At 44.5% G+C, this 72089-nt stretch overlaps 2 protein-coding genes across 2 annotated transcripts; one reads left to right on the forward strand and one right to left on the reverse strand.

Annotated features, from left to right (window-relative positions):
* The first annotated feature begins 29347 nt into the window (after positions 1 to 29347).
* Positions 29348 to 30150, forward strand: LOC116762209 (RNA-binding protein 7-like). Its single transcript, XM_032648943.1, is given in 2 exon segments — positions 29348 to 30073; positions 30076 to 30150. Coding segments are annotated over 2 exon segments (801 nt in total).
* Positions 30151 to 35520: 5370 nt separating this feature from the next.
* Positions 35521 to 53428, reverse strand: CD83 (CD83 molecule). Its single transcript, XM_032649005.1, has 5 exons — positions 53284 to 53428; positions 53076 to 53191; positions 40260 to 40458; positions 38051 to 38157; positions 35521 to 36672 (listed from the first exon to the last, which is right to left on the reverse strand). The coding sequence occupies exons 1-5, from the start codon at positions 53318 to 53320 to the stop codon at positions 36544 to 36546; spliced, it is 588 nt and encodes a 195-aa protein (XP_032504896.1). The 5' UTR covers positions 53321 to 53428; the 3' UTR covers positions 35521 to 36543.
* Between the last annotated feature and the right edge of the window lie 18661 nt (positions 53429 to 72089).

The following is a 72089-nucleotide window of genomic DNA, read 5'->3' on the forward strand; positions in this document are numbered from 1 at the left end:
ACTCCTCGAATGCCACTGACGAGGACACTGGCATTCACTTCAGTGAGCCCAGGACGGGTCTGTGCCATCCAAGACTGGTGGCCGGAGATGGAAAGCTGAGTGTTCTGTCCCCTGGGGAGCTGGACCCTGTCTCCAAGCCGAGGGAACATTCTATGCTAGCATCCTGTGGGCTCCTTTGGTCTGTGAAAGGGCAGCATTTGCCTTGGGAGGTGATCACTGTACCTCAGGGCCCCTGAAGACCACTGATATTGTCAGCAGGGACGAAGGTGGCCATGAGTTTCCTTTTGCCTTTGGAAGACACCTGCTGTGCCTTCTCACAGGTGAGAAAGAAAAAGAGAAATATTTCTCTCCAGTCCTAGATCTTTGATATTTAATCACCCCCTAGGCTCCAGGGAGTGCTCTGGCCCTGCGGTGGATGGAAAGGTAATTTAATCCTCTACTGCAAAATGGGGCAGCTCTTGCCACAGAACTTGCTGGAAGCTGCCACACCATGAAAGCAGAAGAGCAGGTGCTCCAGACTTCCAGAATGCGTGGGAGTTAGGGCTTTGTTCTCATGCCCAACTCTTCCACAGGGCAGCTGCTCTTGGGTATGGATTTTTTCTTTTAATAAATTTATTTATTTGTTTATTTATTTATTTTTGGCTGTGTTGGGTCTTTGTTGCTGCGTGCGAGCTTTCTCTAGTTGTGGCGAGCAGGGACTACTCTTTGTTGCAGTGCGTGGGCTTCTCATTGCGTTGGCTTCTCTTGTTGCAGAGCACAGGCTCTAGGCACGCGGGCTTCAGTAGTTGTGGCACGCGGCTCAGTAGTTATGGCTCACGGGCTTAGTTGTTCTGTGGCACGTGGGATCTTCCCAGACCAGGGTTTGAACCCGTGTCCCCTACACTGGCAGGCAGATTCTCAACCACTGCACCACCAGGGGAGTCCCCTGGGTATGGTTTTGAACTCACAACTTCTGGCTACCTGATCATTATGTGTAGCACCCATTGGCAGAAATAATCCGTGTCGAGAAACTGATTATTAATAATAACGAGGATATATTCGATGCTGATTCTGTGCCGGGCACTTACTTTGCTTCACATTTTGTATGCATTAAGTACTTGTTTTTCTTCATCAGCATCCCATAGGGAGGTACTATTTTGACCTCCGTTTTAAGAATGAGAAAACTGAAGTCTGGAGAGGCAAAGTAACTGGCTCTCGTTACAGAGCTATGAAGTGACAGAAACCATGTATGCATCCAAGTTCTCAGGGCACAAGCTTTTGTGCTTCATTGCCACGGGTACTGCCTCCCCCGAGGACGCTGTATACATACCATCACCCACCTGGAGCGTAAGATGCTGAGCCTGAGGGCCAGCAACACCCACCATTCAGCTGCCTATGTTTATTAATATAAATAAAACGTCCTTTTCAAATAAAAGTACAGAAAGAATACTTTTACTTAGCATTTCCTGAAGCCAACAGAAAGGCTCAATTAAAAAGAACAATGAAAAGCACTGTGCGAGTTTACATCCGATGGAATCTGAGCAATTTGGAGTAGATGACCAGAGTGGGCACGGGGATAATCCAAAGTGTCACACGTAATCCTTGCCTCACGTAAGGTGTTCTGCTCTGGAATGTCTCCTTAATCACGTCTTTTACTAACAAGTCCAAGTCTTTGTTTAAATCCTTTTACGAAGTGCTTCCAAACACTGACTCAATAGCCACTGATGTCTCCAGGAACCTTTACTTCTCTCCAACACGCTTTTCCAAGTGTCACCGTCAACATCTGACAGCTCCCTCTCTGGGCATCCCGAGTTCTCTGGGTTGGCCCTTCTTTCTCTGGGGTGTGTCCCTTAGGATATTGGGGCAATGCAGGGCACGGTGGGTGTGGAAGCTTCTCTGTTAGAACTGGAGCTGTAGGGATCCTCTATTGGGAATATCTGTGAATGCCATTGCCATGGCACTTCCTGGGTAGCACCACTGAATGTCCCTTTGACAGCCATAGCTGACACACAGACTATTTAATCATTGAACGCATTGTCATGTGGGCCTCAAGGGCATCTTGGCCAGAGCTCTCCTTGGACCTCTGCCTGGGTGTCTCAGACCAACTCAGATGAATACAGACATACCCCCACCCTTCCCTTCTGTGGCCCAGGAGTGTTATCAACCAACGGGCAATTAATAGAGACTTTGTCTGTCTGGCAGACTGAGTCTGTCTCTGTCTACAGTTTCTGAAATTCATCCCTTAAAGTAGATTTCCTGCTTCAGCCACAGCACCTTTGCAGTCGCATTTCTGTTGGTCTTGCTGTCTCTGCTCCGACTGGTACTGGGCACATCCAAGCAAGCTTCAATTCGAAGATGGTGCTACCTGCACTGGGTCAGTGTCCAAATGCTAATCCCCCACTGAAGACTGACTGCTTCTGTAGAGAAGGGAGGTGTATAGACCTCCATGGCTTCAGGTGAACGAAAAGGTGTCCTCTTTGGCTAAGTGCTGCCTGTTAGCTTCACTCTCCTCCATTGCCCAGTATTCATCCTCTGTGATGGTTTCCTACCTCTCCTGTAAATAAAACGTCTTTCTTTAGGGATGGATGGACTCTAGCCAGCTGCTACCGTGCTACTTAACCACGCCCCCAGAGGTCGGATCCAGACCCCGAGGTCTAGGGTAGCAGTTTCCCGAGGCTGCGACAAAAAATTACCACAAACTCAGTGGCTTAAAACAACATAAATTTATTATTTTATATTTCTGTAAGTCTCAATTCTAAAAGGGGTTGGCAGAGCTCCCTTCTGGAGGCTCTAGGGGCAAATCTGTTTTGCCTTTTCTAGCTTTCAAAAGCCACCTGCATTCCTTGACTCCTGGCCGCTTTCCTCCACCTTCAAAGCAAGGAGGACAGCATCTTCAAATATCTCTCTCTCTCTCTCTCAGCCTGGCACTCATGCCTCCCTCTAATAAGGACCACTGTGATTACATTGGACCCACCAGGATAACCCAGGGTAATCTCCCCAAGGTATGATCCTTAATTACATCTGCGAAGTCCTTTTGACATGGAAGGAAACACATTCACAGGTTCCAGGGATTAGGATATGGACATTTTTTGGCGGGGGGAGGAGGGCATTATTCTGCCTGCTGCGCTAGGAAAGAAGGCAAGATGATGAAACAAAAAATAAACACCTAGTAGAAAGGGATAGATTAATTAACAGCAGAGTCTTAGGCCATCAAGACTTTTCATGGACTTGAAAAATCAACTTATGCCCTCATTTGCAGAAGAGGAAACAGAGGCCCAGAGAAGGGAAATGCTTACCACATACACACAGCTGTGTCACGGTCTGATGGGGCCTGGAATCCAGTATTTGACTCCCAGTTCAGTGCTCTCCACAAAAGAGTTGAGCCCTTCTAGCCAGTTTCTTCCATTCCACATTTTCTCCTCCCTCTTTTTAAAAGACATGTGTTGCCAGATGCAGCCTCTAAGTTGTCTGGCTGCTTCCAGGGCAGCAGGCTTCTCCCGAAGCCAAGAGCCCCTTCCTGCAGGCCTTTCTGCCATGTGCTCTATAACGTGTACTGTGCAGTCACATTCTTTGAAGATCCTTTTCTTTCATCTCGGCTCAAAATAGCACCTGCCGTAGGGTTAGCCTCAGACACTTCAGAGTGAGGACCCAAAGGAATGGGTAAATTTGTCACTTGGTAAAATGACCTACATTCTGTTTAATTGTTTTTGGCCTGACCGTTACCCCAGGCATCAGAGTCAAAAGGAAGAAAAGAGATGGTTAGGTCTCTGTGTATATGGCTTTTATGGCTCTGGTTGATCTTGAAAATTAATAATTGTCAGGAAGAAATTTAAAGATAAAAGATCCTTAGCATAGAGCTAATTTTACAAAAGACCCACTTCTGCTGATGTTTCAGGAAGAAGAGATTATCAAAATGATGACTTGCGCATTTCTCAGAGGTAGATCGTCTGATCTGGTCCAACTTCTCTCTTATTACATTGTGTTGGATCAGGTTTTATTTTATTATGCAAAGACTAAATTGGATGCCATATATTTTTTTCATCATGAGCATTTTTATATGAGCAGAAGGCTTCAGTGTCTCATGTACAAAATGCTTCATATTATTGGATGTAATTGAAGAAACAAAGGTTTTTGTGAAAGCTAAAAGGAAGATGTTGTCAAAAGCTAAAATTGAAGATGTTTCTGAGGTCACCATCAAATACATGTTATCTTCCTAATTTTTTAACGCTTCAGTTGTAAATTCTCTTGGCGAGCTTCAAAAACACACTCACTTCCCTCTGATTTGATCATTCAGTAATTTGGTAGCTGCTGAGTTTCATTTCCTGATGTTTCCAGTGGAGATGCACATGGTGTGGCTGGTCCCATATAACGTGTTGCTTATACTCCAACATTCATGGTATTATCTGCCTAAACGTGTAAAGAGGGGCTAGGTGGATAACTGTGTTGTTTTTTTTTTTTTAATTTTTTTTTTTTTTTTTTTTTTTTTTTTTCGGTACGAGGGCCTCTCACTGTTGTGGCCTCTCCCGTTGCGGAGCACAGGCTCCGGACGCGCAGGCCCAGCGGCCATGGCTCACGGGCCCAGCCGCTCCGCGGCACGTGGGATCCTCCCGGACCGGGGCACGAACCTGCATCCCCTGCATCGGCAGGCGGACTCCCAATCACTGCGCCACCAGGGAAGCCCTTTTTTTTTTAATTTTTAAGTCAACGTGGGTTCTCTGCACCTCTCAAAATGTAGTCAGTCCTGATAGAATTTACACATTTCAGCAAAAGAATGATACTTCTTTGAATCTCTCCAAACAGTTCCCAGACCTCAAATTACTACAATAAAAGTAAGATAGGTAATAGTCTAGTATAACGAGTACATTTCAAAAGAAGCTATTTGGTAAAGCAATTTCCCTATCCCAGTTACAGGGACCAAAGAAATGAAACTTTGCTAATCTGACCACACCACGATTTACCCACAGACAGTCCGCGTCCCCCGAAATGAAGTGAAATTTCATTCGTTTCAGAGTAAACGTGTCCAAAACTGAACTCCTCATCATTCCCCTAAATTTGATTCTTCTCCCACCCCTTCCCATCTCAGCAGTTGACACCACCATCTTCCTCATTGTGTGATTCCCCATAGCCAATCACCAACCCGTCAGTTTTGTTTGTTCGTTTGTTTTGCGGTATGCGGGCCTCTCACTGTTGTGGTCTCTCCCGTTGTGGAGCACAGGCTCCGGACGCGCAGGCTCAGCGGCCATGGCTCACGGGCCCAGCCGCTCCGTGGCATGTGGGATCTTCCCGGACTGGGGCACGAACCCGTGTCCCCTGCATCGGCAGGCGGACTCTCAACCACTGCGCCACCAGGGAAGCCCAGCACCTGTTCTTTTAAAAGCAGTTTAAAATTTCTCTCTTCCTAGGTCTGAAACTGCCCTAGGAAACAGAGGAGAGCACATCCTGCATCACATGGTAGTTTTTGCAAGATGAGTCTTAGAATGGTGTGGCAAATAGGCCAAGACTCAATGTCTATCCACAGTGTGGTCCATAGGTCTGGGCTGGTCCATGAGCTAACTGCCACCCATCTGCAATAAGTATGGAAGGTGAGATCAAGCACTTAGAAACTTTTATCTGCAATTTGACATTGCCACAGCATCCAAGTACCTGATTTTGTATTTTATAAAAGTATCAGTCCATGATATATTGGAAATAAAAAGCATTGGCCCTTCACCACAAATAGTGAGAGAAACCCCAGTTGAGTTCTTAGCTGGATCAAATGTAGAGTGGCTCAGTCTGTCTATAGAACAGAATGTGAACTTGGGGATTGTCCACATCACATGTCTTTCTAGAAACTCTATAAGCCTAAGGTGATGATTCCTGATGGGTGGGGATCGTGAGCCCTCATATATGTTACAATAGAAAAAATATCTGCTTATGGAGTAATGGACATTACCCTGAAGGGATGCAGAATGGCGCAGCTTCGAAACCAGTTTATCTCCCATCTTTGCAGCACACATATGTAGCTGCTTTGCAAGGAAAAACCTCATTCACTGGTATAAAAAGGCAGCTGTGCCAGAGAAGGGAGTAATAGGGGCAGCCTGTACCGAGTCAGAATATACCTCATTGACACTAAAGCTGATTGACAAGCATGGAGACTTCTGAGTCCAGAGGAGAACGAAATGGAAACAAGATAGACAAATGGTACCAGGAGGTGTGAGAAACTGTAGGTGTGACACAGATGTGTGTTCTCTGTGCAAGAGAAGAGTGGGGTCTTTCGAGGCTGACAGTTGTCAACGCAGTTGACATAAATTTGCTCATGTTAATGGAAATGTACTAGCGTGATTTACCAAAGCCATTTACAGCTGTTGAGTTAGAGTGAAATAGAAAGCAACTGTGGGAAGAAAAACACAAGAGGTTTTGCACTTGCATTGTGAATGAATGCATATATTTTTTTAATATAAATTTATTTAGTTATTTATTTTTGGCTGCGTTGGGTCTTTGTCTTTGCACGCGGGCTTTCTCTAGTTGCAGCAAGCGGGAGCTATTCTTCGTTGCAGTGCGTGGGCTTCTCATTGCCGTGGCTTCCCTTGTTGCGGAGCACGGGCTCTAGACGCGCGGGCTCAGTAGTTATGGTGCACAGGCTTAGTTGCTCCGCAGCATGTGGGATTTTCCTGGACCAGGTTCGAACCCGTGTCCCCTGCACTGGCAGGCAGGTTCTTAACCACTGCGCCACCAGGGAAGTCCTGAATGCATATTTTAAAACTGCTATCTACATAGAGTTTTCCCCTTAGCGTGGCAATTTTTCTCTTTAAAGTTATTCTTTCAGATCTTACAAAACTACAGTGAATTCTGTGGTTCTAGCAAGCCTTCTCAGGCTCTCTGCTTTCTCCATTTTGAGGCTGTAGGTCTTGTGCTAACAGGCTTTTATTTCTTACAAATCCACTGATTAGGAAATTATGTTCTTTGTCCTTCCTCTTAATGTTGGAATTAGACATTCTCATCTGTGTTGAGATATTCCGGAATGTCAAAACATTGCTCTCAGCCATGAAACAGCAATGCCAAGGGTGTGGAAAGTTTCTACAGAAAGTGGGTCAAATGTAAGGATTGTCAAAAGCCAACCTCGAAGTGTATGAGGTGAAGCTCACGACGTCTCTGTGCAAAGTCAGCCAAAGTTGGTTGGTGGGAGGAAAACGCCTTGGGAGCTGGCATATCTCCTGGCGTGGGGAAGGCAAATGGTTGGCCTTCTACTCGGGAGCTTCTCCAAGGAGCTGGGCAGCAGAGGCCGGCTGTCTCTGAAGGCTGTGTGTGGCAGTCCAGACCTAAGGACAAGGGCTATCAGAAGGGTTCTGAAAAAGAGAAAAGAGGAAATTTGAACGAGAAGGTAGAGGAGAAGGAATGCATTGTGGAGAACTCTTTAAAGTATAAAGATGAGTTGTGTTTTATATAAAGATGAAGTGTGTATCCTGGGCTGGCATCTTACATGAAATTAAGGTAGGCCAGAGAAAGCGTGAGGAAAAGAGCGCTGATAACTAAAGACTTCCCCTGCTTACGAGGCTAAGGGTTTTTTTCTGCCCTGGGATCCAGGAGTGGAATGGCTATGATGCCATAGAAAACAGTGTCTCATCGGGGCTTCCCTGGTGGCGCAGTGGTTGAGAACCTGCCTGCTAATGCCGGGGATGTGGGTTCGAGCCCTGGTCTGGGAGGATCCCACATGCCGCGGAGCAACTAGGCCCGTGAGCCACAACTACTAAGCCTGCGCGTCTGGAGCCTGTGACCCTCAACAAGAGAGGTCTCGATAGTGAGAGGCCTGCGCACCGTGATGAAGAGTGGCCCCTGCTCGCCGCAACTGGAGAAAGCCCTCGCACAGAAACGAAGACCCAACACAGACAAAAATAAACAAATAAATAAATTTAATTTAAAGAAAAAGAAAACAGTGTCTTCACCAGTGTTTTGCCCACCCGAGATTATCCAGGCTGCAGGTTTCCCTTGCAGCCGTTGGCTGACCCTCTCACTGTCTATAAACATCACTGCCAAAGATGAGTGTGGAAAATAGGAGGCCATGGGGAAGGGACACAGAGTGGCAATTTTTCATAGAGTCTTGTACAGACAGAGTTGAAGCGTCTCTGTGACTGAGGTGGGTGTAACCCTTGCTTCCCCAGGTCACACCCAACTCCCCTCACATCAAGTCTGTAGTTTCACAGTGACGTTGATTTTTAACTCTGGAGTCCTGTGTAGATCAGCCACTGGGATCCTTTGGCCTCAGGCTCCTTTCTTTCTTTCTTTTTTGTCTGGGCCTTAACCAGCTCGTCCACTCATGGCAAAGATTCTCTGAAGTTTCCTGCCAATTTTTGTCATTACCTCTGAGACAACTCTGCTCCTTCCTTAGGGTCCACTCTCTACTCCAAATCCTTCCTTGCTGTGGCCTCTTAGTCTTGCCCTCGATGGATGTTTATTCAGCTGGACCCTCTGAGTCTTGTCATTATTCTTTGGGTCAAGGCATGTGGTCACTCCTTTAGACACTTCAGAGTCACACTTTATGAAAAGCCATTCCTACTGGCGTATTCTCCATTTATTCTAGAAGCATTTATTAAGCACCTACTGTGTGTCAGGACTTTAGCCAGGGATCAAGCTCTGGTTTCTTCCCTGCGTCATTTTTTTCAGTTTATTAATATGCTAAAGCTCTAATGCCATAACCTAAATAGAGCTCAAGCCCTTGTGGCTCCAATGAAAGCAGAAAAACCATAAAGGTGAGGTTACCAGTTTATTAATTTGCTAGGGCTGCCATAACAAAATACCACAGACTAGGTGCCTTAAACAACAGAAATTTATTTTCTCACAGTTCCGGAGGCTCGAAGTCCAAGTCCAAAGTGCTGACAGGGTTGGTTTCTCCTGAGGTCTGTCTCCTTGGCTTATAGACAACAACTTTCTTGCTGTGTCCTCACATGGTCTTTTTTCTGTGCACAGCATCCCTGGGGTCTTTTCGTCTTTTTATAAGGGCACCAGTCGTATTGGATCAGGGAGCCACTCTTATGACCTCATTTAATTACTTTTAATTACCCTCTTAAAGGCCCTATCTCCAAACATAGCCATACTGGGGGTTAGGGCTTCAATGCATGAATTTGAGGAGGCACCCAATTCAGTCCATAACACAAGTAAAAATGCTTTACCCTGCAAGTTGTAGAAACTCAATTCAAACTCAACTCTCCTGTTAAGTTGTCCCGGAAGGGAGTGCCCACTGTTCATTCACAAGCTCAACAGGGACCCAGGTCCAATAGCAACCATTGAAATTACGTTCATTTATCTGCATAGATCCAAAGACAATTATTTTCAAGTCCACAAACTGTTTTAAGATACTACAGTCTATTCTGCCCAAGTCAATTAATATCTGTGAGAAATACCGACCGAGAACATTAAACCAGGCTATATTATTGCAGGAAGTGCAAGGCTGTTTCCATTTTCATCATCACCAGAAATGACATCACTTTCTTAGTTAATTTATTTGGAATACAGTTAATGAAGAGGCACCCGGCATTTTCAAGGCCTTGAGTTAGAAGCTTTGAAGTTTGTTAAAATGAATCAGAAACTAGAATGCCTCCACCTTGTTTTCTGCATCTCAGGGCACTTAGGCCCACACTGGAAGAGAATTTTGAAAATTCAGATGTTCAAGAAAATATAAGTAATCAGTCAATCAATCAATAGTGGCACCTCTTAGAATCAGCTCGTCCCTGCCAACGGTATAATTACTCATAGCAAAGGCTGACACTGCAAGGGACCCCAGAAAAGGCAGCTTCTGCTCCTTGTTACTGTGTAGTGTTTTTGTTCTGGTTTTGGTTTTTTGCTTCCCTGTTATTTCCTTGATTGATCACAGCTCCTAACAGTTCTCTCTCCTCTTCTCTCTAGAATTTTCCATGGTTCTTTTTCCAAGCTTCAGGCCTCTCTCCTTCCCTCCCTCACACAACCGTCTTTGCATCTAGTTCTTGCCTCCAGCACAGAATCCTCCTTCCTCTCCTTCATGAACTCACCCACCCTTCCCCATGGAGACCTTGAGAGACAGATTCCTTCCAGAGACCCTAGGTTGATGTTTTAAACTTGCCTTTGAGAAGTCACTTTTTTCCACGTGTAGATACTTCAGGCAAGAAGCAACAGCACCGTTTCTAGTCTAGATCTGGGGTCTCGAGCAGAAAGCTGCTCCAGCAGATAGAGCAGGAGCCCTGGGCATTCTCTTTGAAGAAAGCAGAATTCTTTTATCTCAGAGCAGCGTCCAATTTTATGAGCACACCGAAGGTTTGATTGAAGCAGTTCAAACCTTGGCCAGTGCCTTTTATAACTGTGTCTTCCCTCACAAGGGCTGCACTTTTGGGATAGATCAGATTAAAAAAAAAAAAATAGTAGACAAGGTGCACGCTGGTACCCTACGAGGCTCAGTTTTATGTTTCTGAACCACGAGATTGGTTTTTGTTGATGTCGGGTCTCTGTGGGCCTGGATGCTGAGACACTTCCTACCCACAGGGGCAGAATTCCTGGAGTCCCACTGTAGAATTAAATTAACTCTGCTGTCCATAAAAGCCAACAGCCCAACTCATCCCCGAACCCCAAAACTTCTGCAGGACCTAAGATGTGAACCTGTGCAACAAGAGTCAGGACTTGGTAGACAAGAGCTACGTGATCAGACAAATTAAAGTTTCTCCAACAATGATTGTTAGGCTATTCTGACAAGGAGGCTTTTAATCAATTCTGACAGTTAAAGAAATTCAGCAATCCTAGAGTCATCCTCCCCAGAAAGAAGCACTGTGAACTGAGTGGGATACTTGGCCATATTGCCATCAACAGAGTGAGGGATTTTTTTTTTTAAGTAAATGAGAATGACTTTGTACCATTTGCATATCAAGCGAATACATAATAACCTAGCCGTGGAACTGTGTTTGGTGTGAGGCAAATGCATAGCGGCTTCTATACAGAGGTTTCCAATAATTCCTCAAGACCAGACGTGACCTGATGAACAAATATTGCAAACAATCCCAATACTATAGCGGATCACAGAGCAAGGGGCCGGAAGCAATCCACTAGAAGTTATGGCTCAGCCCAGCCCCCGACCCAAGGAGTAGGATATCTTGAGGACTGAGCTCTTTTAGGGACTTGCAAGGTTCACTCACGGCTGTCTTCCTGTGGATTGGGTATGATATAAACACAAACTTTTTTTTTGCTAGGGAGAAAAGGGTTTGGGGAACAGCCTCCTAAATTCTTGCCAACTAGAAAGGATGAAGAGTTCCTGCATGTACTGACCAGAATGGCAGCAGAAAGCATCGGGAGGAAAAATAACTCTAAGAAGACAGAATCAAAAAGAATGTTAAGAAGCTCGTGAATGGAAAACACATGACACGAGGAAGAAGCGCCCCCAGCTCCTAGCACGGTGTCTGGTACAAAATACTTACTCCAGGTGTATTACTGAAGAAGCAAAAATTGAAATGAGTGAATGGAAAAAGTTTAATCCACTGAATATATCAGGAATAGCCTCTTTCCATAGAAGGCAAATCTGGAGTTTCAAAAGGAGGCACGATAAACGTTTCATATGTTTTGTACACTATCGTGTTACCGTTATCTAAAATGGTGCCTGGTGCATAATGTGTTCTCCCCAAACAGCCGATGAATAAATGGGTACCGAAACCCACGCATATGGAGGGAAAAGATCAAGTGTGTGAGTGGAGACTCTAGACATATGCTACAGGCTGCCTTGCCTGATGGAGGATGTTACTGATGATTTCCTAAGATGCCCCTACAAGTGACGGATTTAACCTCTCCAGACATGGGCTGAAGACTGAGTACACCAAATGCATGGCTTCTTTAACTTACCTTGCTAATCATTTCATTTTTCAGAAAGCAGTGCAAGTTGTGTCCCTTAGAATTGTGTCCCTGACCAAAAGAGAACAAGTCAAGATTGAGTGTGAAAGAGATAAGAGCCTTAAGAAAAAGTGGCGGGCTTCCCTGGTGGCGCAGTGGTTGAGAGTCCGCCTGCCGATGCAGGGGACACGGGTTCGTGCCCCGGTCTGGGAGGATCCCACATGCCGCGGAGCGGCTGGGCCCGTGAGCCATGGCCGCTGAGCCTGCGCGTCCGGAGCCTGTCCTCCGCAACGGGAGAGGCCACAACAGTGAGAGGCCCGCGTAACGCACAAAAAAAAAAAAAAAAAAAAAAAAAAAAAAAAAAAAAAAAAGAAAAAGTGGCCATATCATCAAAGTTTTAAGGGTATTGGTAGCCATTCACTTTAGATATACACTCCTAAAAATGCAGACACGGTGATTCAAAATGTCATATGGACAAATAAACAAGATTTATCTGGAAACCTATAAATAAAAAGAGCCATGAATGAGGAATATGTATACTAGATATTAGAACATATTCGAAAACATCAGCAATTGAAAAATACAATACTGTGTCGAAATAGACAAATCGGTGGAACAAAATAGGGAGTCTAGAAATAAACAGAAACACGCCTATGGATGACATCTCAAAGGAGTGAGGAGAAAGTGGATCCTTTGATCAGTGGTGTGGGATCAACACAGAAGCCATCCTGAAAAAAATAAAGTTGGATCCATACTTTACACCCGACACCTGGATAAATTCCAAATGTAAAAGATTAAGACCCTAAAGTAGTAGAAGAAAGCATAAGGAAATTATTTAGTCACTTTAGAATGGGAAAGACTTTTCCAACTGTGAAATAAGATTCAGAAGCCATAAAAAAGACAATAAATTCTACCGTGGAAAAATAAAATACAAGTTCTCTGTGCAATAAATAGTACAAACAAAGTCAATAAGACAAACAATAAACAAACATTGACTTCATCTATTACGGACAAAGGCTTAACTTCCCTAATGTGTATGTTCAGATTAATGTCTTAAAAGATCATCAACTCATTCAAAAACGGGCAAATGAAAAACATGTTTTTAAATGGACAAAGGATAGAAAAGTAGATAAAGAATAGAAGAGTAAATATAAAAAGGCTCTTAAAATACAAAATATGTTCAACATCACCCATTTTAAAAATATAAATTAAAACTGCATTGAGATATTATTTTTGGTTTTTTGCCACTCAGATTGGCAAAGATCCAAAAGTCCAATAACATACTGGGTTGGTGAAGTTTGAAATAAAGGGAAAAAATTTATCACTGGAGTGGGAATAAATTGGAGGGCTATGAAGGTCAACATGGCAATATCTATTAAAATGACAACTGTGTCTACATTTTGACCCAGCAATTCCATTTCCAGGGCTTTATCCTACAGTTATACCCACAATATGCAAAGTAATATGTGTACAAGATTATTTCTTGCAACGTTGTTAAGAGCAAAAGACAGGAAACTACTGAAATGTCCACTAAAAAGGGACCCAGGCAAGGCAATATTATTCAACAGTAAAAAAGAATAAAAGATCTCCAAAATGGACTGATAGGTAAAAAAAATCAAAGTATGAGACAATGTATAAAAATGAGGGGAAAGAATATATATTTGTTTTTTGTTTTTGTCGTACACAGGCCTCTCACTGTTGTGGCCTCTTCCGTTGTGGAGCACAGGCTCCGGATGCGCAGGCTCAGCGGCCATGGCTCACGGGCCCAGCCGCTCTGCGGCATGTGGGATCTTCCCGGACCGGGGCACGAATCCGTGTCGCCTGCATAGGCAGGCGGACTCTCAACCACTGCGCCACCAGGGAAGCCCCAAGAATATATATTTATATATTTTTTCAAGTACACAAAAATCTCTGGATGGATACCCAAGGAGTTGGGTCACTAAGCCCAGTTTATATTCAAGAGGAGAGGAATTTGACTCTATCTTTTGATGGGAGAAGTGGCAAAGAATTTGCAGGCATATTTAAAAACCACACTAAGTCTTTATAATCCTAGAATTCTGAATCATGTGAATGAACTACTTATTCAAATACTAACTCAATCAATCTTTTTTTTTAAAGACAGTGAATACCTATGGATTTCCAGGTTACAGCAGCTTGTTTCCATTAAAAGAAAAGAAAAAGTCAACTTTCTTCAGAATTGTTTTTTGCAACATAGGCTTGATTTCAGCCTTGCAAAAGGTCCTAGGAGAGATTCTTTCTGGTTTCTGGTGGGGGTCCTAGCCAAACCAGGGAGAAAGAGAGAGAAAAAAGTATGTTACATCTTTGCAGTTAGCTGTGTGATAGTTGTTATGGCTCTCTTTATATTCCTTTGTTATTTCTAATATTTCCTCAATGAGCAGAAATTACTTTTGTAAGCAGAAAAAAATGTTACTCAAAAATCTCTATGTCCTTTAAAATTCACATATTAGTTAAAATTCACATGTTTCAGACACTCTGCTTTCCAATGAAGGCCAGTTCCTAGAATAATACTGCATCTGCTGACTGAGTGCTAAGCAGAAGGATGCTCCTTGGAAAGTCTAAATGAGAACCATACCGATGTGCTGTCCATTTTGGAAAAGGGAGCTAGGGTGAGTGAGTGCAAATGTAAGAGGAGAGGAAGCTGAAGTGAGCGTGGCTGGAGAGGCTGCAGGTGGCAGGAAGCAGCCACGAAGAGACCATCAAAGCAGGACCACTGGGCGTCCCTGGTGGCGCAGTGGTTGAGAGTCCGCCTGCCGATGCAGGGGACACGGGTTCGTGCCCCGGTCCGGGAAGATCCCACATGCCGCGGAGCGGCTGGGCCCGTGAGCCATGGCCGCTGAGCCTGTGCGTCCGGAGCCTGTGCTCCGCAACAGGAGAGGCCACAACAGTGAGAGGCCCGCGTACCGCCAAAAAAAAAAAAAAAAAAAAGGAGGAACGCTGGGGGCCTTAGATAGTAAGCACTGGTTGTGTTCAGTGTGTTAGAGATCTTTAAGTGGAATTTAATGATGTTTGGCCATGGAGTGTATGATGTACAATTCTTCTCAATTTCCTTATGAAAGTGTTCATAATTTGTATATATATTTTTTCAGACCTCCAGAAGGAATTTAGCCAAAGAGGAGCCTATGAAAAATCTTCAGCTAGAGAAGGGCATCCCCAGCAGAGTCTGGGGACAGGAAATGGGATGGTCTGGGCTGGAAGTGTAAGGAGGTCAGTTGGCTGGAGCACGAAGTGAGGTGCAGGGAGGCGTAAGAGATGAGGCTAGAAGGACAAGAAGCAGGAGACAACGTGGAGGCTCCTCGGTCCTGTAGGGCATGTGAAATTTATCTCGGAGATTATGCAGAACCATTGAAGAGCTTTAGGTGGGAGTGTCTTAGAAGTGTATCTTAGATCTTGTGGCTGCAGCTGGAGGACAGGTTGGAGTGGTCAAGATTAAAAACAGGGAGACAGATTAGAGTTTTATTTTACAACAAACCCCCTCCAGGTGATGGATAAGGATGGCAGAATAAGGATCATGGTGGTAGGGTGACAGAAACACACAGGTATGAGAACTCTTCAGAGGACAGAATCAGCAAGATACAGTGATTGACGCGATTGAGGCCAGGAGAGGGAAGGGTATCAGAGATGTTTCTTAGGCTTCTTCGAATGGATGTCGTTGACCAAAAATAGAAAAACGAGGAATTTTATATGCCTCGTTTTTATTTTTGTTTTCTCTTCCTTTTCAGTGGTAGGAAAACTGTGAGTTGAGTTTGGAACCTATCGCATTTGCAATATCTATGGGACAACCAAGTAATGATGTCCAGTAGGTGGTTGGATACCTGAGTATACAGTTCGGGGAGCAATCTGGGCTGGAGGCATAGAAAACATTAGGAAACAAGTGAGAGAGGAGGGCTGGATTGGGCCTGGGATATCAGCACAGTAAGAAAGGTGAAGCATGAAGCCCTTGGAAAGGGATGTCTGGAGTTAGAGATGCGACTCTAGGGTTTATAGCTTGCATGACTGGGTGGATGATAACCTGATTGTTTAAGTAAAGCGCTTTTAGTTGCAGAAACAGAGACTCACTCAATTAATCTCAAGAAAATTGGAGTTTATTGGCAAGGTCAGGTGGACCGGAAATCAGACCTGGAGACCTCAGGAAGTGAGGCAGGTCTGGGGGGGGGTCTCTGTCTCTCTCCACCCCTATTCTTATTGCACATCCTCTTCAATGCCTCAATACCTACCAGATTTATTACCTTTCTTTTCTAGGATTAACTAGTCCAAGATTGAAAAGGTCTATAAACATCTTGAAACTGTAAGCAAAATGCTGTATATACGTTAATTTATATATTTCTCAGGGGAGAGAGTCCATAGCTTTCCTAAAGTTCTCAGAATGATCTAAGATACAGAAGAAGCTTCCAATCCTTGTCATCACCTCTCTCTCCAGAGAGAGGCAAGTTTTGGCTTTCCTCAGCCCCAACTCAACCTCAGGCTATTTTTCTTCACTGCTAGATTTATTGAAAGTATAAAATTCCTTTCATTTTCCTTGGTTCAGATTTTACAATTAGAGAATATGATTGGTCCAGCTTTTTGCATGAGGCCAAAGGTGACGGGATTGCTGCTCTTAAGTCAGGATGAGCTAGCAAGGGGCAATGACCACAGGGTAGAAAACAAGGCTGCTTAGGTAGGAGGTTAAGTAAAGGAGTTTTCCTTAGAAGTGATGTGGTCTAGACAGGAAGGATGCTAAGGGCATGGTCCAGGCAGCATGACCGCTATCCATTAAAGGGGAATAGACTCTGTATCTGGCATATTGACTTAGGTGACCAATAGCAAACCGATTAAAATTACCCAGAAAGATTGGATTAATGGATTGATACATTAAGCTGGAAAGGGATCACCAACAGAATTCTAGAGAAATCGTTCCTCACCTTATCTTTCAACACTTTTTGTCAATAAAAACATAGCAAACATGAATATCAAATTCCAGAAAGCTGAGGATAACATATAACATATTGGAAAACAGACCTCAGTCTCACAAAGATCTTGGCAAGCTGGAAAAATAGGCCAAATCAAAGACAATTCGATATGGTAGGAATGACTATAAAATATTGTACTTAGAATTATTAAAATCAAGTACACGACTACAACATCTGGAAGAAGGGGCCTTACTACATGTTCACATACAGCTTCAAATAACCTCAAACCAAACTGAGCCACCGTATACATCGATTCTTTTAAAAGAAAAAAGAAAGAAAGAACTGCTTTGTATTCACAAAGGTTTAAATGCCCAGGTCCAAGCGTGGTGGCGGTCTGTTCTTTATTGGTCAGGTGGGATCAACATCTAGGGTCTGCTTGCTAAGACACATTTTTACTTTAAATTTGTATTAAGACTTTACCTCTTTAGAACACTTATAGGCTCTCAGCAAAGTATTTTCTCTTATATTACTCACCCAGGCTCTATTCACACTGGTCCACAGGCAAACGACCCCCTTCCTCCTGCACCAGCCCAGTTCTAACATCTGACCTCCAGTTACCGTGGAGAGCTCAGTGACCCCTGGACAGTTCCGCTGTACTCCATACTTTGAAATAGACTCTTAAAAGTTCCAGTGCGGGGCTTCCCTGGTGGCGCAGTGGTTGAGAGTCCGTCTGCCGATGCAGGGGACATGGGTTCGTGCCCCGGTCTGGGAAGATCCCACATGCCGCGGAGCGGCTGGGCCCGTGAGCCATGGCCGCTGAGCCTGCGTGTCCGGAGCCTGTGCTCCGCAACAGGAGAGGCCACAGCAGTGAGAGGCCCGCGTACCGCAAAAGAAAAAGAAAAAAAAGTTCCAGTGCGCATCCATGACTGTTGACCATTTAGTCTTCATGGTGTCAACAGCAGCAGGAACTGAGGCTCAGTCAAGTCTTAAAGGAAGTGACGAGTGCTGTCAGCGTTCACACTCCACAGAAGGCCCCTAAGGGCACATCCAGCCCCTGTCCTTTTCCACTTCCCCTATGAGCTATGCCAACATCAAGTCCCAGAGATCAATTTTTGAATAGTCTATTTTGTTTCCTTAGAAGTCCCCCTTTTCATCACTCAAGCTGTCAGCCTGCACCTCCTCTATCCACCAGGCTCCCATATCTCACCCTCTGGTCTTCCCTGTTCCCACCCCTCTTCCCCCCTCACATAGAGTCAACTCGTAACTCATTCTGGCATCAGCCCTCATTCGAGTCTACGATACTTTGAGATACAGATAAGTTTTGGTTACAGTTTGGAAAGGACTGGGGTTTGTGGCCTCGATTGTATGGCTGGCCAGACAAGCTTGTCACATAAATCTGTGTAATCCACACGTCATCAGTGATATCAACTTGCTTCCAAACCCAGCTGTGAATGTCCAAAGATTGCTACATTTCTTTCCACATGGGATGAAATCTAGTCACGTCAGAAGTTGGGTAAACTATGCGTGTGGGAGCCATGTAACCAAAAAACAAAACAAAACCAGACAAAATCCTCCAGGGTCACCAGCTTGTCAAGAAGGGACTCAGACATAAGAAGAAATGACAGCAGTGTCCACCCTGAACTTCCAGGTGTAGACCGTGCAGGGGAGGCAGAGGCAGAAGTGAGGCCAAGTCACTTGGGGGGCAGCACTTAGATGGAGCCAGCACAGCCTCAGGGGGCACCAAGATGGAAAAGACCAAGTGTGACAGCCAAATGCCCATGCCAGGTAAGCGAGACCCTGCGGAGTGCCCACCCTCCCCCCAACGGTAAGGAGATGAGGCAGGAGCGTCTGGTCTGAAGCAGAACCAGTCCCAGGGCTCTGTGGGGCCCATGGGACAGGACGCTGGTCTCCACGGGCAGCATGTCTAAACCCTGCAAAGTTACTATGCCTCTCCTCCAGCCTACCAGCAAAGCCAAGTGTACATTTTCAGGCTAGCTAACGATCCATCAGAATGCCAGACCAAACTTCATTTTCTGTTTGAAAGATTTTTCCATTTCTGGCCCCAATGAAAGACTTGGCAATTGCACCCAGAATTCTTCTCACACATGGTCATAACAATTAACCAAAGGCAACCGTACGCCTTGGGGTATCAGAGCCCCCATGCAACGTGCAAATGCGTCCCAAGGCAGGCCGAGGAGTCAGCGGAGGGGCACATCTGCTCCTTTTCCCTTCCAGAATCATGGCAGCCCTACACCCTGGTCCACGCTTGCCAGGAAAGCAGTGCCCAGGTGACGGGCTGTTGCCAGCAGTGACCGCACGTGACTCCCAGGGCAGCAATCCAGGGCCATCCCCTGCACACCCTGCAACAGTTACATACTTTGAGTCGTAATGCATCTCAGACTTCTGTGGCTTGTGGGTACTTAAATCAAAATCACAGCCCACTCTTGGAAAGCACAATGAAAACTTGGTCTTTTTTAAGGGCTCTATTTTTTTTTTTTTTTTTTTTTTAAACATCTTTATTGGGGTATAATTGCTTTACAATGGTGTGTTAGTTTCTGCTTTATAACAAAGTGAATCAGCTATACATATACATATGTTCCCATATGTCTTCCCTCTTGCGTCTCCCTCCCTCCCACTCTCCCCATCCCACCCTTCCAGGCTGTCACAAAGCACCGAGCTAATATCCCTGTGCCTTGCGGCTGCTTCCCCCCAGCTATCTACCTTACTACGTTTGTTAGTGTGTATATGTCCATGACTCTCTCTCGCCCTGTCAAAACTCACCCCTCCCCCTCCCCATACCCTCAAGTCCGTTCTCCAGTAGGTCTGCGTCTTTATTCCTATCTTACCCCTAGGTTCTTCATGACATTTTTTTCTAAGGGCTCTATTTAATTGGTCTGATAACATCTATTCCTGAACCTTACACCGTCACCCGCCAAGTCACAGAGGGGACACAGGTTACTCCCTCTGCCTGGGGTGATGTCACTCACGCCTCTCTAGGCCCTTCGGTTCCTCCTGAGCATGAAACCCTGGTTGCTTCCTTTCACAAACTCTCTTACCCAACGTACTATCCACAATATCATTGTCAAGTAATCAAAAACTCTACTAAGATGGGGAATCATTAAAAAAAAAAAAAAAAAAGGTACTGCACAAGCTTTAACTTAAAAACAAATGTATGTTAATTTGCCAGATTCTCCTGGAGCTGATGTGTCTGATTTCCCTCCAACCACAGTCAGCTAGGAAAGAAAGAGAACTCCAACATGCCCACAAATCTAAATTCCTTGAGGAATCATAAGATAGTCCTGTCTCAGAAGTCACCTGAGAGATTAGCTCATTCAACTACTTTAATGGAATTGAAAGTGAGATAACATATTTTTATCATTTTACAGATAAGTAAAATGAAGTCAGACCAAGGATGTTAGCCAGTCTGAGAAAGCCATACCTTAAGTGCCTCCGAAAAGGGATATCAACGATAAATAACGATCTGCTCTCTAGAACCCTAGAAAGATTCCCGCGGTTGAGGCTCTGAGTGTCCTTGAAGATGGGAGGAAGACAGGAAAGTGAAAACAAGAGGACTGATTGTTTCCAGTCGTGAAAGAGGCAAGATCTCCCAGGCTACTTCATTAGCTGGTCCAGCCAGGCAATTGGTCCCCATCCCCAACTACTAGGAGGTACAGGGGTCTTATGTGGGAGTGAAATGTACATAAGAGGCTCTAGAATCAAGACCATCAGGTATGTGGGAGGACAGGGGGCTGGTACCCTACTGACATCAGGGCTATAAGTGAAAGTCCACATGCAGGACCCTAAGACCCCACTGCCACCTGGCTTCTCATTCCGAGAACGTTGGCAGCCATACAGTTACCCTAAGACAGGAAGCTGGAGTGTGACAAGAGGGAGGGTGTGTGCAAAGGCCCAGGGGTTGAGCCAGGGTTGCAAGTGTTCGGGTGGGAAGAACAGTGAGCCATGAGCCCAGTGAGGTGGGCAGAGCCAAAGCAGGAACCTTGAACCTTACCTTCTAGGCTAGGAGGGGTTGTTGCAGAGGGTTCTAAACAATAAAATGACACGATCACATCAACATTCTAACAGGATCCTTCTGGCAGCAGGATGGGATCTAAACGGTTAAGGAGGTAAAACTGGACCTGTGTGTTTGGGTATAGGCACTGATGTCGACTCCTGAAAGAAAGCATACAGGAGGAGGAGGGGCAGGTTTGAGATGGGAAAGAATACACTGGAAAAAGTAACACTGAAAACCAGAGTCAGGCAGCCTCTCGCTGGCCTCTTATTCCAAATGGCAAGACTCCAAGCCCACAATGTTGCCCCTTAAACTTGCCAGTTAATAGACCCAGGAAAGACCTGAGATATTGAATGTAAAGGAATACTGCAAGTTGAACGGAGCTGTTGCTGATATTTTCAACCACTGGTCCATCTCTTGCCAGGAAATGTCATTTAATTCGGGGTTAGATGGATTTGCCAGGAAATACACCAGTGTGTAGTAGAGCTGTGGAATAGAGGTCAATTTTACAATTATGAAATAGCTAGCTTTTCCAGAAGCACCGGGCCGTATCTTTAAAAGGCAGCTACTGAAGTGATACCCACACAGACTGTGGCTACTGGGGACACCAGGGTTGATGATGTCAGGGGCGGGGGGGTGGGGAGAAGGGCTCTGAGAGCCCAGCTGAGCAATGAACTGGGCAGCTTGGAAGAGGAGGTTGAGGCTCCTCTACAAATATCATCAGCAAGGACTGGGTATAAAAATTAAACTTGAGCAGCCACCAAGAGCCTTGTTGTATCCTCCCGGACAGTTCTCAGAGCATCCATGGTATATACAGAATTGATGCTACCCCAAAGAGAGCCAATCCTCCTTTACTCCTGCTTGGCACTCAGGATAACTTTAGCTATGACCAAGTCAATGACGAAATCCAAATGCCATTCTGGGCTCAGACAGTTACCATCTAGAGGAAGAGTTCAACAACTCATTTTCAATTTGGAGGCTGAATATAAATGCCAGCTAGTGTCTTCAGCTATTCTCAAAAACAGCCCTGCCTCTGATTCGGGCCATGGCTGAAGGGGGCTGAGACCAGGGAGAGGCAATTCCCCTGGCTTGCAAAACTTAAAGGGACACCAGGAAAAACTCAGTAATCAAGATAAATAATATCTTCATGCAATAGTTAAAAAATTAAAATTAATGTTAAAAAATCCATGATGAACACCACATCAAAAGGTTTTAAAGTGCCACATCGAGTCATATTGGAATCTGAAACAAAGGGAAAAACCAGTAGTGTCAACTATTTGTTTATTTCAATTTTTGATATGTTGCTCACAGTGGATTTTTTGCATTAGTTTCGATTTTTTTAATGTATGACGTTAACACGTTTTGAGTGCTGACTTTTTGGTCACCTCCTTAAACCTTGCACCAGAGGCAAGCACCTTGCGTGCCTTGATCTCAGGCCGGCCACGTGGACAAGAATGTGGAGTTTTACACATTTTCTCTCACAGCTTCGGAAACCTCTCACCCCCAGCCCGGTACAGACACACACACACACACACACACACAACGGCATGCCGAAATTAAAGGCTACTCTTTGGAAATGTAAGCAGACATCCTGCTCACCTGCAGGGGTGACAGAGGGCATTCTTAAAGAACTTTTCCTATTTATCTTTTTTTTTTTTTTTTACGGTACGCAGGCCTCTCACTGCTGCGGCCTCTCCCGTCGCGGAGCACAGGCTCCAGACGCGCAGGCTCAGCGGCCATGGCTCACGGGCCCAGTCGCTCCACGGCACGTGGGATCCTCCCGGACCGGGGCACGAACCCGCGTCCCCCCGCATCGGCAGGCGGACTCTCAACCACTGCGCCACCAGGGAAGCCCGCAATTATCTTTTAAAGAGTATCGCTGTTCACCTGTAAATGCACACCTGAGATGGGCGTTGGTAACAGAGCTGTACCTCGGGTTGTGCTCACACACAGAATGGAGGAAAATCAATTTCAATCCCCAAAAGACAGGCTGGCTGGTGCAGGAGGTCATCCGATGCTAGCCCGGCCTGATGGGCTTGGAACAAGATTCTTGTCCTCACTGCTTCGCTGCACATCCAGCGGCGGGCAAGGAAGCCTGGAGACTCTCACTCTCACTGGGGAAGAGAAAGACGTGGCTTGTACAAGCCACAGGATAAATACTTTAAATGGCGGAGGGGGAGAGGCCGGCACAGGCGTGTGCAATGTGGAGAAGCAGACTTACGTTTGCACCTAATGCTCTAGAGAAATTGGCCAAGACTAGCTCAACCGACTGAAAATATTACTGCTGTAATTCTGTCAAGGTCACTTGTCAGGCTGGGTTTTCTACTTCCCAGGGGCTTGCTGCACAGATCGGCCTTACCAAAGGGCCATAGCTCATGGCTCCATCTCAGGGGACCCTCCCAGGCCTGGTTGCCATTTTGCTCGTCCCTTGCCCAGCCTGGGGATCTGATTCCAGGCATCCGAGGTCCACAGCAGGTACCGGCTGAGCCTGGAGGCTGTGCCAGTGGTCATGGCAGCCCTGAGCCCTTCCAGGGCTGAGCCCTTCCCCAGTCTGAGGACTGGGGCCATTTCTGTCACCTCAGAGATTATTACGAATGTGTTATTAGAAACGGCATGAATGGTAACAAGATCCAAGGCACAGAGGGGTGGTTGACCGAAGGCAGCCAGGCTTCTCCTACAGAAGATGTGGGAGGACTGCATCCCTGTCCCTAGGAGCGTACACATTTCCGCCCCACGGGAGGAATAGGGTTTGGTGAAAAGAGCTGGAGCATAGAAGTCAAATAAATCAGCAGACCCAAGTCCGAATCCTGGCTCCACTCCTGAGCTACGGTATCTAGGGACACTATTTAACCTCTCTGAGGTTCAGTTATCTAATCTATAACGTGGGAAAAGCTAATGGATGGAAAGTGCCTGGCGCAGATCTCAGGCTCCTCATGCATGTCCGGTCCCCGTTCCCAGCAGAGAGGTGCCACATACGATCTCTTTTCTCTCCGTCTCTTAACTGGGGCTTTCTTATGCCCAGAATCTCAGGGCTACCTTCACTTCCTGTCTTCATGTTCGAGGCTCAGCCTGGCCCTCTCTTTACCAAGGATTTGGTATCAGGGATAACGGGGTTGGATTTTCAGGAGGAAAAAATAGCCAGATCAGTGCATCACCTGCCCAGCGGCCTGATGCTATAGGCAGGGAGGCAGGGAGGAGAGAGAGAACGAAGGCACATCCCTTCCTCTCCTCTTCTCCTGGGCTCCTGTCTAGTCCCGAGGACCTGAGAAAGCAAGCCTAGCCGGCCACAGCCAGTCAGTTGGCTGTGATCCTGAGCTAAGTCGCGGGGAAGGTGGAGACAGAGACGCAGGCTCTGAGGCTGAAGGAGAAGGCTGGACATTTGAAAGGGACAGTATGAGCCCAAGGCATGTGACACTGACACCAGCTGGGGTGATCAAGAGGGAGACCTAGAGCCAAAGCAGAAAACACAGACAATTTTTATTTAAACCAGAAATTTAGGACTTATTTGTTGGCTGCGAGAAAGGTGATTCGAAATTATGAATGCCCTCCCAAACCTAAGATATATGACTGCCAACCTCAGTAGTCCTCCTGGGAGAGATTATTGGGAGACTTTAAATCTGATGGGTCAGGCAGGACCTTTCTGGGATGAAGAGTCTCAGAGAGGAAAAAAAAAGTCTGCTCCAGCCTGGGATGCCCAGGAGGACAGGGATGCCTCCTGCAGTGACAGCTGAAATGTGTCAACGAAAAAATGATTTCTGACACTTGCTAGCGACGGTAAGGCTACTACAGTGGGGGGGTTGTGGTAGGGGACAGAGACCAGGCTTAACTCTGACTCTAACAAGGACAGTGGGGATTTGTAGTGAAGGAGCAGAGTGAGGGTCAGTGGATGGAAAACTCGAAGGAGAGACATCGTGGCTACGGGAATTCTTTTTTTTTTTTCTTTTTTTGCAGTACGCAGGCCTCTCACTGTTGTGGTCTCTCCCGTTGCGGAGCACAGGCTCGGGACGCACAGGCTCAGCGGCCATGGCTCACGGGCCCAGCCACTCCGCAGCACGCGGGATCCTCCCAGACCGGGACACGAACCCGTGTCCCCTGCATCGGCAGGCAGACCCCCAACCACTGTGCCACCAGGGAAGCCTGGGTATGGGAATTCTTGTGAGAATGACTCGACAGAATTCTTGCTGATACCAGCGTGATGTCAAGGGTAGTCAGACACTAAACGTGGGGAGTTTTCACTAAACTGGCTTTATAGGATTCTTGCTCAAACTGGTTTCTACAAGGATGGAGAAGGAAGCCCAAGGTCATGCCTAGTCCAGTCGAGGGCTCCCAGGAGGTTGATTAAAGTTTGGTCAAAGGAGAGAGTCACTGACAAGTGCTTGGGCCCGGCTAGGGGTTTTGGCTAATGGTAGGGGGGCAAAATATTTCTGAATGCAACATTGGGAGGTAGAAAGTGCCCCAATTCTAGGAACTGAAAGAAACTGCAATTAGCTAACTTCTTATTTAGGGAGATTTTATTGACGAGAGAGGGCTTTCCCCTGTTCATGGGCCCAACAGCTACAGGAACAGCAACAAAGCAACAGTCTCCTGAGACCTAAGCCACAGGCATGGGACATGCAGTTGCAGAACCAGTCCACCAGGTGGCAGAGTGAGAGCGGCATGGCCATCCCAAGAGGAAAACATGATGGTGGCCAAGCGCAATGGTGGGCCACTCAGGACCCACAGGGTCTGGGTCTGTGTTTATTATCAGCCATATCTGGTGGGGGAATTCAACGTTAAAATATTTATATTTTGATCAAGGCTGTCACTCATGCCTTTGGTTGTGTGGAGCCTGGGGAAATAAGAAGTTACACTCAAAACTTGTTCACATTTGTTAAAAAAAACAAAAAACAAAAAAAAAGATGATGATGAACCGTTTGGCAAGGTTGTTTCTTTTTAGGTAAATAGGAGTTGACCCATTTAACTGGGGCTCAAAGATCACTATCAAAGAAGGTGAGGTTGTTGACTTCTCGGCCCAGTCTGATAGGAACAACTTCTGCTTCCTTTCTTGGCACTTCTTGGATCCCAGCCTGAGGAAAGGACTCCGCTGACAGCTGGAGCCGCCTCCAGGGGTTCCCCAGCTCCAGTTCTCTGGATGTGGGCCCTGCTCAGAGAGCAAAGGCAGACAAGGAAGCAGCTCCACTGCCCACAGCAGTGTACTGTGGGCACTCTGTCACTCCCCCAGCTCTGAGGGACCCTAGCCAAGGAGGAAAGGAGAATTTTGGGGGCAGGGCCACCCTGAGGCTACAGGGAGAAGGAAGCAACTTCTCCTCAAACCACAGTCCAATGGCAGACTCCGTTATGCAGGATCTTTCAACTGGGTCATCTCCCCCAGCCTCTCCCTCTGCCCCGTCTCCAGCTTGCCTATCCCACCTTATCCACTCTCCACGGGAAGGAAAGCTATTTACTGAGCAGAAGCAAATGCTACTGAAAATACTGTACATATTATAGAGCAGGCTTTGAAACAGATATTAACTCATTTAATTCTGACAACAAACGTTTGAGAATATCATTACACCCACTTAGCAGATGAGTAAATTAAGGCACTGAGAGGTCAAGTGACTTCCCTAATACCGTAGAGATAGTAAATGACAGATCCTGGATTTCCATTCACATCTGTCTGACTCCAAAGCCTGACATGACTGTATTGTTTTATATGTGTTGCCCATCCCAGGACTCTTTGTATTTTTTAAAGGGAGCCTGCAAAGGGCAAGACGAAAGACGAATACAACAGATGATCTCTTGCCCCAAATGTCTACAACTTCACCCATGACAGATTAATTTTCCCAGTGTTTGGATCTTATTTTTCCTTTTTCTTATTTGTAGGCTATTTTTGCCTTTTGCTATCCTTGATTGGGCTTCAAATTGCCTTCCTTGTTTTTCTTTCTATGTCATTACAGGGATGAAGAAATGGGATGCGTTAAATGAATTTTCACAATTATAATTCAACATGTTCCAACAGGACTGACGCGCCAAAACATCTAAGTGGCCAAGAACCATCAGCGGGTGCCAGGCCAGAGGACTAAGTGACGTCACTGTCACCATCATTACGATGTGCTCATCCTGTCCTCATCTCCATCGACACAGCCCAACCTCTCCAGAAAACTTTCCTTCGCTTATTACAATGGTGGGATGTGTCTTTAAATAAACGACCATTTTAATGATCCTGCATTTGCAACTTCCAATATTTAGACTATTGTATTAATTTCCTAAGGCTGTTGTAACAAAGCACCTCAAACGGGTGGCCTAAAACAACAAAATTTATTCTCTCATAATTCTAGAGGCCAAAAGTTCGAAGTCAAGGTGTCAGCAGGGCTGCGCTCCCTGCCAAGGCTCTAGGAAGGACTCCTTCCTTGCCTCTTCTAGCTTTGGTGGTCGCCAGCAATCCTGGTCATTTGGCTTGTACGCACATCACGCCCATCACCGCCTCTATCCTCACGCGCCACGCTTTTCTGTGGCTGCGTCCAGATTGCCCTTGTCTCAGAGACACAGCCTTCAGAGTCAGGGCCCACTCTAATCCAGTATGACCTCATCTTAACTTGTTACATCTACAAAGACCTGATTTCCAAACGAAGTCACATGCATGGGTACCGGGGTTAGGACTTCCAGACATCTTTTCAGGGAGAATGAAAGGATGCCATTTGCAGCAACAGGGATGGACCTAGAGATGATCATACTAAGTGAAGTGAGTCAGAAAGAGAAAGACAAACAGCGTATGATATCACTTATATGTGGAATCTAAAATATGACACAAATGAACTTATTTACAAAACAGAAACAGACTCACGGACATAGAGAGCAGACTTGTGATTGCCAAGGGAGTGGGGGGGGGGAGGGATGGAGTGGGAGTTTGGGATGAGCAGATGCAAACTAGTATATGTAGGATGGATAAACAACAAGGTCCTACTGTGTAGCACAGGGAACTATATTCAATATCCTGTGATAAACCATAATGGAAAAGAATATGAAAAAGAATATATATATAACTGAATCACTTTTGCTGTACAGTAGAAATTAACACAACATTGTAAATCAACTATACTTCAATAAAATTAGTTTTGTTAAAAAAAGGTATCTTTTCAGGGGACACAATTCAACCCACACCTACTTTTTCCCAAAGGCAAGGCAGATAATAATCAATCATAGGATTTTCTGCTGAGTACCCATCACGACCCTTCTCCAAGCAGCTGTCCTGACTACACCTCCAAGCAAGCAGAGCCAGCATTTCAGGTGGGCCTGACTTGCCCTCATGAGTCCCACTGAAGGGATGCGTCTGTAATAATGGCAATGAGTTTGTCGGGGAGATCGTGCCAGAGCCCCTCAAGCCCAGTGCAGGTGGCTGCCTTATGCAGGAGGTGGGTCCTGCTGAGGGGTCGCCCTGGACAGCCCTGTTGCCAGACCATCTCCTTCTTGGTCAAGCAGGTGCCATGAGACGTGACCATAGCCTTAAATTCACAGAGGAAAGGTCCCACTGCTTTTTCTGAGTCCACAATCCACGTGCACTGTAGCATGGCCTGGTTCCAACTTCACTCCAGGCACACATTTCTCCTCCCTCCAACCCCTGCAAATTGGAAACAGTGATACACAGCCATCTCGCAGGGCTGTGGGGCAATTTAATTAATGTTTATAAAGCACTCTGAGGTCTTCAGATGAAAACTGCTGTGTAAGTGCAAAATTATTATTAGTTCTCAGCCCCCTGTCCCTTGACTTCTGACATGGGCTTTTGTTGTTCCTGAATGGGAGCTGTTTATGGTCTGTCCAGCTGGCTCTTTCGGGCACATAGGCAAGTACGTACACATTTGCAGAATTTTTTTCCCTTTGAGAAAAGCATTCCAGCTCTGTGGGATGTCTTGAAGCTTTTCAAGGTCTGAATGTCTCCCTACTTGTCTCTACTGAGTACTGTAAGCTACAAGAGTAGATTGTAAACAGGTTACTTTGGAAAAGAGTTAGAGGGAAAAACGGTCAGTTTGAAGAAATGGCCCCTCTTATAATGAAGACTAAAATAATATCTCCTTCTCATGCAGAATCTAAATGAATCACTTAGTGAGCTCTGTCTCCCTTGCCCAGAGGGATTGTGTACGGGTTTATGCATTGAAAGGAGGAAAGAATAGAAGATTTGCTTTCAGTGCCCAAGTTTCGCTTCCTTCCTTCACTTTAACTTCTCAGGAGCCATGGAAACCAATACACCCCACCTAGATGACGTTTTCCCGCTAGTCTTTGTTGCCTAACTGTGCACTTGCCTGAGATCCCTTGGGGAGAATGAAATAAAGAAGTGGAAGCGAAAAAAAAGATATGTCTGCAAGTGAAATGCCTTGTCTCTGAAGGAGAGAATGGGGCTCGAGCGTAATTCATCAGGCTCTGGGGCAAAAAACAACGTCATAAGGCACCATTTTCCTTTTCTCTAAAACGTATTCATACTCATCCCGTGATACCCACACACAATCCATTAGGATCCCTTCAAGGTATCTTTTGGATTATCTTAACGCTTGGTTAGCAGGGTCTGTTAGTCAACTGTTGGAAGATTTTATTTTTAAAAATCACTAAGGCGCAATTAGTTAACATGTAATCAGTTGGTTAAAAGTATAAAGGTACAGGACCCATGAAAGATGCAAACGTGCTTTCCCTTTCGTTTTCCGGCCCGGGTAGGGCCCGGCCCAATGGCCATCCCTGCTTTCCTGGGACAAGCGGGACGGTCCATCCCGGCACCCAACAGGCTGGGCCAGTAATAAAAGTGAAAATTCCAAAAGATAAGGATGGCAAACCAAAGCAGTTTGCGTTTGCGAATTTCAAACGTGAAGTATCTGTTCCTTATGCCATGAATCTGCTTAACGGAATCAAACTTTTTGGAAGGCCCATCAAACTTCAGTTTAGATCAGGAAGTAGCCATGCCTCACAGGAGGTCAGTTTGTCATATTCCCAGCATCATGTTGGAAGTTCAAGCCCTACTTCCACATCTCCCAGCAGGTACGAAAGGACAGCGGATAACATGACTCCATCAACACCAATAATTCAAAGATCTTTTTCTTCTTCCGAAAATTTTCAGAGACAAGCAGTGATGAACAGTGCTTTGAGACAGATGTTCTATGGAGGGAAATTTGGTTCTCCACATCTGGATCCATCAGTTCAGTCACATAATCATACTTTTAACCAGTCTTCAACCTCCCAGTGGGGCCAAGATACACCATTATCACAGCGAAAAGTCAGACAGAATTCTCATCCTTACGTAGTGGATAGACATAGCCGTGAACAGCGCTACACTGATCATGGGTCCGACCGTCATTACAGAGGAAGCAGAGATGATTTCTTCTATGAAGAGAGAAATCACTTCATGGCCAGAGCCATGACTATGATAACAGAAGAGACAGTGGTAGCGATGGAAATTGGCGCTCATCTCGACACTAAGAAGTGTTAAAAGGATGTTTTCATAGGGTCATTCTAGGCCCTTTTGTTAAGTTGTTTCTGGGAATGTTTTCTTTTTTTTTTTTTTTTTTTTTTTTTTTTTGCGGTACGCGGGCCTCTCACTGTTGTGGCCTCTCCCGTTGTGGAGCACGGGCTCTGGACACGCAGGCTCAGCGGCCTTGGCTCACGGGCCCAGCCGCTCCACGGCATGTGGGATCTTCCCGGACCAGGGCACGAACCCTTGTCCCCTGCATCGGCAGGCGGACTCTCAACCACTGCGCCACCAGGGAAGCCCTGGGAATGTTTTCTTAAAAAAACTCTATAGAGCAGCTTTACAAGTTGCCACATTTCTTTATAAAATTTTTAAAACCTAATTGCAGTCCAATACAGAAATGAGAAGAATTGTGGTTCTAGTTTTATTACATAAATAACCTTTCACCTCAGAGTTTTAAGAAGAGGAAAGGGTTTTATGCTAAAGAAAGTGCCACAATTCCTAATCATTTTAGACAATTGAGGAAGGGATGTATTTTATGGATTACTTGTATTATGAAGCAAATATTTTAATTATCTGTTATCTTTTTGTATTGCAAGAAATTTCTTGTTAGGGAATCAGATTTTTGGTGTATATAATGGAAAACATTCAAGTTGATAGTCTGAAATGACTCAGTATTTTGTTAATAAATGAGAAAATGTAAATTCAGTAATTCAATTTACTAACATTTGAGAAAACCTTTTGGTCAAGTTTGGGGATTAATCATATTATTTAACTTCTTAGAGAACTTAAGTGTAAGTTCTATGACATGATCTTGAGTTTTACTGTAAGTGAGCATACAAGTATACATCTGCACACACTATTTCATTATAAAATTTTAGAATTTGCTCATTAAATCATGTTCGAGGTATGACTGAAGTCACTCAGGAAGTTAAATATCTCTAAATATATTTTTTTTACAGTAAAAATACAGTGTTAATGTAAATCTTTTTCTGGAAGAACAAAAATGTAAATGCATAGTGAGATAAAATAGTAAAATGTTTTACTGAAAGTATTCTTTTTTTGGGAAAAAAAGGTTCACGAAAGCTTTAAGTGCTGCTTCTATCACTCAAATTTCTAAAATTTTAACATTTTCAAAGTGCAAGGACACATTTTATTATGGAGATTGTACAGGGTTTTTTGTTTTTGTTTTTGTTTGAACATTTGAAAGAATTTAGTCTAAAACACTTTGATTTAAACATTTTAAAGTCTTGGGGCTTCCCTGGTGGCGCAGTGGTTAAGAATCCACCTGCCAGTGCAGGGGACACAGGTTCAAGCCCTGGTCTGGGAAGATCCCACATGCCACGGAGCAACTAGGCCTGTGAGCCACAACTACTGAGCCTGCGCGTCTGGAGCCTGTGCTCTGCAACAAGAGAGGCCGTGATAGTGAGAGGCCCGTGCACCGCGATGAACATGGCCCCCGCTTGCCATAACTAGAGAAAGCCCTCACACAGAAACGAAGACCCAACACAGCAAAAATAAATAAATTAATTATGAAACTCCTACCCCAACATCTTCTAAAAAAAAAAAAATTTTAAACCTTGTTTAACAAAACTTTTATGTATCAATATGCTGTTTCCCTTTCATTGTAGAACTTGTTTATAAAAATTCATTCCTTGAAAAATTTGGATCCTTTTCAATATTAACCACAACATTTGTACTATGTTGCTTTTTAATATATTGAAAACAAAACAAAACAAAAACAAACAAAAAAGATGCAAACGTTTGCTATATCACTGTAAACACAGGAAAACTAAACCAAAAGAGCACAGATGTTTCCTCAGTCAGCCAATCGCTGATCAAATGTGATATCAAGTTATCTACAGGGAAAACAAGGAATATTCTGCTGGGACAGGGAAGTTGAGGCAGGACTGGGAGTAAGGATGTATAAAACCAGGTTTAATCATGTAACGTCTATGACTGTCCTCTTATAATTATTCAGAGCCCTCTTAGCTATTGCGACAGCTGTGACACATGGGAATCTTTTCTGTGGTCTAAGATGATTATGTTCTGTAAGTTATGTAGAGGTCAAGATGGAAGGGGTTGTTTCTTTCTTTCCATTCCATTATTTAAAGAAAGGAAAGGAGAACTAAGTAAAAAAAAAAATCAGATACATAGATAGATGATACATAGATAGATAGATAGATAGATATGGAGATAAGGGGAGAGAGATATCAGCTAGGATCATAAGAAAACCCAAGACTGAAAATTGAGAAGACAACATGTAGAAACCAGCTTGTTTCCATCCCTCCTCTTCTCTTCCATTGATGCTCTGCTTCTTTGGGCTTCCATCAGCCTCTTGGATGGCCTTCCTGCTTCCTGTCTCCTCCAGCTCTTTCATTTCATCCTTCACTTTATTTTCCTGGTTATTGTCCTAGAAATGGATCTAATTCTATGGCTCCGCAACTCGGAATCCTTCCATACTGCCCCGCTGTGCAAATTCTCTACAGTACCTTGTCCATCTTCCATCATCGCCTCATTCCTGCTTGGTCGGGGCTGTGGGTGCCCTATGCCTACAGAAACTCTCACACAATCTTCTGTTCAAGTGTGCTCTCTACCTTTTTACCTTAGAGGTCGTGCCTCTGCCGTTCCCACCACCCCTGACCATTACTACCACTCAAAATCCTGCTTATCTCTCAAGTCCAAGTTCAAATGGAATTAGTTCTATAAATCCTTCTAAGGTGCTCCTAGATGAATGGGAACACTAGTCCTTTTTCTGTGTTCCCACTATCTTTGAATAATTCCCTAATGTTAAGTAAAACAAGTAGCTGTGCATATGGCTCTGAGCTCATTTCTCCTTCCACTAGATTATAAGCTCCTTGAAAGGAAGGACCGTACCTTGCTTTTTTTGAGTATTACACAGAGTGCCAGAGTGAATGCTCAGCAAATAACCTTAGGCTTAATTTCATCCATTCAACCCACACACAGAGATTACAAAAAGGCAGGTGTAGAATCTGAATTTCTTATGCAATTGAAAATTAGAAAAGAAACCCATCTGGTCTTGAAAAGATAGTAAATAGCAGTAATAGTCTGTGATCAAAGAACTGATCAATTGTATCTTCCCAACAGTTAGATCAAATCTGGGTCTCAATCAGTTGAAAAACGATGAGAGACAATCGTTGTTGAATTAAGCAAATAGCTCCTAAGATTTTTAGGCCTTTGGGTATTTTACATAGGAAAGATGGAGTATTAAACGATTTACCAGGTAACGCAGCCAAATAAAGCTGCCAGTGAGGAAAGAGTCTGGGAACCTGACTAAATTTTTCTGAGACTCCCAATCTTACTGTGCTGTGGGGTTGAATGTGAGTCTCAAGGACTCTCTGTGTCCACAGGCTGCTGTGCGATCTCTTCTCCTGCAACCCCAGCAAACTATCAGGCTCTGTTGGGTTCTGTGAGTGAGGCTCAGTATTTTCTATGATGAAATCTGCTAAGAATTACTATGAAAACAAAACCCACAGGCCTTCTTTTGGGAGAATGTGGAGCTAATATTCATGTCCGTGTTTGTGTCTTGGGACATCCCAAGGTGAAATTATTATAACCGTAGATCTAATTCCATAGACAAAGCAGAGCTCTGAAAACAAAGCTCTCCCTGGCAACAGAGACAAAGAATAAATACGGTCCATGATCATCTACCTCCTCTGAAATACCTTGAGAGGCTTCAGTGACGGCAGTGGAAAAGCAGCTCACTGTCCTTGATGAATTCTGCCCTTCCCACCTTGACCCTTCTCTCTCTCTCTCACCTGTTTCTCTTACACACACACACACACACACACACGCACACACACACACCTTTTCTTATACCAAAGACTAAGTATGAATGTTGAGTCTACCTGATCTCAAATTTCCATCATTTTTTAAAGTTTAAATCAATCCAAACTGATGAAGGGCACCCCCCCCTCCCTGGCCTCTCAGGTACTATAATTCTAATGACCATGAAGCACTTAGTTTCATCTTGTATTAATCCTCTGAAAGCAACATGGCTCTCCCACCAAGTCAATTCTGTTTTTAACAAAAGCACTTTGTCAAATATCCACTGTCCTTTTGCCACTTACTCTGCTGCCTTTTTCTCCTTTTTTGTTCTCAGGTTAATCTTGTTCTAATGTTACTATTTGCCAGATACTGGGCTAGGCTCTTAGATATATTATCTCATTTAATCCTCACAAAAGCCTAAGAAGCAGATACTATTTTTATTCTTATTCTGAAGTACCGCCAGCTGTGGCTTAGAGAGGTGAATCCCCTGCCCAAGGTGGTAAAACTTCTAAGTGGTGAAGCTGGGCGTCAAACCAGCTAAAAAGTCTTGAGTTCTTCGTTACCGTGCCAATGGTCTCGCCAGCATTTTTGGTAAAGCATTTGGGGATGGAGTTGATTCCACTGAAAGGGAATCTATAGCTTTTACAGACATATTACGGGCATTCATCTTCACAAAGAGTCATCTTCCAAAGTGGATTCACCTATAATGCTTTTATATCTATCACAACCACCAACCACTTGCACTAGATTGTTCTTACCATTGAGGGAGGGGAGGTAATGGAACTATTTGAGAATTTTGAGTGAAACCCCGTGAATCCCAGATACAGAGCCCCTGACTCTACACATCCTTCTGAAGTAGAAACCGTCCTCCTTTCCATCCCTCCCACCTATGGTCACGCATGTGGTCAAGCTGATCAGGAACTGCCTGGTGGCAAGGCAACTCGAGGATGGATTCGGAAGCATCTTTGGGAAGAAGGGGATGCCGTTTCACAGACATCTACCTGCCACAAATGCCCCCCCACACACACTCAGAGGAAGGACTCAGCCATGCTTTCAATTCTCGAATTTCATCTTGGGTCTGGTTCTCAAACTAGTTTACAGACATACCAGCACTCATCTCAAAGTCTCACGAGTAGTTTTAAATATAAAAGAGGAAAACACTCCCTCTTCACATGCATACATTTAATACCATGAAAGCTATGAAAAAGAGGCAAAAACACTAAACTTGGCATCCCTTTTACTCCCTAATATTAGCATGGGCAATATTCTCTTCAGAAAATAAGTAGGGAAAGGGCCAAGTCTGATAAGAGAAACCCAACAATTACCAGAACGTCAATGGGACATTTGAGAACTCCCTTCTCCCCGTGGCCTGGTGGCCCCTGAGTGTTCACATCTTGGAGTACTTTTGGCCGGTGCTTCAAGAACAGACCACTGAACTGGCCTCACTTCCCCAAAGGAATTCATACAGAAGACTATGGGAAAGTGTCCTTTGTAGCCTTCTTTGTTTGGAACGATGGAAAACATAAAAAATGAAAAGCATTTTCTCATGCCCAGAACACCACTGCAGTAATAAGGGTAACGACCCAAAGGAGTCTGGAATTTGGATAGTGCTTTATACTCTTTCAAAGGATTTTCACATACGTTTTTTTCAATCAACTCATACATCAGCCTTTTGGTTTACAACTGAGAAAGTAGAAACCATAAGGATCTTGTCCGAGATCAGACAGCTAAGTAGTGGGACAACTGGGGCCAGCATCCAGTTTGCACAATTGGTCCAGCACTTTCATCAGGTCCCTAAATAGCTCTCCCTCCTATTGTCACAGTTTCCGACTTCTTCTCACCCTCCATATACAGGCTGCTTGTCAGTTAACAACGATATCTAACTGAAGATACAGGTTTTAAAAGGAGAAGCAGCGCAAATCCTTCTTTGACAAGTATGCACAGATATAAAAATAATTGTGACACTCTTCTCTATTGCTTCTTTATGGATGCCTTTCCCAGATAAAAAGGCCCTGCTGGGGACAGTTCATCGACCTGTTATTTCCGCGTACACATCATACTCCTTGGTAACAGCAGGGCCTTCATGCCGGGAAACTATTTGCTAAATATTTCCCTCTGTCTCTCAGCTTAGCCTGTCACTTTCTCCCAGACATAAAACATCTGGGCTTAGACAAGAAAACACAGCAAATTCAGAGATGTTTTCAAGATGTGGAAGAGGACAGCTGCCCTCAAGGGTCTACACAGGGCCAACTCCAGGCATTCATATATCCCAAGGTCCTTTTCCAACTGCATCTCACCATAGCTTTTCTAAGACTGAAAAAAACCTGTCCAAGAGGTTGACCAGATAGCTGAATAAAACGCTAAGAAGGTCATAAAGAAGCAGCACTAAAAAGCACCCTGTAGGCGGCCCCGTGCTTTGTGGTCATGTCACAATTTTCAAGGCCCCGCTCACAAAAAGTGGGGTGGGATCCACTTTTGGATGTTTCAGTCAAGTGAAGGGCTTCACAGGAAGGATGGTGGGTTCAGTGTGGGGCTCAGGCTTCTCCTGTTCGGTGTGACGTGGACGCACACCACGGAGCCTTCAACCTTGGAAAAACAGTCTGCAGAAATCCTGCTCACACCAGTTCTGTCTTGTGAAGAGTCACTGGCTCCAAATGCTTATTTGGGGAGGTAACTGGGAGAAAAGCATGTTCCATGGCAGGTTTAAGAAAGTCTGGAAAAATACTCTGCTGTCGTGCAAACTTCTGAAAAATAAAATCAAAGAGATACGTTGAGAAGTGAATAATTGGAAAAATGCTTCAGCTGTCACCTGGATTTAAACTTCATTCATTAGGGGCTGACTGGACAGCTCATGTGGGAGCCCTCGTGATGCGGGCTACGTCGCTCACTCTACAGTGGGCTTGTGCTATTTTGCCGGTATCTCCAAACCTCAACCAGGAGTTACAGACTGGGGCCATTTCCAGACCCTAACACTAGGATTTCCTGCATGGAAAATCAGTGCCCAAAGAAACAGGCATTTGCCAACAAAAAACTAGAGTCACTCATTTTAAAAATTTACCGCCAGGTAACGCTAATTATCTTCTTATATGCAAATAACTCTAAAGACCAAGCTGTAAGTTCCCTGGGGGAAGGACATAGTTCTTTTGCGTTTTTACATGCCCCCCAGTGCCTAGCATAATGCCTTATACACAGTAGGCGCTCAGTGGAGTCATCTGATGGACTGACATTTAAAATAGCAACCAGAGAGATGAATGTTCAGCCAGCGTCAAGCAAGTGAACAGATGGGGCCAGTGAGTGACTAGAACCAGCGCTGGAATAGCTCCTGGGAGACTGATGTCCTGGTCCCCAAATGGCCAGCACTTCCTGATATGCTGAGACATATGGGACAGATCACTTCCTAGTGGGTCAGGCCCAGAGCTGGCCCTGCTCCCCTACGACCACTGTCAACCCAGGTGACCAGCCACACACAAACAGGCTTGGGGGGCAGGGAGGAGTCTAAGCTGGAGTTCTGCAACCAATAGGTCAAGGGCATGTCAAGGATGCCCAAGTACTGGCCAGCAGTCCTCTACCCCAGGCCACACCCTGTGTACCTCTGGCTTCTGAGGATTCATTCTTAAAAAGTGACATCTAAAATAGCAACCAGAAGTATGAAAAAAAAAAAAAAAAGTGGTGGAAGTACCAAATTATAAGAGGGAATCTCTAAGAGAAAAGAGTTCAAGGGCCAACCAAGGAGATGGATCCATCACCAGGGTGGCCGGGCTTGCTCACCTGCCCACAGAAAGAACAGCACGTCGCCCGGATGGTGGATGAGAGGGTCCAACTTTCTCCCACCGTATCTACAAGGCCCGCTGGTCCTTTAGGAGGATCCTTTGGCATTTCACAAACTTCCACCACTATCTTACATCATTTTCTCTTCACAAGGCTCTGTGTGGAGCCACCAGATGGAAAACAAGCTGGGAGCTTCCCAGAGAGATTCTCACAGTCCGGGGGCCTCTGTAAGGCCAGGGTTCTGTGAATAGGTCTCTTGCCATTATGAAATTACTCACACTGTCTACAAAATGCATTCGATTGGTAACCCAGGTGATCTTTTAATAATGAGAGATGTTTAAGAAAGATACTTACGCAAGTGAAAATGATGAGTGTCACGTAGAAAATGACCAGAGCCAACAGCAGGACAACCTCGGCTCTGTATTTCTTGAAAGTCTCTTCTTTGCGTCCCTTAGAGCATCCTTTAAAAAGAAATACGTAACATATGAAGCCGTTGAACAGGGCTCTTCTACCAGGATGCAAAAGCTAAGAATGTTTTGTTCTGGCTTATTAAAGTCCTACTGGTCTCCCTTTCTTACCCTCACGTCTGTACCGTGGGAAGGACATCAGTAATGACGGTGGTGGCCGCAGCCGGCGCTCACACTCACCCTGTGTCTGGCTCCATGAAAAGGGGCTGACATCCAGCATCTCACTGAACCTTCAGGGGCAGGTCTGAGTACCCCAGTTTACAGAAGAAGGAGCCAAGGCTCAGAGAGACTGAGGGATTAAGGCAGGTGGCAGAGCTGCCCTGCTATTACGGAACATGTCGATGTGTCTTTGTAGACCTGTTAAAGCCCCTCCACCAAGGCTGACAGCCAACGGGGGCTACAGACCAGCTCCCTGGGGGCTGCTAAAGGCTGTGGCCTCAGCCCCGGGAAGGGGGCAAGTGCAGGAGGAGGGAGGCCTTCAGCCCAGGAGGGGACAAGGCGGGGACAGCTTCTCCCCACTCAAGCACGACATCCAATGTGCAGCAAGGTTGCTCAGGGAGCTGGCTTGAGGACTGGGGCAGGAGAAGACGGAGTGAGGGTGACAGGAGGGGCTTCCGCCCTCAGGGCCACGGATGGGCCTCCAGACAGCTGTCGACCCCTGAAACTGGATTCAAGATTTTATGCAATGGTCTGGGGATGGATTCTCACAGAGGCCTGTGACCCCAGAAGAGAAGGGCTGAGAGCCACTGATGGTTCTAACACTTATCGAGCATTCAGTACGCCCACCTCAGGCACCAGACTGAGCATTTCAATGCAACATCTCATTCAACCTTCACCACAAGCCTGTTTTGTAGATAATATCAATATTATATTATCCCCATTTTAAAGATGAGAAAACCAAGGCTCAGAGGTTCCCCCAAGGTAAGATGCTAATGAGCAGCTGAGCTAATATTTGAACCAGATCCAAGCGGCTCTAGTCTGACCACTCAACTTGTAGGCAGCACTGCCTTCGCAGAGGACGGAAAAGCAAGCCAGCTTTTCCCTATTCCTTTCCTCTCTGCTCCCCGCAGGACACGCCTGCCCTCTCTGCCCTTCCTGCCAGGCCGCTCCCATTTCTCATTCATGCGAACAATGCTCACTGAGGGAGCGCACCACGGCAGGTACGGCACATGCCATGAAGACAAACGAAGCAGCGTAAAGGGCTAGAGATTGAGAAGGGTATAGGGGGTGTGTGTGTGTTTGTGTGTGTGTGTATAAGACAGTGAACCAAATCCAAACGCTGACCCCTAACCAGTGATTGCGTTCTCGTGAGTGTGGGAATATTATCTCGAGTCAGATTCCTTTCCGCTTCTCCGTGGAAGGAGAAAGTAGCCATTGTACAAAGTCAGGGCCTCTGTAACAACATGTTTGTCATTTCAAGCCTCAGCCACTAACAAGAGTTGGGCCAAAGTCAAATGCAAGGTGTATTTTAAGCTACATAAAGAAAAGTTATGGAAAAAAGTCCAAGGAGATAATCCTTGTCTTTATACTTGATTCCTGGTCTTACTGCATAGAGCAAAAATGTGCCTTCTGTCACGGGAACGCTATTTTCTTGCTGTACCCTTTTTCTTTGGCTTGCGTTGAGGTATTGGGACATTCAATTGCTGTAAAGTGGGAGAGGAATGCTGTTCTCATGTGAAAAAGGTGGAAACATGAAGCAGCTCCCTTAGGCCAGGTTAGAAAGCCCCCAATGAGTAGAACATTACACAGTTATCTGATATATTCGGGAGACTACCCAATTTCTCTGTCTTCCAAAAATTAGACTTGGAAACTTCCTATTGGCTCCGAAGGACTCTTACACGAGTAAGAGTTGTTTGATTTAGTCGCCTGACTACCTTTGGCATCCACCCCAGTCAGACTGGGGTAGATCTGTCCTTATTAAAAAGAAAGTAGAGAAAGTTATGACATCCTTGCAGTAGGATTTAGCTTTCAGCCACAGATATTATCCAAAGCTTCTGGATTACAGGGTAAACTTGGATTGAGGGGATCAAGTTTAGGACCTACAGAAAGTGCCCTGCATACTGTAAGAAGAAAACAGGTGCCGCAGATCACCTCACCTGTCACTTTCAAGATCATGGTGCCACTTAGGTTTCTCTGCCCTTCTGGATCCACCAGAGTGCACCTATAGGTCCCCGAGTTGCAGCTGGTAGTGTTTTGGATCCTCAGGGAATACAGCCTTTCCCTGGGGGCCTCTGAAGAGGCCCTCTGCTGGTTTTCCTGGGGCACCTCCATCCTCTCTGCACTGCCATTTGTGAGCTGTTAAGAAAGAATCATATACAGACTCAGAGACATAGAGGACAGACTTGTGGTTCCCAAGGGGGAGGTGGGTGGGTGAGGGATGGATTGGGAGTTCGTGATGAGCAGATGCAAACTAGTATATATAGGATGGATAAACAACAAGGTCCTACTATATAGAGCAGGGAACTATATTTAATATCCTGTGATAAACCATAATGGAAAAAATATGAAAAAGAATATATATGTATAACTGAATCACTTTTGCTTTACAGTAGAAATTAACACAACATCGTAAATCAACTATACTTCAATAAAATAAATTTAAAAAACAAGAATCAAACCACATCACGCTCTACTGCCAGAACCTACAGGCACTGGGCCTCCATGTCAAGGTTCTACCTCTTGTTTTCATAAAATCCATCCTCAGCTAATTGTTTTAAAACAAGATACTGTGTGTGTGTGTGATATCTGGGGGAGGAGGAGAGAATCTAGGAGAATTCTTTAAGGCTTCATCTTTTTTAGAATAAGATCAGGACTGCATCTGACGATTCTCTGTATCCCTACATGAAGGAGAGAGTGTCCCTATGGATGATAACCGTGTGTCACTGACGACTGTGTAATGAAGCATATGAATCACACTGAATCACACTCTCTTGCTGGTTGTTCTCTATTCAATGTTCTCTTGTTTTCATCAGATACCAACTCACCCACTGACTGATTCTTATTTTTGTAGCCCGGCCTTTTATTTGGAAACGTTTCTAAATCTGTTAAGGTCATTGCCAAACAACTCAACAGAAAACACAGAGATGCAGATGAGCAAGGCCTCTCGTGAAGTCACCCTGTTCTTCAGAGACTGCGTACCTGTGGGGTCATCTGTGACGCTGCAGGATGTACCACGCTCACGCCTCTGCTAAGGCAGGAAGACAGCTGACAACAGCGCCACGTGGAGATTTTATGTGTCAGGTCACTTGGTAGTAATATCAAGATATACATGGAAGGGCAATTACGGCTTAAATCATTGTACCCAGGATGGACCAGCCCAGCTGGGGTAGATGCCAAATTTAGCCAAACTAACTGGCTGGTTTTCTTTCCCTGAACAGTCTTTGCAATTAAACTGGTGGGGTCTTTCCATCATCTCCTACTTCCACGATTAAGCACACATCACATTCACCATCAATTCCCTTCTTCCCCAGATATATTTTTAATTTGTCTAGTTAACTTGCTCGTTGATCCTCCACTGAAATGTTTTAAAGCTTCTAAAACTCATTTACATAAACAGTAAAGCCAATCACCGTTTTCAGTGTTCAAGGGCAGCCCCGAGCCCTTTGCTGGGTGGCTGGGGAACAGCAGGGAACCTGGGATTCAGTGGCATTCCTTCCCTGTCCCCAGCGTAGTGGCCGCACCAAAGGGCCCCCTTAGGAAAAGACACCGCAGTCAGACACTGCTGCTGTCTTTGCCTGCACCTGCCGCTGTTTAATCTCCTGTACTGGGAGCACCCTACAACTCCTCTCCTACTTTTCAAAAAGCAATCAGCACAGGGAAATAAGTAACCAAGGAATGGGGGGAACACAAAGTGAGGCAGAGGCAGCCCAGGACAGAAGACATACATGCACATACACACACACACCCTCCTTGGTTTCTGCTTCATGTATTAAGTCGGGGAATGCACCTTGAGGTCCGCGGAAAGCTCAGATTCCAGCTTCCACGGTTCGGGCTCCTATTGGCATTCCTGTGGAGTGGCCTGCAGAGACATCTGGTGGCTGATTTATCGCTCCTGCAAGACACCCTGCTTCATTCCCTCCTAGCACTGGGCTGAGACTAATAGCTTTTCTCAGGCGAGGTCTACGAACGTAAATCCCATTTCCTGACAGTCCTTGTGCTGAAAGGTTCCTTCCAAAATAATCAAGACTGGGGCATTTAGGTGTTCAAAAACAGAGCAAGAAAACAAGCAAACAAAAAAAGGAGGTGTGGTCAAGGAACCTCAGGCGTCCAACTGATTTTAGAACACGTCTGAGTTAGACCAGTTTTCCCCTTTTCCAGTCTGGTTAAACCAAAAATTGCAGCCTTATCGTGTGCCTGCACCTCTCCCCTCCTCTGCTGCCCGGCAGAAGTGCTCCCTCTGACCAGAGCGTTTGATGGGTCAGGTGCCCAGGACCACCCCGGGCCAACCGCTTCCAAGACTCCCTCCCTCACCTCACCCCCCAAGGCCAGTTTGAACTAATTAACTCAGCTTAATCTCTGCAGTCCCCACGATGCTGTCTCAATCTGCTTTTCTTTTCTAAATTAACCTCCAAATGTGTTCAACTCAGATGTCTTTCCAATAGATTTCACTGGAATTGAGTTTTGTAGAAATCCCTGCACCCGAAAAGATGGAAACTTGGCTGCAACAATCATTCTGGGATTTTCTCCCTCAGATTTTCTCCTTAGGGTGGTCTTCTCTCCTATCCAGTGACCGCTCCCTCAACTCAAAAAGACCTATCTGAAAGTCAAGATCAAAAAAAAAAAACAAACAAAACAAAAAACTGAGAACCCCTCTGGAGCTGGTGGAAATAGAAACTATTGTGCTTTATTTACATAAAGATGGCCCCTTTATCACGCTGGCTGCTGGGAACTGCTGAAGCAAGTACGTGGCGGTGATCAGACCTGACTGGCAGTGGCCTTCTGCCTATTTGCAGAAGAGAATTCATTTTAAAAATCGGCAGTAACAACAAAAAGTAGTTTATGTGATGGTCAGATTTCCACGGGTCTCTGAAAAAAACCTCCAGAGAGGTTATTTTACAATGGCAAAGCCAAGGCAGGGTGAAATCATAAGAATGAAAGTAAGAGGTAGGGGAAAGGCAAAACGAAGAACCCCAAAGCAGCCTGCAGAATTCTGATTTACTGAACCACCACAGCCATCAGTGGGATCGTGGCAAAATATCTCAACTCTCACGGGATCATCTTCCAATGGCCCCTTCCTGGGTCTTCCTGAAAGACCCAGAGAACTGAGAGAAGTACTGGCTTAACCTGGGACCTCTGGCCAAAGTGATGAACAGCTCTCTGTGCCCAATAACTACCTGTAACAAAAGGAACCTTCTGTAACTTCACACAGTGCGCATGGAAATAGTTCAGAACCTTCCTTCTAGCTTCAAGCTGCAGGTATGTACATAGCCTATTCCCCCTTCCACCTGCCTACAGCCGCAAAAATAGTTGTAATTTCCATGTTAACGTCACACGCTCAAGGTACGAGTGCCGCGCTAGCAGTACCAAGAGACTTTATGCAAAAGTTCAACTCAGCGTCTTCAGCACCGTGGCCAAGCAGCCATCACCCTGCAGTATCGGGGGGAGTGAGCCGTGGCCCAAGCTGCACTGTTCAAGAACCGAAGGAATTTCAGGGGGAGGAACATGGAATAACAGCAAATGGGCCATCCTCAACTTCGCTTGGTTTTATGAATTCTTGTAAACATTTGAGCTGGCTCAAAATCAACCACTGGCAAGAATGACTCTCAACATTCCAAATCTAAAAGTGTTTCATTGCCTCTCTGCAAAAGCATTTTAGGAAATAGTCATTTATAACAAAAGGAACCCGCAGATTCCTTCACAGCCGAGTGTAACTCACAGGAACTATTTAACGCACACTTTGTGACGCTCGTATTGCAGAGGGCTACACCACAGCACGCGGGGGGCAAATTAATTCCTCAAAACATGCATCCAAATTATGTTTTTTAAATCCACATTCCATGCATTAACTCTTATGCTGACAAATTTTATCTCTCTGATTGAATTAGAAAAGGCAAAATATAAGACATCTCATTTTCAGTAAAGCCTACGGACTTTTGTCTCAAGGCCTCCAATTTGACTAAATAATTTAAATACCATATTCCTTCTCTAAGATGGAGATCTGACCTTAAGGAAACCACAAGCCCTAAATTAAGATAAATTCTCTTTAATTTGCCGAATACTAAACCAAGCAAATACAAGTAGTAATTCTAAACGCATGTGAATTGTTTTTTTTAATGGTGGATAAATTTGAACTAGAAAGAAATCAAATAAATATCTAAATATGGCTGAAATTGAACCTATATTTCAGTCAAATCCCTATTGTGAAAAGGGATTTTTTTTAGAAGTTTACATAATTTTATCCACATATATGCTAACTTCCTAGATTACCATCTTTGGCTATAAGAAGACAACAGCTCCATTCCTATTGCAAAGAATTTTGATTCCACAGCCTTGAAATCCAAATTTGTCATGCGTGAGATCTGTTAGGAATGTGATAGGAAAGTAAAAGAAAAGGGAAGAGATTTTTTTGAGGAGAAAAATGTGTGCATATATATATGCATATAAATATTTAATCTAACAATTTAATTAAACATATTTAAAGGAATGGATGTTAGTGTTTAAAGGTGGTATTAAATTAGTCTGATATATTCCAATCACATCGAACATCTTTTTCTTATTGCATTTCCCACGCACTAACATTCATGTACCTTGGTTTCCAACTCAATTAAAGTGCCAATATAATCCCCATTCATCATAAAAACAGCTCTTTATAACATGCAAAATAGTCTGGCTCAGAGGTTGATGTCATAATGGGGGTAGAATGTATAAGCATTAACATCGTATTTTTCTAAGTGTAGTTTTATTGGAAAAATGATTTTCCACTTTGAAATTTACTGGGTCTAACAGACAGAGTTGGATTTATGGCTGTTAACAGAGTTATGAGTATGGCAGAGGCAACGTAATTAAGAGCACAGGCTTTGGTGTTGGACAGACGTGGAAACAAACCCCAGCCCCACCATGGCTAGCTCTGCTCTTGGCGAAGGGCCTGGAGCTCTCAGGCTTCGTTTGCTCCCCTGAGATGGGGGAGGGTAACTACACCTCCCAAAGTTGGTGGGAATATACCTATGATGAGGTAGGTGGGTACTGTAGCCTAGCGTCAATCACACAGAAAGCGCTAAAAATGTTACCACTCTTTTTTTTTCACAGCTAAGTTCCAAACAGTTCCCTGCATGTAGGAAATATTCAAAAAGTATTTATTTAATGAATGAGTGAATTTTAGAAACAATGAGGAAGACACAGGGCACTAGCTCTGGAATCAGAAGACCTGGAGTCAAGCATCAGGTAGCTGGGTCGCTTTACCTCTGACTTGGATTTGCTCGTCTGTAACTACCTTACTTCCCTCATGGGGTTATTTTAAGCATCAAATGAGAAAACACATAATAGTGCTTCATAATCGGTAATGTTGGTAACAGGAATTGTTGTTGTATCCAATAGCTTTCTACTCCGCCCACCCGTTCAGTCATTTCCTCCAGCTGATACTTCCAGTCTGCTCTGGCAAAGCTGTTCTAGAAGTCCCAATCTCTGCTCTAGGGAGAAAGTTTTTCTGCCCACAAGGTCTCCAAAATAACCACAACATTCGGAATTTCTAAGCCACCATCATAACGTGGAAAATACCCTTTGGATCTGGGCTTTGAAGGCAACGTTGGGCCACTCACTGTTCATGCCAATCGTCCTTCTTCCATTAGTTTCTTGGGGGTCCTACTGGACCGGGAGGGGCATCCTTACGGGCTCTGAGTTCACGTCCTTTGGAGGGCACTACATCTGGTTCTAGAAAAGGCACACTTGACTCTGGCCTGACCTCCGTGACCAGAGGGAATGGTTCTGATGGATCCGTGACCCAATCAAAGCCACTTAAGTATAATCTGACATTGTTGAGATGGAAGAGACACAGTCTTTTGCTTTGCACTTGATCTCGGGAGGACAGACAAGTCTCCAATTACCGGCTACTATCTCACTGCCACGTGGAGGCTGATAATAAAACCAACACGAAGGAAGGAAAAGTTGAGAGATAGAAAGTCACCGAACCCTGAGGATATTCACGAACCTCCAAATTTAGCCTTACCGCAAACTGAGTGGCTTAAGACAACAGAAACTTATTCTCTTACAGTTCTGGAGGCCAAAGGTCGGATATCAAGGTGCTGGCAGGGCCGTGCTCTCTCTAGGGGAGAATCTGTTTCATGCCTCGCTCCTGGCTTCTGGTGTTGCTGGAGACTGGCATTCCTTGGCCTGCAGACACATCACTTCAGTCTCTGCCTTCACCTTCACGTGGTGTTCTCCCTGTGCATCTGGTGTCTCTGTGTTTGTTTTCTCATAAGGACACCCGTCATTGGATTCAGGGCCACCCTAATCAAGTATGGCCTCACTTTAACTTGGTTACACCTGCAAAGATCCTATTTCCAAATAAGGTCGCACTCACAAATACCAGGGATTAGGACTGAGACATCACTTTTTTGTGGGACACTATTTAACCCGCGACATCAGGCATAACTGAAGTAGGAACTATATTTTGATTTTTAAAAATTATTTATTTCAACCACATGAGCCAATATATTCCCTTTTCTTTAAGCTAGTTTTTTTTTTTTTTTTTTTTCCTGCGGTACGCGGGCCTCTCACTGTCGTGGCCTCTCCCGTTGTGGAGCACAGGCTCCGGACGCGCAGGCTCAGCGGCCATGGCTCACGGGCCCAGCCGCTCCGCAGCATGTGGGATCTTCCCGGACCGGGGCACGAACCCGTGTCCCCTGCATCGGCAGGCGGACTCTCAACCACTGCGCCACCAGGGAAGCCCACTTTAAGCTTGTTTTGATTGGATTACAAGCCTTCACAACAGAAAGATTCCTAATTGATAGGAGCACCTTGCCCCACTCCAGAAATAAATGTGGCACATGCGGGGCTATCTCCACGTGGCTCCAACCTCAAGGCCAGTCCTGCTTTGTCACTCAGGCTCACATGCCTCCCACTGCTCGGTGAAACAGACACCAGGGTGTGACTGGACTCAGGTCCTTTGTTCTCCAGAACTGACCCAGTGAGTCAGGTCCTAGGTGAACATGAATTGTCTATGGCAATGAGCATCTATCTTTTCCCATAGGTTTTCCCCATCTGGACCAATAGTCCTAGACAACTACCAGTTCTTCCGGAATCTATCTTCTCTTGGACAATTGGGACAAGAACGTGCAGTAGACTAGCTGGTGCTTCACAAAAATAGCAAGGGACAGTCACAAGCCTTGGGCTCTTACTTCTATACCTACCTAACTACGTGACACACACCGAAATTTTACCCAAGTATACCCAGTGCAAAAACAAAAATTAAAAATATGCTTCAGGTGTAAAGAGTCTTAGGGAAGTACTTTAGTTCAGCACTGGTTTGAGCTAGCACTGTTGGTAGAAAACCCCAAGAGTAGCCAGGTAGGACTTCTGGAAACAGTTTCAGATGGGGGAACCCTCTTTTTAGGTAATGTATCTCTTTTTAGTCCTGCCCTTCATAAAACCTTCCCTGATGTCACTGAGACCTTCTTCTAACTTCCTCTTCTTTGTGTAGTGACATAACCAAGTACAGAACTAACATACTCGGTCCTCATGTGACTCGGGTTCCCCCTTTTATTTATGGAAAACAAGTGTTTGCAGTTTTTTCTCTTTAACTCTCAGTTGCCCTTTTCCTCCCTACCCTCTTCCAAGCTGCAAGATTTTTAGCAACTTTGCTGTGTCTCATCATTGTCCCCAGATCTCAGCGCTCCATCATTCTCCTCCGGTTGGGACTTCTTCTAGAGCCTGGCCCACTCCTCCCTAGAACCATGTGGACAACAGGACTGGTGACCAAGAGAGAAGGGGAGGTAACCCCCAGGAATGTGCTGCAGCCTCACGGAGTTAACCCAAGGGCAGTTTCACTGCAGTGAAAGACTAAAGCTTCCCTCTGAGATTCATCTTCTGGGATGAATTATAGTCTGCCTTTCACCACAAGAAATACGCTTTTCCTCTGACATAGTTTCCACGATGTCATCCTCTTTGCTTAAAAACTTTCAAAGGCTCCTTGCTGCCGAAAGGACCAAGTTCAAGCCCTTATAATTCAGCATTCGGGGGTGTTCACAGTCTGTTCCCAGCCTGCTTGCTGGCAGTACCTCTCAGTCCTCTGCGGTACGATTCTCCCTTCCAGATCATTAGTTTCCCCTCAGTCCCCCCAAATGCGTGTGGATTCATGTGTGCACGCCCTTGACAGTCCCCTGGCAAAAGGTCCATCCTGGTCTTAGGACGGCTATTGCCAGGCGCAGGGCTTGGCACACATTTGGGACATCGAAATATTTACGAACTGAGGAAAATGTAAATATGGGAGACATCTGAAAATTCACTTTTTGCCTTTCATAGTCTGACCTAAAAGTTATTCAATCAGGTCAAGTAGTATAGGTGCCAAGGGGGATGGTGTGATTTTTCTTTGATGCTCACACAGGCATTGTTTTCACATTTCAACATTTCGGCGCTTCTGTATTTAATGTAGAAATGTTTCCTTTTTCTCCTAAAACGTCTCAAATCTATCTTAAAACACACGTCACTCTAGAATCAGGTGAGTGCAGGGAGCGGTATGCATTGTCTCCTTCGTGGGTCCATCAGGGTTGGTGGCTGTACAGATGCCATCTGCCCGGGCCATTCATCAACCCCAGCCCCTCCGAAGGCTCCTCCTTACCACTTCCTCGCTTTGGGGCTCATTGTCAAACAAGATGCTAGAGACAAAAAAACAGGACTCCACTGAACAGGAGATTAGCAACACACATGGAGGACAGCTCATAACAAATCAAGGACAAGCAATAGCCATGTAGCGACTGTCCGGAACTTCAGAAGCAGCTTCATGCGAGCCCATGAATCTGCTCTCCTTTAGTCCCCAGGAGAGCCCATGACCTGCCACAGCTGCATCTCTCCTAAATATTGTAAAGTTCAAGTCTGATCTGTTCTCTGAAATCATGGTCTCACTTCCCCTTTCTCCCTTCCTTTGGAAATCATCTAGAAAGGGCACTTGTCTCGTGACGCACCTCTGTCCTCACCCCCGTGGTGTCACTCAGAGATGACACTATATATCCTCTTTCATTATGCCTCAACCTAGGGTGCTGGGGCTCCCAGCACAATACGAGACGGTGCTACGTCGCCCTCGTAAGTAACCACTCATTACGAGCAGTGGCGAACTTCAACCACGCCTGAACACTCCATTCATCCAGCGTCATCCTCCCCTTCCAGACCTAGCGCAGCCTCATTACAGAGAGCGTGAACCCGCTCCGCATGCAGCACAGACGTAGCTCTTTAAGGGATGTCCTCACTCCTGGCAGACATGGGACTGGGCTATGACCCTCTTGTGCTAGAATCTAACCCAAGGTCACAGCCACGGTCTTCTACTTTGGTAGAAGAGTGATGGACCAATGTCTCTTTGCCTCAGAATAGCTCAAAATACCTCCCTCAATAACCACAGTCTATCCACAGTCCTAAGAGCTAAACTGAATGGATATATACCGCATTAACTTTTCTATTTCTTCCCAATCATTCACTCTGCCTTCAAAGGTACAATACGGGAAGGGATGAGAGGAGGCCCCGTTCTTGGATCCCAGTTGGGAAGACATCAGTCCACAGGAAAGAAGAGTTGGGCTAACAGGAATTGGGCTATCTCTGCCCACTCCTGGCTCTACCTTTGACCCCTGGGCATGTCTATATTACACCCCCCGCCCAGTCCCCTGCCACTGTACCTTTGAAACAGAGAGAATAAAATGGACACTGTTGGGCTTCCCTGGTGGCGCAGTGGTTGAGAGTCCGCCTGCCGATGCAGGGGACACGGGTTCGTGCCCCGGTCCGGGAAGATCCTACATGCCGCGGAGCGGCTGGGCCCGTGAGCCATGGCCTCTGAGCCTGCGCGTCCGGAGCCTGTGCTCCACAACGGGAGGGGCCACAACAGTGAGAGGCCCGCGTACCGCAAAAAAAAAAAAAAAAAAAAAAATGGACACTGTTCCCAACTCACCCTGATGTTGCAAACACTAAATGGATGCCGTCTGCTCCGAGCCTTTTGGTAAAAGGCTCATGATAAGAAACACGTGGTTTACATGCCTTCTGTTAATCGTAAGTAATCAGTGCCAACTGGACAGTGGCAGGACGCTCTGTGGTGCCGGAGAACTGAGTGGGAAATGGAGTTTTAAATTGTGAGTCGTTATAACTGTAATTGTGATATGCAGAAGGCCTGCAAGAATGCGATTCAATCTGGCGGACGGCGAAACCCCACACTCCAAGGGACTCTCTGCTTACTTGATCAGCAAGCAGCCTACAACTGTGCAAAGTGGTTTTACAAACCACCCTACTGATGATCCAGCTAGGCTGGCTGTGGTCACCAGGCTTAAATTCCTCACTTCATAGCTACCTCTCCGCATCGCTGAAACATTTTACAAGAAAGTTGTGGGAGGAAATGACAAGATAATCTTCTGTAAAATGCAGAATTTCAGCATTTCACCACTGGCCTTATTTCCAGAACACTCTAACCATTTTTGTTGTGCAAGCACAATCGATGCAAAAGTATAATTCCTGGGCTGGAAAATAACAAACATCTACAGAATACGCTGAGACCTGTTCAAAAGTACTTGAAAAATAAAGCATATCACTTTCAAAGTATCTGATTAGTTTTCTGGCATAGCATAGCTCTCCTATCCACCATGAGTCAATCACAGTTTCCTCCTTAAAAAAAATAACTAGGGTATGAGTTTTCAATGACCCTATTCCACGGACCAACAGAAAAAAAGAGAATGCCAAGAGACTATTGTCTTTTTCTCTTAACAGAGCTTTGAGAGACCTTCAGGGTCTTTAAAGCTTGCAAGAACTGTGTTCAACAAACAAGCACATACATTATAGAGTTACATCATCAGCTGACATCCAAGGAAAAGTCAAAGGTTAATCACTCTGGTTTACTGCATCATTCCAAATGACCTCGTGCAAGATTTAACTTGACAACTGTTTGAACTTTACAGTCTGAAATTTCATCTACTTGTTTCATGAGTACTTTGTAATTACTCCCCTGGGGATATTAATATTGTTTTCCCTTTTTAATTGCTCTCTGAAAGGGATAGTGGTTTCATGTTTTTCCCCTCCTTTTAGATAACCAAGTCCCTGCCTGGCTAGCCCAAAGACACTTTCATTTTCTTTAAGTAATTAACAGAGAAAACAGAAATAACAAGATAGACCTCTAAGAACCTAGGCTGTGGAGCCAGACTGCTTGGTTCAAATCCCACCTCCAGCGATTAGCCCGCTGTGTAACAGTGAGCAGATTATTTCACTCCCTAAGGCTCAGTTTCCTCATCTGTAAAGCAGGAACAGTAACAGTATTGATCTCTTAAGTCCATTGGAAGGATTGGAACAGCTGATGTACATAGATATTTACCTCAGAGCTTGGCAGATGGTGAGTACTCAACTAATATTGGTTTTACAATATTTTTATTTACATACTGTTGTTTTTACAAGGGAACAATTTTGGGATTGCTGTGTTCTCTGATCCCACAGTGAATAAGGTGGAAATGAAGCAGGAATAATAACAAACCGACTTTCATACACAATAACAGCGTCCCGAGGCCCCAGCACCATTTCCACTGTGCATAGTCATAAAGGGTCAGCCTGAATTCACTGAGCACCTTCACAGTTAGCAGGGCAAACACTGGGTGCCGTGCAGGATACACAAAAGCCGTGGCGCAGCACTGTCCCCAGGGAACTGACAATCTGGTTAGGACACACACACACACACACACACACACACACACAAAGAGGTTAACGGTCCTATGCTGCCTTGTTAAACGGCTAGATACTTGTGCAGGTTCTTACAGCATCTTTTATGGCGGGCAGAAGAAAACCCAGCATTTTGTGGAAAGCTACAGACGCACAGAGATTTCCTGTAAGATAAGATGACAAATCAGTGAGCTCCGCAGAGTAAGGCTGGGATATCACAGTCATGGTGCTTCAGCCAGAGGTGCCACTGTGGCAGTAACCTCATTAAAGGCAGGGAGCATCGGCAGCAAAAAACAAAAACAAAACAACAAAAAAAACACCAGTGACAGCAAACAGTGGCTGCTTGGGTTTCCAGTGCCACCAGAACCACAATCTTAGAATCTGCAAAGGTTCCAGTTCAGAGGAAACCTTAAAAAAGCCTCAGTCTGACTCAATTCTCTTACAGTAGGGACAGTGACACTGTTCTTACACGCGGGGAAGACTCTGTGCACCATCACAGACGCCCTCCTTGCTGGACCTCTCAGGACGGCCAGAGGGAGGAGGCCAAGGGTACCCCAGAACGGGGATGACAGATAACTACCACCTAAGAAACAAGCCTATCACTTCTCTCTGGCACTCCTTCCTCTCAAGCTGCCCCCTCCCCGCCTCCCCATATGTATGAGCACCACCCACAAAACACCAGAAATCAGAAATCCGGGAGACCTTCCTCCCGTCCAATGCCAAATCTGCACCAGCTGCTTTCTCCCTGGCCTGCTGTCCATAACCACAGGTGGCCTCTGGAATTAATCCAAATAAGAGGTTCTCTGCCCTCCACAACGTCTTACTTGGATCATTCATCTCAGGGCCACCTTTAGAGGCAAGAAGATTGAGGTCCCCGGCGGAACTAAATCTAAGTCGGCCTGTACCTGGATGCGGCTGGGCTTGGAGCGGTGATGGGAGAGGCGTGTGGGAAGACCGTGTACCGAGTTCAGCTATGGGAGATGCCCCCGAACCCGAGCCATAGAAGGTCGCCAGCCCAAGGAAGGTGGTTGCCCGGTCTGCAATTAAACCACCCAACCCTAACTCGCCGGCCGCGCCGCGCTTACCTTGGCCCAGAAAACCGCGTAGCGGACCTGCGGGTCCCAGGGGGCAGTGCAGGGCAAGTCCACATCCTCCGAACAGGCCACCTTCACCTCCCGCGCCGCGGGCACCAGGCTGCAGGCTGCAAGAGGGAGAGAGAGCGGCGTGAGCAAGCGAGAAAAGGGGGTGTCCCGGGGAGGCGGGCGGGGGGCGCCGGGCGTCTGCGGGCCCTACCGCAGCTCAGAAGCAGGAGCTGAAGGCCGCGCGACATCGCTGGGGACTGCCAGCGTGGGGCCCCGGAGCTGCCTCTTGTACCCGCACGCACCGGGACTGCCCCGGGCGGCAGTCCCGGGGGATCCCCGCGGGCGGCGGAAGCGGCGGCGCGCCTCCCCCGCCTCCGCCACCCGGGGCGCCCCGGGCCCGCCCCCGCTGCCCCGGCCCCGCCCCCGCGCTCGGCCCCGCCCCCGCGCCCCAAGCCCGCGTCGCTGCTGCTGCTGCTGCTGCAGCTGCTGCCGCCGCCCAGCCGCGGCAACAGCAATCTCCGAGGAAAGCACCGCGCCCGCGGCTTGGCAAACCGCGCGCGCACGCCAGACACCTTCCCGCTGACCCTCCAAACTGAGCCGGGAGCCAGGCCAGCCGAGGCTGTTAGGTCTTTTGCACGGAAGCGAAACAAGGTTGCGAGAGGAGGAGCAGCTCTCCCGATCGCCCAGCTGCCAGTGGTGACATCACAGTGAACCCAAAGACTCGCCTTTCTCCAGGTTCTGTGATCATCGGACTAGGTTTCCCAAGGAACCCGGCTAATCCGTCATACTTGGCCCCCGGCCTTCTGGCGTTGTCCGTCCGTATCATGCAGCCTGTTTAAATTATTTCAACAAAGAAGAACATCTCCTATTAAAACGAAGGTAACACACACACACACACACACAGAAAATGTATGAAAAAGATTTTTTTTAATCCAGAAGAAAATAAAATTGCCTCTAACCATCCCAAAGTAACCTCTGGTAACATTCTGGTGTCTTTGCTTCAGTGCATAGATACTGCACGTGCTGTTTTGTAATCTACTTCATATTAGCTTAATATTTTGCAAGAGCTTCCACATCATTAAAAAGATTCAAGAGCATCATTTTGATGGCTACATAATATTCCGTCCTACAGTTGTACCATAAGTTAGAACCAATTAGTGTTGGACATGTTTAGTCTAGGGTTAGTAGGCTAGATAATGTTAGTATTAGTTATTTCTTTTACTATTATTAAATTACAAACAACGCTGTCATTGTTATGATGAACTTCTGTGTAGATAAAGTTTTGCTCTAATATAGCATATTTTCTTAGAATAAATACCTAGAGGACATTGTACCAGGTCAAAGGGAATTTACGATTTTATTAACTGTTGGCAAAATTACCTCCACAGAGGTGTCCTCAAACTACATTCCCACCTGCAGTGCATGAACATGCCTCTCTCCCAACACTCTTGGCAACGCAAGCTGTCATGGAACTTTTCCACCTTTGTCCATTCAAGGGGTTAAAAAGAATTGCATCACATGACATTTTCATTTGCCCTGGGAGGTGGCTGTACCAATTGACAGTCACACTAGCTCTGTGCCAGTGTGCTTTCCCCATAACCCCCACTAAAACTGATGTTTTAATTAAGAAATTTTTAAAGATACAAAAATAGGTACAGAAAATAAACATGTGTATGCGATAGATTCTTAATTAAACATCTGTCCCTTGCTAGATCCCATACCTGCATTTAAGCTTTCTTTCAATTTTTCAGTGTTATAAACAATGTTGCACAGAGCTGGGGATGCTCAGGTCTTCTGACCCAGCAATCCCACCGCTTTATTAAATATTGACATCTTGTTCTCCAAAATGTGTGTGCCCGTTTATACTCTCCTCGGCAGGGCTTGGCATCATCAGATTCTTTTTCATGTTTGCCAATGTAATGAATATGAAATGTTAGTTCCCTTTTGTTTAATTTACATGACATTGATCACTAGGAGGGAGGAAAATCATTTCTTATGTTTTGAGGCCATTGGGTGTCCTCATACCATTTGGCCTTTTCCACTGGAGCTGTTTATAAATTCTGGGCCAAATCCTTTCCTGGTAAAGTGCACGCCAAAGAGCTTCTCCAAGTCTCAGTTTTGTATTTTTCACTTTATGATCCCTTTAATGTACAAAAGGATTTTAAAAAGTATTTTAATGTAGCTAAATTTATTGATTTTTTTCATTCATGGTTTGTGCTTCTGGTGTTGTGGTTAAGAAATCTTTTCCTACCCTGAGATCATAAAAACATTCTCTTTTATTTTCTTCCAAAACTTTTAAAGTCATGCTTTCTCATATGTAGGTCTTTAATCCATTTAAATATGGTTTGATATAGGGATCTAACTTATTTTTTCCACGTGGATAAGCAGTTGTTCCAATGCTGCTTGCTTAAAGTCCTTATTTCCCCACTGATTTGAAATAGCATCTCTGTTATATACAAATTTTCACGTGTGTGTGGGCCTGTTTCTGGACTGTATTCTGTCTTTTCCTGTGCTAATATCGCTTTCTTATTGGTTAATCACACTAGAGTTAAGTCTTACTATGGTGATGAAGTGAGTGAGCCCTCATATGTTGATCTACCTCTTCTAAATTGGCCTGGCGTTCTTGGTTCTTTGCTCTGCCTTATACACATTAGAATCAACTTGTGAACCTCAAAAAAAACTAGCTTGAATTTTAATAGGAAGACATTCATAAATTGCAGAAAATTAACATCTTTAGAAATCAGTTCTACAGGTCCATTGATATTGAGTATCTTTCCATTTATTTAGGTCTTCGGGAATTTTAAAAATTTCATACATAAAAGTTTTCTACACCTTTTGGTAGATGTATTCCTATGTACCTTTCTATCTGGGGTTGCTATTTTCACATGTATAGTTTTCTAAACTAAGTTTTTCTAGTTGCTTGTTGCCAGTGAATAAAAATTTACTTTTGTATAGCCAGCAATCTTGCCGAACTTTCTTATAATGTTAACAGTTTGTTCTTAGACTCTCCATTAAGACACTTTTATAGTCGTGAATTATTTAAAGGGTTTTTTTCCTCCACAATTCCAAATACGTGGTTTGGTTTGAATTGGCTTTTTCCTCCAAAATTCCAAACACGTGGCTTGGTTTGAATTGGTCTAGCAGTTGAGTATGACCAGAATGTGGTCTGTGTGATTCTTTGCTGCTTATCAAGAAATGCTTTGTGACCTAATATGTGGTTTTTTAGTAAATGTGTCATGTGTTCTTGGAAAGAATGTCCGTTTGTCACAGGGTGTCTGATCAACCTTGCTCATTGTGTTACTTAAGTCTATAGTCCTACTAACTTTTTGTCACCTTAAACTGTCAGTTAATGAAAGAGATGTGTCCCCAAATCCCCCTGTGACTATGAAATTGCCCATGTATCTGAAATTTTATTAATCTGTTGCCACATATAACTTGATGCTATGTTTTAGGTGCCTGCAAGTTATAATTATCTCTTCCCAGTGAATTGTTCCTTTTAATCTCTATTTAGTGACCATTTTTCCCTGAATATTTCTTTTTTTCTTCAAAGACAGTCTTGTCTACTCTTATTATAACCACATCACTTTCTTTGGGTTAATATTTTGCTAGTAACTTTCTATACTCTTACATTCAACATTTCTTTGCTCTTAAGTTCTATGTCTTTTTAAAGCATGCAGTTAGATTTTTCTAATCCAATACAACTGACTTTTGAGAGTTTAATTTTACTTTTTTCCTGAGTTCTGCTATATTTGAATTTATTTCAGTCATCTTGTTTCATGCTTCATACTTAATTGGACTTTTCTCTGCATCTTTATTTTCTCTCTTACTTCTATCTTACATTGACCACACTTTTATATTTAATAGTGTTCTCTACTGGTTGAAAAGTTATACATAGAATTTCTCATCTTAAGTGATTACCTCTACATAACTTTTAATAAGCATAGTCGATCTAATAAAGTCTAAAAAATCAATGTTGCCAACCTTCTCCCCAAAATGCCTGAATGCCTGACCTCTGCACATCCCCTGCCCATCTTACATACTATTGCGACATATACCTTCACCACACCTTGCGTTTCTACTCCCCAATTAGTCTTTTTTATGTATTAAGTATCTGTTCAAACCTATCTGATATCAGACATCTCACTGCTTCTTTATAGGGTCAGTTTCTTCTGAAGTATATTCTTGAGTAATTCTTTCAGCAAAGATCTGTTAGTAGTAAATGCTCTTCATTTTAATTTGCCTGAAAATGTTTATTTTGCCCATATTATTCAATAATAATTTAGTTATAAATAGATGGCTGTTTTATCTTAGCACCTTGACTATATTATTCTGTTCTGTTCTGTTTTTGCCTTTGCAAAGTTCTGGACAAACTGATACTCGTTATTTTGTAGGCAACTTGTCTTTTATCTATAAGTGCTTCTAAGATCTTGCATTTCTACTTGGTGTTGTTTCAGTTATACTGTGCTGTGTCTAGTAGAGAATTTCGTTGTTTTTTTTTTTTTTTCCATTCCCTTACTTTCAGTCTGTATGTGTCCTTGGGTCTGGAGTGGGTCTCTTATAGACAGCATATATTTGGGTCTTGTTTTTGTATCCATTCAGCAAGCCTGTGTCTTTTGGTTGGAGCATTTAATCCATTCACGTTTAAGCTAATTATCGATATGTATGTTCCTATTACCATTTTGTTGATTGTTATGTTTTTTTTTTTGTTTTTCTTTGCAGTATGTGGGCCTCTCACTGTTGTGGCCTCTCCCGTTGCGGAACACAGGCTCCGGGTGCGCAGGCCTAGTGGCCATGGCTCACGGGCCCAGCTGCTCCGCGGCATGTGGGATCTTCCCGGACCGGGTCACGAACCCGTGTCCCCTGCATCGGCAGGCGGAACATCAACCATTGCGCCACCAGGGAAGCCCGAATTTCGTATTTTTTAACCTGCTGAGGTTCGTAGCTTTCATTAGTTCTGGAAAATCTCCTTTATTGTCTTGGAATATTGCCTGACCTTCATTCTCTCTGCTGTTTCCCTCTAGAACACCTAATAGATGTGTGTTGGACCCTCCCACCCACACTCCATGTCAGTAAGCCCTTCTTCCAAGTGTTGTCTCCCTTCATTTCGCTGTGCAGGCTTCCAAGTAGTCCTCAGACCTGTCTTTCCAGTCACTATTATTTATTCAGTGATAGGTATCTTCAGTTTAACATATCAAGTTTTAAATTATAATTTTAAAAAGATTTCTGAAGTTATATTGGATTTCTTTTTTTTTTTTTTTTTTTTTTTTTTTTTTTTTTTTGCGGTATGCGGGCCTCTCACTGCTGTGGCCTCTCCCGTTGCGGAGCACAGGCTCCCGACGCACAGGCCCAGCGGCCATGGCTCAGGGGCCCAGCCGCTCCGCGGCATGTGGGATCCTCCTGGACCGGGGCACGAACCCGCGTCCCCTGCATCAGCAGGCGGACTCTCAACCACTGCGCCACCAGGGAAGCCCTATATTGGATTTCTTATTTAACTCAGTCTGGTTTTCTTTGAAGGTGTCTTATACGTTTTTTTTTTTTTTTTGGTAGGTCCTTGTCTTTTATCTATTTTATATATACTAGTGTGTATCTGTTAATCCCAAACTCCTAATTTATCCCTCCCCCCCCTTTCCCCTTTGGTAACCATAAGTTTGTTTTCTATGTCTGTGAGTCTCTTTCTGTTTTGTAGATAAGTTCATTTGTATCATTTTTTTAGATTCCACATATAAGCAATATCATATGATATTTGTCTTTCTCTGACTTACTTCACTTAGTATGATAATCTCTAGGTCCCTCCATGATGCTGCAAATGGCATTTTTTCATTCTTTTTTACAGCTGAGTAATATTCCATTGTGTGTGTGTGTGTGTGTGTGTGTGTGTGTGTGTGTATATATATATATATATATATATACACCACATCTTCTTTATCCATTCATCTGTTGATGGACACATAGGTTGCTTCCATGGCTTGACTATTGTAAATAGTGCTGCAGCGAACATTGGGGTGCGTGTATCTTTTCAAATTCGAGTTTTCATCTTTTCTGGATATATGCCCAGAAGTGGGGATTGCTAGGTCATATGGTAGTTCTATTTTTAGTTTTTTAAGGAACCTCCATACTGTTCTCCATAGTGGCTGCACCAAAAGTGTCCTATTCTTTTATTGTGTTCTTCATTATTCCTTTGATGACTTTTTATCATTTTAAATGTGTTTCTTTTATAATCTACCCAATGATTATATTATCTGAAGTTCTTGGAGTTTTACTATTGATTTTTAATTTGTTTGTTAACTCTTTTTTATCGATTTTTTAAAATGTATTTTGTAATTTTTCATTGTAAGTTAATCTTTAATGGGGGCTTCACATAGGGGGATCCTAGAGGGTCTGGGAGGAGGGTGTAGCCTCCTAGAGAGATTTTATGTTTGTTTCAGCCAGGTGCCCCAAAGGTATTAGCAGCCTGGGATAGCATTTTATATTAATCTCTTAGTGGGATGTATCCTAGACCACTCTGGTAATTTAAATTTAAATACCATATCTTTGTGAGGGCACCTCTATGATTATAAATTAATAAATTAAGGGTAGACTTTTGTTTTTTGTTTTTTTTAAAAAAAAGCTTCTTTGTCATCTCGCTGGGTGAGTAGGCAATTGTTTGTAGTTCATCCTTACATTGGGGTGGGGGTGGGCTTCAGTTCCCACTTTCTCCTCTCCTGGGGCCCAGGCTTCCTCTTCTATGCCTGCTGGTTATTAAAACCTAAGCCCCTTGATTCCCCAGCCAATTCTGAAGCCCAAACAACTGCTTTTCCCCACCTGCACCCTCTCTTTTCTCCCACCCCACCCCTGCCCCTACCAAGAAGTCCCAGCGCCAGCTTGTGCAGGCTCATAGCCCTTTCTTCATTTTTTTTTTTTTTTTTTTTGCGGTACGCGGGCCTCTCACTGTTGTGGCCTCTCCCGTTGCGGAGCATAGGCTCCGGACGCGCAGGCTCAGCGGCCATGGCTCACGGGCCCAGCTGCTCCGCGGCATGTGGGATCTTCCCAGACCGGGGCACGAACCCGTGTCCCCTGCATCAGCAGGCGGACTCTCAACCGCTGCGCCACCAGGGAAGCCCTCTTTCTTCATTTTTTACCCTCCAGATTGCCCTTACTCTCTTGCAGGTACAGCTAGATATTGGTTAGAATTTATTCATTATTTCTAGAAATTTGCAAAAGGTGGTTTTTGTGTGTGTGTGTGTGTTACACAGAAAACCATGTTGCTGAAAATAGAACTCCCCAATCTGTTATTTAACAGCCTAAAAATGTGACTTCACAGCAACTCCCGCTTAACCGCCAGAATTCCCACATTATTTTTCATCCTTAATGTATTCCTCCTCACTTCCTAAAAAGTCCCTCATACTGAGGTAGGAACATATTTCTGAGAAGTCCACTCCTTATGAAGCATTCTCGGGGTATACAGGCCACATTACAATAAAAAATTAGAGGATCTCAGAGTGTACTGGAAGTGGCAGTGATTATGGGAAGGAACAGCTCCAAGCCCTACCTTGGGGGTCTTCCTTGAACAGGAGGACAGAGTTTACAGATGGCTCGATCTTCAATTTCACTTGAGAGAGAAAAGTAACATGAACACGAAGAAGTGCATATGATCTTTCTGAAACCAGTAGCTGTCACCTTCGCGTGTTTCTGCTCCATTACTTGAAGAAAAGAAGAACCCTACATCATTAGAAAACATTCTCACTGCCAATGGCAGGCATGCATTCACCTTGGGCAAAAAAACAAAAATAGCCAGTGCCCTCGCCACTTCTGCTGACCCTCAAACCCTCCCTTCGCACGACTACTTACACCAGGACTGTGGCTTGTTATTCTATTTCTCTCAGAGGTCTTGCCAGTAGAGCAGGTCATCACGTTTGGAATTCGGACATTGGAGAACCTGGGCAGAGTTTGGAAGCCAGGAGAGGAGAAAGCTGAAGAACGACGTTATCTTAGTTCTCTTTACCTCCCCCCTCCCAGGGCAGGGCTCTGGGGGATGGGCATGGAAAGGAGGAAGTTTTAGTTCACTATTAAACATTTACTAAGCAGCAGGTACGTTGTGCAAAGATTGTTCTGAAGAAGTTTATGTGGGCGGACACTCTTTTTTCAAGTGGACCTTGCTTTGTCTCTCAATTCTACACAATTTCTCTGGGAAGGTCTGAGGCTGGGGGTGAGGGGTGTGGAGTACAGAGCTTGAGGGTGGTTCTACAAAGAGGGAACACACAGTGAGGATAGGAATCAGGGAAGGTGGAGATTGGATCAGGAGAGAAAGGAAATGAGAGCAAAGCATGCCCTTTGAGGGAAAGTCCTACAGGAGGGGCCAGTGAACACATTTTTGGTGTTGGAAGTCGTCAGACACCTATCAAATGCTGAGCACATCACAAATATGCAAAAGATATTTGTGATTGACTAGGAATAGCTCATCTGGTGACTGCTAGTTGACAGGGGGCAAAATCCATGGTTACTGCTCCGGGCACCCTTCTTTCTACCCAGACTCTCGCTTCTTGTGTTGACTGACCTGATGGATGAGGAAGTCCTATAAAAAGAAAAGGGTGGGTTTCCCCTTTGCCCCAAGGGTGCCTTCTGAAGCCCTCCTTTCAAGAGAAGGGTTTTTGAACGAAAAAAATGCTCTTGAACTAATCCTTCCAACGAATCTACCAGAGTTGAGCCCTGTCAAGGGTCAAGGTTTGTGGCCAAGCACCTCTTGGTCTACAAACAGCCCTGTGTGGAGAGCTCTTATCAGCTGGCCACGGGGCCATGGGGCCTCACTCCCACAGCCCTGCCCTCAAGCTGATGGGACCTTCAGATACCCACTCCACCACTCCAGCTTCTCCCAGGGGCTTTGAGAACCAAAGAGAGGCTGAGAGGGAAACCCAAAGTGTGGATATGTAAATTAGGTTTTTAAATAAAATTCCCCCATTAGGTTTTTCCCTTTGGACTACTTCTTAGTCACCCTGTACTTTCCAGTGATGTGCTCATCTGTTCACTTAATGAACAAAATAAACAGAAAGACCTCTTGCTTCCGTACTTTTCTGGCTGGCTTGCTTTTCTCCTCTAAGAAACTAGAAGCATTTAGAGATGCCGTTCACAACAGGTACAAGTTGCAGAAAAACAAAACACAGAGAAATTGGCCTCAGACTTGATTTGAGGAGCTTTGGAGGAAAGCCTTCTCCCACACCAGGTTCCTCCAGGCACCAGACTCCTGCAAGGCCATGTGAAGAAGACCTGCCATCCGATGAATTCCTTGTGTTACAGTAACATCTACGCTGAAGTGACCTGTTCACATGTGCCTTCCTGTGTCTTTGGACTTGCTCTCTGTCCTTCTAGAACCTTCTTGCCGAATCACGGCCCGGCTTCCTCCCTCATTTCATTCAAGTCTGTTGATGTCTATCACCTTTCCAGAACAGTCTCTTTTAACTACTTTGTATAAAAGAGTAGACCTCTGCCACCTCCTTTACCCCATTTTATTTTTCTCCATAGTACTTCTCAGGATCTGAAATTATCTCACATATTAGTTTGCTTTTTATATTTTGTTTCCTCCACTAGAATTTAGAGTTGTATCTTTTTAAAAAATTGCAGTATAAATGTTATATAAAGTATATGTTGCAAAATGATCACCATAATAAGTCTAGTTAACATCTATCACCATATATAGTTACAAAAATTTTTCTTCTTGTGATGAGTCCTTATGAGATCTAATCTCTTAGTAACTTTCAAATATGCAATACGGTGTAATTAACTATAGTCCCCATGCTGTACATTACAGCCCCATGACTTATTTACGTTATAATTGGAAATAGGTACCTTTTGACCACCTCCACCCATTTTGTTTACCCCTCACTCCCTGCCTCTGGCAACCACTAACCTGTTCTCCGTATCCACAAGTTTTTTGTTTGTTTTTTAGATGCCACATATGAGTGAGCTCATATGGTGTTTGTCTTTCCCTGTCTGACTTATTTCACTTAGCATAATACCAACAAGGGCCATCCATGTTGTCATAATTAATAAGATTTCCTTCTTTTTATGGTTGAATAATATTCCCGTATATATATATATATATCACTTTTTAAAATCCATTCATACATTGATGGTCATTTAGGTTGATGCCATGTCTTGGCTATTGTAAATAATGTCACAATAAACATGGGGGTGCACATATCTTTTCAAGTTAGTGTTTCCTTTTCTCTGGATAAACATCCACAAGTGAACTTGTTGAATCATATGGTAGTTCTAGGTTTTGTTTTGTTTTGTTTTGTTTTGTTTTGAGGAAACTCCATACTGTTTTCCATAGTGGCTGCACCAATTTACATTCCCCCCAGCAGTGCACAAAGGCTCCCTTTTCTCCACATCCTCGCCAACTTTTGTTATTTCTTGCCTTTTTGATAATAGCCATTTTAACAGGTGTGAGGCGATATCTCATTGTGGTTTTGATTCACATTTTCCTGATGATTAGTGACGCTGAGCACCTTTTCATGTACCAGTTGGCCATCTGTATGTCTTCTCTGGAAAAATATTTATTCAGATCCTCTGCCCAATTTTTTTTTTTTTCTTTTTGCGGTACGCGGGCCTCTCACTGCTGTGGCCCGTCCCGCTGCGGAGCACAGGCTCCGGACGCACAGGCTCAGCGGCCATGGCTCACGGGCCCAGCCGCTCCGCGGCATGTGGGATCTTCCCGGACCGGGGCACGAACCCGTGTCCCCTGCATCGGCAGGCGGACTCTCAACCACTGTGCCACCAGGGAAGCCCTGCCCATTTTTGAATTGAACTTTTTATTTTGCTATTGAGTCGTAAGAGTTCTTTATGTATTTTGGGTATTTACCCCTTACCAGATATATGATTTGCAAATATTTTCTCCCATTTAGTAGGTTACCTTTTCATTTTTTTGACAGTTTCCTTCTCTGTGCAGATGCTTTTTAGTTTTATGTAGTCCCACTTGTTTATTTTTGCTTTTGTCACCTCTGCTTTTGGTGTCAAATACAAAAAAATCATCAGAGAGACCAATGCCAAAGAGCTGAGCATGTATGATTTCTTCTAGGATTTTTATGGTCTCAGTTCTTACATTCAAGTCTTTAATCCATTTTGAATTGATTTTTGTGTATGGTGTAAGATAGGGGTGCATTTTCATTCTTTTGCATGTGGCTATCCAGTTTTCCCAACACCATTTATTAAGGAGACTGTCCTTTCTTCACTATATTTTTGACTACTTTGTCATAATTGATGGTGTATTTCTGAGCTCTTAGTTCTGCTAATTATGTATTTGTTTTTATGCCAATCCCTTACTGTTTTGATTACCATAGCTTTTAATACAGTTTGAAACCATGGAGGGTGATGCCTCTAGCTTTGTTCTTCTTTCTCAGAATCGCTTTGGCTATTCAGGGTTCCATTTGTTTTTTTATGGAGGCTTCATCACATAAGCATGATTAATTAAATCATTGGCCATTGGTGATTGAATTCGATTTCCAGCCCCTCTTCCCTTCCTGGAGATTAGGGGAGTGGGGAAGACAGATGGGACTGAAAGTTCCAATCTTCTGATTACATGGTTGCCATCACTGGAGGCTTGGAAGGTCTAAAGCAGAGACTGCAAACGGGTACCTACAGGGCCATGAAGGTAACATGAATGCATAAAAAGAGCCAGTTGCCTGACACTAAATTTGACCTATGTGAGAATGGAGGCAATAGGGAGTAGTGAGGTCCATGGCAAACTGAACAGCAACAGCCCACCTAAAAGGAGCAGCGACTACTCAGCTCCAGCCAACAGTTGCTAATGTGAAAATGTTAACCCAGCATTGTCAAATCTTTCTGGGATTTTTTTTTTCCAGAGAAGCTGAGAATTTAGCTATTTATATGAAATCTCTTGAATGTTGCAAACCATTGATTTTTGTTCAAAACACTATGCAGGACAAAACAAACACATCCATGGCTGTCATTTATGTCATAGGATACAACATTTGGTGGTAGCAGTCTTGTCTGGGACCTTACAGAGAGGATCCTTGATGGCCTGGGTCAGTGCCAGGTGACTGGTTGCCTCACATGAAGCTAGATGATGGATTTCAGTTGAGAGAGAAAAAAATCATGCTAAGAGGAGAGAAGATTGAACAAGTGGTTGCCAAGGACAAAGTTCTCCATCACCACTTGGCTGCAGGCCATTCCCATCACAGCTTATTAAGGAGTCATTTAAGTGTCACAAAATGATTCATTAACATTTTTCTTCTTTGGGGTATAACACCCATAATAACCAAGCAAAGTGGAAAACATCTGTCTTAGCCATTTACACGTATAACTCTCTGGATGATGCTTGAGAACGTCTCAGGGACTCCCAAATGCACCAGCAGCAGCACAAACAGACATGGTCTTGGCCTTGCGCGAGGGAGAAAGACAGAAGATGCTCACAAGCTCACCCTCCTCCGGGCACCACCCCAAACACTGACCTACTATCATGCTGTATGTTTGCAGGATTCTGCTCTTCAGAACAGAGAACAGGAGGTGAGCTTTCTGTCTGGTGTGACTAAAAGCTACGAACATGAGCACCTTCTCTTTTTTCCAAAATGGAATTCAGCTGGAGACACAGTAGAGCTGTCAGGAAGTCCTAGGACTGCCTTTCAGGTGTTTATTCTCTAGTATCGGGTCCTGGGGTTGACATCCCTCTGCTATACGTACACAAGAATCATTATCCCAGAGATGGGTCATTTGTAAGATGATGGTATTTTTTTAACACCAGATGTTGCTTGCTTTCCCTCATTTCCTTGCTGTTCGTAGCCCTGGGGATGCTGCACAAATGATGGTTTTGAGGAAGGCCAGGAAAAGTCTCCCCGACCCGAACAGATCTGTGAGCAGCTGCCGGAGGAAGAGCCGAGATGGCAGAGCGTCCGTCTCTAATGGTAAATGCAGCAATGGTGCTTCATGCACAAAAGCAACTGAGCTTCTTTAAGGGTTTCATTTTCTAGAACCGATATCAACAGTGCCATGGAAAGCACATTCCACTAGGACCAGAAAGAGAAAAGAAAGTAACATTTACTGAGCGGTACTCACCACACACGCACGTCACACTGCTTAATCCTTATGATAATTCCGATGGGTGATATTCAGATTTCTATTTCTCTACCTCAGGGAATTGAGGCCCAGATAGGCCTGACCCAAGAGACCAGTGTTAATTAATCATGTGTCTTGGACTTTGCAGATTTTGAATGCTCTGTGCCACAGACCCTGGCTGGGGCTTCAGAATCTGTGCCCACTCTGTTGTTCCGCCAGGAAGAGCCCAGTGACCCCGCACTTTGGTACCCTACCAAACTTATTCCACAAATACCCTCTAGGCCACACAAGTGAGCATCAAGCCGAAAGGGAAGAGAGGATTCAAATTTGCTTGTGGTCACTCACATAACAGAGAGGCAAACAAGCTGAAGAAAGTTCCTGAAAAACACATACACAGTAGCTTACACGAGAGCAAAATACCATGACGTCACTGAGTTAAAGGCTAACTTTCACATGTCTCCCAGCTAACAGAATAGACCTTACCAAAAGGCTTAAACATGAGAGCACAGTCAACTGTCTACTATTCAAAAGGCAGGCTTGAGTGGGGACTTGAGTCCAAAAAGTATACCTGTAAAAGGGAGTTTGCCAACCAGGAAAAAGAGGAGTGAGATGCTTGGGGAGCAGAAGCCAACATCTCAATGGCGTCTGAGGTATTGTAAGTTGGTCCAAATTGGAAAAGGCAGACAGCGTGTGTGTGTGTGTGTGTGTGTGTGTGTGTGTGTGTGTGTGTGTATGTGTGTGTGTGTGTGTGTTCAGGGTTGGTGGGTCAGGAAGGTAGATGATCGGCATCAGGGGATGTGACAATGTTTGCCCGGGTTTTGGACAGGAAAGTCGAGCTGGGAAACAAGGCCAGACTCCTGACCTGAGGACTCTGGGCAGCTGGGTGGGAGTCAGGCAAGACCAAGACCCCCAAGCTGAGCACAGATTCCCATCCGGGGCCTTCAGACTTGTTCCCTGAGCTTCCTTAGTCGTGAGCCTGGAGCTGGGTGTTGTAGACAGAAACATAACCCTCTAAAAGCTGTGCGAGCTGTGGGATTTGGAGAGCCTTTATTTGTCAAAGAGCATCTCCACTGATCTGCGTGTCTTAACAAATTTTCGCATTTGGGGTTCATGTTCTCTGGGTGATGAGGCTCCACAGCTACTGCTGGCGACTGAGTAAGAAAAATTACAACTTGGGGTTTGTGGATTTAAGGATATACCTAAGTGGGAGTGGGTATATGTGCACATGTCTGTGTGTTTCTCCAGGATTGAGGTGCCTCTTTTGGATGGAAGTTCAGGGCTGGGAACCCCCAAGCACCACTTCTTTCTGAGCAAAGGAAGCCGCAGGAATGGGTGAGGGTGGAGGTGTCTGGAACTTCCCCACCCTACCCCCTCCCCCTCTCCTACCCCAATTCAGGCCCCATCTGTCAATCTTGGAACCCAATCCCATTGGCAAATTACAGCCTGAGAGTAAGAGCTGATAGGACCTGGCCCCTCCTCCACACAGGACCTCCTGAGACACAGCTAGGAAACAGAGGTGGGGTTTTTCTCACCTGTTCTCTCCAGTCCTCGTGAGCACAAGCCAGTGGGCTCCAAGTCCAGCATGCACTTTTCTTCTACATTTACGCCAACTTACCAATTACTATACATGACTGAAAATAACCTACATCTGAATCTTATTTCTAACATCTTAACTGGTCCTGGACCATAATCTTTCATTCTCAACAAAGACCCAGGTCTGACATTCCACATGTCCCATTTGTCACCTCACCCATGGACCCATCCTAAGTCCATTCATTATTCCTGCTCCCCTAAAGATTAACTTCTCACATTATCTGTTTTTCCCTCATGAAGACCTAGAGCCCTTCCTGTCAACAGGCCTCAGGCACAGTCAGCCTCAAGTGCATGGCCAAAGCCACACTGGGGTCACCCAGTCAACCAGGGCTCATTACAGCTTTGGTCTTCTGAAGGTGACCCAGGTCCAGTTCACCTGGCTGGGACACATCATTTTCCAGGATCTAACTTCAGATGTTGGGGGATTCTCAGAAAGTCTGGATGGAACAGGATGCTTGAAGTAGGAGGATAGTTTTCAACACTTAGGAGCTCTTTTAGAAAGAGCTGTGGCTTTGGTTTTGTAGCCAGGGTGGGCTGTCCAGAGTAATTGACCCTTTGAGGGTTTAAGCTCACCCCCTTGTGTTCCTGCATGACAACAAGCAGCCTCTCCATTCACCTGGCCTGCACTGCAGAGGAATCCCAGGATCTTTCCTATGGTGCCACTCGAGCCAGCCCTGCAAAAAGTGTCCCTACGATCTCTCGTGGCTCTCTACGATCTCTCTCAAGGCTCTCAAATTGTCTTTGAGTTTTAAGGAATGCCAGGCTCTACAAACTTAAAGAGAAATCTCTTAGTAAAGCCTCTTAGATTTAGCCTTCACAAGCTTAATCCAACCCTGGAAAGTTGCCAGGGGAACAGACTGAAAAGGAGCATTAGGGGACTCCTAGGGGTGGTGGGGACCTGAACTTCCTGTGCTGAAATTCTGTGAGTCCTTGAGGAATGATTAACTGAGAACCCACCCGCTCCCCACTCTCATTTGCAGGCACCTCCTACCTCCCAGCCACTGCCCTTTACTCATGAAGATTTTAGGATGAGGCTCACTGTTTCTCTGTCGCTACCATCTCAACCACAAAGACAACCTGCCCACATTCTGGCCCTTCAGTCTTTTTATATCTTTGTTGACATCTTTCTTCTATCCCATTTTATCCATCCACCCCCAGGAGCATCATCTCCCCTTCCAAAGACTCCAACATTTCTTAAACCCCTTCAGGATCTTTAACCCATCGTTGCTATCTTCTCCACACCCACCCCCCTCGCCCACTGTCCTTATTTCCCCTCCTTACTCAGCTTGGGTCCCTAGCCCATCATTCTGCTCACTTGCATCCATGCTGCCTTCACTACTTAACCCCTGTTTCCATTTGTCATGCTTGTTTGGCTAAATCCCAACTCTGTTTAAACTCAACTCCTTGCCTACTCAGCTCCCAAGCTCAAACCATTGTGTGAGGCTAGAGGAAAACACATAACTATGCAGATGGGTCTTGCTTTCCATTTATTACCACAAACCTCAAGTGGGCCCTCAGCACTGTCTGAGTGATTACCCTTCTTCTCCCCTTTCCCCACTCTCAGCTGATGACTTTGGTTCTTATTTCACTGGAAAACAAAGTCAGAAGAGAATTCTTCTAACCAACAAGTCTACCGACGTCTGAATCTGTATTCACTGGCTCCTTCCAGAATTCTCCACTTGTGCTTATTCAAGGACATCACAATTTCCCCCTCTCTCTCCTGACTCATCTCTCTACTTGGTCATTTCCCTCAGCCTACAAATATTCTATAATAACTCCTGTCTTTTGAAAACCATCTTCTGTGAAAAAGGAATGGTCCTATAAGGTATTAATACACACTACAAAGCCTCTATAATCCAAACAGTGTGGTATCAACACCTAAGAAGACAGATCAATGGAATAAAATGAGGGGTCAAGAAAGAGGCCCAAATACTTGAAGAAATCTAGGTTATGATAAGTAGATATCCCAAAATCACTGGGGCTGACTCATTTGGGGCTAACTGGTTAGTCATTAAAAAAATAAATTTAGCTCTATTTCTTGCATGATATATAAGAATAATTGCCAAATGAATCAAAGATCTAGATGCAAAATGAAATTGCACAAGTGCTAAAAGAAAACATGGAGCAAAGGAAACCATAACCAAGACCAAAAGACAACCCTCAGAATGGGAGAAAACATTTGCAAATGAAGCAACTGACAAAGGATTAATCTCCAAAATTTACAAGCAGCTCATGCAGCTCAATAACAAAAAAACAAACAACCCCATCCAAAAATGGGCAGAAGACCTAAATAGACATTTCTCCAAAGAAGATATACAGAATGCCAACAAACACATGAAAGAATGCTCAACATCATTAATCATTAGAGAAATGCAAATCAAAACTACAATGAGATATCATCTCACACCAGTCAGAATGGCCATCATCAAAAAATCTAGAAACAATAAATGCTGGAGAGGGTGTGGAGAAAAGGGGACACTCTTGCACTGCTGGTGGGAATGTGAATTGGTTCAGCCACTGTGGAGAACAGTATGGAGGTTCCTTAAAAAACTACAAATAGAATTACCATATGACCCAGCAATCCCACTACTTGGCATATACCCTGAGAAAACCAAAATTCAAAAAGAGTCATGTACCAAAATGTTCATTGCAGCTCTATTTACAATAGCCAGGACATGGAAACAACCTAAGCGCCCATCATCGGATGAATGGATAAAGAAGATGTGGCACATATACACAATGGAATATTACTCAGCCTTAAAAAGAAATGAAATTGAGCTATTTGTAATGAGATGGATAGACCTAGAGTCTGTCATACAGAGTGAAGTAAGTCAGAAAGAAAAAGACAAATACCGTATGCTAACACATATATATGGAATTTAAGGGAAAAAAATGCCATGAAGAACCTAGGGGTAAGATAGGAATAAAGACGCAGACCTACTGGAGAACGGACTTGAGGGTATGGGGAGGGGGAGGGGTGAGTTTTGACAGGGCGAGAGAGAGTCATGGACATATACACACTAACAAACGTAGTAAGGTAGATAGCTGGGGGGAAGCAGCCGCAAGGCACAGGGATATTAGCTCGGTGCTTTGTGACAGCCTGGAAGGGTGGGATGGGGAGAGTGGGAGGGAGGGAGACGCAAGAGGGAAGACATATGGGAACATATGTATATGTATAGCTGATTCACTTTGTTATAAAGCAGAAACTAACACACCATTGTAAAGCAATTATACCCCAATAAAGATGTTTAAAAAAAAAAAAAAAAAAAAAAAAGAAAACATGGATGCACTTTTAGATAACAAGGGTAGGAAAATATATTTTTTAATATGACTAAAACTCTACATGCTACAAAGGAGAAACTGATAAATTTGACTACAAAAAAAAAGCTTTAGCATAGTCAAAACACAAATGAAAACTGACAGAAAAATATCTGTAGCATAGATCATGAAGAACCAATATCTAATATTTTAAAAATTAAGAAAGACCAAAAATCCAATAGAAAAGTGAGCAAAAGACATGAACGGACAATCCATTAAAAGAAATATAAAATTCAAACATATGAAAATATGATCAACTTCACTCATAATAAAATATGCAAATTAAACCCACAATGAATAACATTTTTACCCATGATGTTGGCTAAAAAAAAAAAAAAAATCAAAAGTTTAACAATACCCTCTGTTGGAGAGACTAAAGAAACAGGCACTCAGGAACACTGCTGGTGGGAATGTGATATGGGACCACCTCTATGGAGGGGAACTTGGCAATACCTAACAAACCTATGCATGCATTTACCCTTCCACCCAGCGATTCCTCTTCTGGAAATTTACTCCAAATATATACCTCTAGCAATATAAAAATACAGATACCCAGAACCTACTGTATAAAACAGGGAACGATATTCAATGTCTTATAATAACCTATAATGGAAAAGAATCTGAAAAAGAATATATATATACATATATTTATATGCATATATTGTAAATCAACTATACTTCAAGGAAAAGAAAATACAGATACCCAAGTTTATTTATTGTAGCATTGCTTATAATTTCAAAGTATTGGAAACTCCCTAAAAGCCCAGGCACAGGAGATTGGTTGAATAAAATATGGTACACACAAACAACGAGGTAATGAGATATTAAAAAATAAGAGGAAGAGCTCTGTGAGTGGAAATAGAATGATTTCCAGGAGATACCGTGAAGTGAAAAGACTAAGTACAAAAGAGCATATGTCATCTGCTATCTTTTATGTAAAACATAAGGGAAATAATAAGATTTGCATATATCTGCTTCTCTTTACAAAACGAAACACAGGAGGAACGATCCAAAAAGTAATGTAGTTGGTTTCCTACAAGGTGCATGGGGGGATGGGGTGAA

The sequence above is a fragment of the Phocoena sinus genome, chromosome 11 (assembly GCF_008692025.1).
Source record: "Phocoena sinus isolate mPhoSin1 chromosome 11, mPhoSin1.pri, whole genome shotgun sequence".
Classification (NCBI taxonomy): Eukaryota; Metazoa; Chordata; class Mammalia; order Artiodactyla; family Phocoenidae; genus Phocoena; species Phocoena sinus.

What these genes read in the sequence shown, in the direction of transcription:
- CD83 (XM_032649005.1), bottom strand. Translation starts at nt 53,320, where the DNA reads ATGTCGCGCGGCCTTCAGCTCCTGCTTCTGAGCTGCG. An exon ending in GCTCCTGCTTCTGAGCTGCG is followed by an intron (nt 53,192 to 53,283) that starts GTAGGGCCCGCA and finishes TCCCTCTTGCAG; the next exon opens with CCTGCAGCCTGGTGCCCGCG. An exon ending in CACTCATCATTTTCACTTGC is followed by an intron (nt 36,673 to 38,050) that starts GTAAGTATCTTT and finishes TTTATTTTTCAG; the next exon opens with AAGTTTGCACGACAGCAGAG.